A 72,089-nucleotide genomic window follows, 5' to 3' on the forward strand; every position below is an offset into this window, starting at 1 on the left:
ATCAAAAAGAAGTAAACTACACCATTTAATGCGACAGTGGGAATCGAGCCATAAAGATCAACAAGAATCAATCTCAATGGTAACACTTATCTACACTAACAACCAAAATGCTTTGGTCATTGCTTGGACCTAATGTTTCTTACACGCACAAAGCATATAAGAGTTCTTTACCATTATGTTCGTGAGCAAATGTTACCTAAAGAAATAAAGTTGTCCTATATACCCACCAAAGACAATTTGGCAAATCTCATCACAAAGTCTCTTCCTCAACCAAAGTTTCCAATTTGTTGACAAGCCTTGAACTTATTCCATTTATTCCATGATCTATCATACTTTGAACTACCGTATGTTGCTATATCCACTTGGATGAACTTATGCAACCATGACCCTTATTTTTTTTCCCCTACCGCTTTCATTATTCATAGATCAACTTGCCCTTCTAATGGAGACATTTATAGGCCATCTCACAAGCTACACATTGATATCCTTCGATCCATGATCCAAGATTCCTAAATATCTAAATTATCATTAAGTGTAGTTAGTATGTGGTGTCCTAAGCACTACGTGACAATAGGATTAAGGATTTCACTTAGGGTTTTCTATAATGGTTAAACCACCGGAGTTTCATTTTAATTATAAAAATATACCTTTTGCCTCTTTAAAACATAGATGTGACATTATTTGTTTTTATCACCTTGAGTGTTGCATTCTCTCATTAATACATCATCTCTCATTTTGCGATTGAGTTATTGTGCATCAATTAATTTGTTTATTATCTTTCACTCTATCTTTCACTCTATCAATTACTTCACACCTAGACCAACAAAGGTAATTTTTTCGTGTTTAAGAAATGAGAAAAATCCAAATGTTAAGCTAGCCTTAGATTCGAATGATTGTTGCATTTTAACCTTATTTGTAATGAGTGGCATATTATATTTACCAAAAGGAGTAAAAAAAGATTACATCAAGATAACGCATCCCTAGACCTATGGTCTCAATGCATTTAAACTCGAACTATCCTCTCATTAGAATACTCACGCCACTTTTCACTTAGTGACTCGTCTTATCTTTTGCAATATCGCATTTCTTCCATAGTTTGCTGCCTTACGGCCGTCATCCTCAGGACTACAAGCCGTTGGGTTGAATCAGACATTGACGTACCAAAAAGCAAGCAGATGTATATATTTTCCCCTTTTAAGCCTTTTGGGTTTTGATTAAGCGCCCATCACAAGTATTTCAAAAAAAAAGTCAGTTTTGCTAGCTGTCGCACAAGGTTGGCATCGATATTTATGGACAGCATGACCACCACCCTTATGGACGGTCCTACATATTTCTGCTAGCTAGTTACCTGCGAAGACCTGACAGACAATCTGTCCATGCTCTTGTTTCAACACAATCCTCCCAAAGGGTGGCTGGCCTAAACATTCTCATGATTTTAAAACTATCTTACAAAGAATACTCTTAAGTATGCTGGAAGAGTAAGAACGTTGGACAGCCAGGGTACATGTCAACATCTCTAGACTCCTGAAGGAGTCATCAAGCTAACCCCATCTTTTTGGACCATCTGCAGCAAAGATTGAACTATTTGTGGGTAGCATAAACTTAATTAGCACAAGAACAAACTATTGATTCTTTACATTTTACCTTGGCAATGAATTCAGTAAGCTTTGATTTAACTGCTTCATCTAAAGCCTTTTCAGCAAGCTCATAAACAAATGAATCACCATCTGCACTCGACACTTTCTCCCTTGATATGTATCTGCATAAATCACAGTTTAAAAACTGTTATGAATAACAAAATCTCGATCGAAGCCTTTGGAATGGCCACTCGTGCATAAGCTGAGCAAGTTAATAGAAATGTTCATGTGAGTTTGGAAAGTCGAGTGCCAAAGAAAATCATATCACCAGTTACTTGGTTCAAACAGACAACAAGTGAGCCATTGTCGCCAAAATACACAGAAAAGAGAAACACTAGCATCAGAAGGCTTTTGGATAAACAAATGAAAAGCAATGGGGCCTTATTAGTCCACATTTAAATGGATCTACCACCTTCCTCAAAAACCACCACCATTTAGAAAGGATCTACCACCTTTCTTCTCAAAAATCATCTTGCTGTATTTTGTTACATGGATTGGATCCACAAGCTTATATAATGATTTCCTAAACATGGCAAAAACATAGCAAATAATCTCTGCTTAGTCACGTCCTCAAAGAAATCCCACTCTCTCATGTCACCACCAATAACTTCAAGCTATTTCACATATCAAATTATTGATCTTGGATTGTGGAATGATGAATTATTGATGTAACTGATCCTTCATAAACATAAACATAAAAAGGAACCTTGGAAGGTATTCCATACAATAGAGATCATGAAGACACAGACTAGTGTGATACTGATTTACGGTTCTTGGTAATCTGGCATCAAGTAAATTAGATGTGACAAGTCTAGGGGGACATCAGAGTGTGAGCTCCTGAAGGGATGATCTCCACACCCAAAAGAGACTGGGACTCTCTGAAAACCACCCGAGTCTGGGTCACAATTGGCCCTAAAAGTGCTTAGTCCCCACCTCTGCACTATATCTCCCAAGGGTAAGCTACCATCTCAAGGAAGAGACAAAGCTCCAGGTAAGCCACCTATCATAACCACCTATTTTAAGACCTACCCATAATCATTTCAAGGCCCAACACTCTACATTTAGTCAGCCTCACTGCACTCTACATTTAGTCAGCCTTGGTGCACTCACTTGCCAAAAAATGTCATCAATAAATAAGGGGACCTCACCAGCTTTTATATGCCCTTCCAAAATGTAGGAGGAGAAATCAAGACATTGTGCCTAGCCTCATCTAGAGAGTGCTAGTGATTCAAGCACGTAGAACATGGCAAGTCCTGAATTACTTTGATCCTTTAAGCACTCTTAACTCACCTCTCAAGAAAATTTAAGAATGATCCCGTCTTACTACCACTTCGTCTCTCTCTCTTTATAAGCATCTATAGAAACCCCCCTAACTTACAAGCACCTATGTATGGTGAAACCAGCCTTCCTTCTTAGAAAGGATGGTAATTTCCTAATTAAGAACTTAATTACTGCAATTAGCAAATAAACATAAATTGAAATGCATGATTTACCTTAATAATCTTGGACAATAGACATCCGATTCGCCTCAAAATTGGCACCCCTTTCAGTATTTCTTTAACTTCAATAGCTAATGGATTAAGTACAAGTTGAGATTCCACAATCTCCTTTGCTGATCCAAAAAGCCCCTTGCTATACATACAATTAGCAAGCAATTTGGGCCAATTGCCCATTGATTTTCACCCAAGAATTGCACAAATGGAACCACCAACTAGCCAAATATTGCCCCAATTCACAATGGATGGCTTGACATCTGAAATCCCTGTCAATTCCACAAATTTCAAGTGCTGATTTCAATATGTGATGCCTTCTCTCATTGGCACGGGTCCCAAGGTGGCTGCTAAACCCTTACAAAATTTAGGGTTTACAATAGAGATCTCTTTGCTGTCCACCAAATTTGGCTGAGATCTACTCAAAATGCCTGAGAAATGTTAAGATCTCGTGAGAATGGGTTATACAAGGTGAGAGAAAGCCAAGATGAGAGAGAAATCTGATTGTCTTTGCGAGAAAACCCTAAATTCTACCTGTTGCTTGCTCCAAACTGCATTTAATGCTGTCACCTACTACTGCCAAACACCTCCAAAATGGTATCACCTGATCAACAATGTTGTTGACAGCCCCTCGAATCTAACTCCTTGATGTCCTCTGCTAGTTGAAGGCCCCAAATGGCTGTCTTCTGTAGCAAATTGTTGTTCTCTGATCAAAAAATGGACCAGCAACTCTTTCTCTCTCTCTCTCTCTCTCTCTCTCTCTCTCTCTCTTCCCCAAGCTGTAAAGTTGACTGAGTAGCTGAGACCTAGCCCCCAAAAACGTTTTCTCAATTTGCATGGACATTTTTGCCAAGTGGCAGCCTTCTAAACCCATCTTTTTGCATTACCCAACCATTTAGTTATTTAGCCTTCTAAACCTTTGTTGACCCTTAGACTGGTATTAATTAATTAATTAATGCTAGTCCTTGGTGTTAACACTGACACTTATTGACCAAATAACTATCCTAGGGTCAAAATTGACACCAACTAACCCCCAAAGTCCAGCTAGCATAACTTATCACAACTTTTGCCTTTGATGCATCCTCAAGGTCCTTGGCATGTTACCATGAAATAACTGCCATGTGCATCACATGTGCTAAACAACCTTGCACATTTGATTAATAACTTAATGAGATGTTATCATCAAGATTAAAGCATCTCAAAATTTCACGTCTCCTTGACAGACCTCCCCATGAAATCCATGCAATCATCCTTGATTGCATTGCATTATACCAAAGGAAAAGCATACTACATTGGATTTTTCATAGAACATCACAACTCAACATTGCGCACTATAATCCAACCATGCTACATGCCCCAAACCTTGCTGAAAATTTCCAACTAGCATAAACAATCCACAACTGTTGCTAAAAATCAATTAGATATATCCACAACTAATGTTTCTCAACTGTTCTAACTTCAAAACCACAATAAAGCATATTTTCAACATAAACCATTGTTGAAACTATCAATGGCATTTACTAACATATTATTTTCCATGAAACCAGCTGTAAGCCATGGAAAACTAAGCATTATCTGATCATAAATTGATCATTTGCTAATCTGAGAACTGATCATAAATTATTGTAAATGTGACCCAGACTGATCACAAACTCATTTGCACAAACTGACCAGCAATCAATGTACTAACTAATGCAAAGTTGATTCCAAAAGTGACCATACCATAAACAATTCTCAAATCTCAAAATTGAGGCAAAATGCATGCCAAACTGATCAAAAGCTTATGCAAAAGTATAGTTCCAATGCCTGGGTGAAACTCATACTCATCTGCATACACTTCACAGTGACTAGTACACTAAGTAGTGACCTCATGGTGAACATACTGTTAGCACAATACCTTGGATGCATACGGAATACATCTGAGATCCACTACATACGAGAGTTATCCATAATTGGAGGAGTAGAAGTGCTACCTCCCCCTTGAGCATCAAGTAATACTCTAGACCCCTACCTTGTTGAACCTAACGGAGCCCGAACTAAAGTCCGCTCTAACTAAAAGGCATCTAGGTAAAGATGCAACAACTGTGGATGGTCTGCCAAGTCATCCTCTTCCATCCATTTGGCATCCATTGGTGAATAATTCTGAAATTTCGCCTAGCATCTCCTAGAAACTTTAGCTTTGACCTTTCTTTCCTTCTGTGCCAAAATTTGCTCCGGTACCAAAATCTCATCCAGCTCCTCAACCTTAGGCTGAATTTCAACAGACATATCCTCTAGCGCATCACCATGAAAAGGCCTCAACAAGCACATGAAAGGCATTGTATATCTGCCATTGTATATCCTCTAGCAAATGAAAGACATTGTACATCAGTGATCTTCTCCAACACTTGAAAGGGCCCATAGTATCTCATCATATTTAACTTCAGGTACAGTCTTTCTCTCACTTTCATCTTTTTCAACCTTAATTTTTCAAAATGCAGCAATACATAATCACCCTCTGCAAACTACAAAGCATGTATGTGGCGATCAATTGCCCTCTTTTGCTTTTCTTGCAACCTCTAAAGTACATACTTTATATTTGCATAGGCTGCATCTAAGTTTTACACATAATGATCAACCTGAAAGATCTTATCCTTAGTTTGCAAAATAGGTTGTACTTTCTTGCCACCCTTAACCATCTCAAATGGAGCTTTGTCAATGGAACTATGCACTATGTTGTTGTAAGCAAACTCAACCAAGGGCAAATACTACTCCCACTCTATCTTGTGATCTGAAACATGGCACCTCAAAAGATCTAACACTATGGAATTTGCTTCCTCAAACTAATCATTTGTCTGCGAATGAAAGGATGATGAGAATTCCAGAGTGATACCCATATTCTCAAACCACCCCTTCCAGAATAAATTGGTCATCCGTGCATCTCGATCACTCATTATCAACTCTAGCGTACCATGATACTTAAAGATGTGCTGCAAAAACAATCGTGCCATAAGATCAACCTTTATTTTCTTCATTATCGGAATGAAATGGACTTGTTTGCTAAACCTACAAATGATAGTCCATATTTCATCAGTCCTTGTAGTTGTCCTAGAAAGCTCAAAAATAAAATCCATTGCAATGCTCTACTAAGGCATACCTGCAATAGGCAAGGATTGCAACAAACCCAGTATCTTTTATCTATTATCCTTTACCTTCTGACATACATACATGTCCTAACAAATTGTTCTATATCATGCCTTAAAGCTGACCAATAAAAAAAATACTCCACTACCTTGACCGTGGCATCAATATCTCTGTGTCCTGTATCGAAGAAGCATGACTTTCAGTGATAACTCTAGGTCTTAACTACTTTGTGACACAGTCATCCATGCATCATTAGAAATCCATCTCTTAGCATAAAGTGCTCATGCATCTAGCCATTGCAAAGTTGATCATAAACATTAGCAAAGTCTGAATCAACAACATATTGCTCTTTCATGGCATCCACCTCAGTGTGATAAACTATGCTAACGGCTGAAATTTGTGCCTTGCATGACAATGCATCAGCCACAACATTCTTTTTTCCATCGATATGTACAATCTGAAAATGAAACATAGAGAGAAAATTTGTCTGTCTCATATGCTTCTCTGACAACTTTATAAGTATCAAAAAGTACCTCAAAGTCAAATGTTCCTATCCACAATTAAATTGGCTAGGCCATTGGCAACCTGAAGTGGTCCCAAACCTCTGTTGACCCTTAAACTGGTATTAATTAATTAATTAATGATAGTCTCTAGTGTCACCACTGACGCTTATTGATCAAATAACCATCCTAGTGTCAAAATTAACACCAATTGATCCCCAAAATCCAACTAGCATAACTTATCACAACTTTTGCATTTGACACTCGCTACATCCTCGAGATCCTTGGCATGTTACCATGAAATAATTGCCATGTGCATCACATGTGCTAAACAATCTTATACATTTGATTAATAACTTAATGAAATATTATCAACAAGATTAAAGCATCTCAAAATTTCACATCCTCATGACATATAGTGCATCTTATATGGCCCTCAACTCTAATCCCCATCTCCTAATGTAGATAGCTATCCTAATATCAAGTAGATGTGCAAAATAGGAGACTGGAGTGTGTTTAATGGTGCTCTCTTCATGTAAACCATGCAATGTTCACCTTTACTACATCAGAAAGAGGTTCACCATGGCGTAAGCATCCAAGGATTGGCTCAAAGGAGAATATGCTACTTTGGCTAGGTTGAAGCAACAATGCCACCAGGGAAATTTCCAAGAGTCTCGCACATGGAGATGGCTATTTGTTACATTGGTCACGCTAGGTATGCCATCAGTACCACATGAAATCACTAGAGCAAGGATTGCTACATTCCCCATGATGATAGAGACTCTCTTCCAAGCCATCATCTTTATCCACAAAGTGTGTGCCATAATCCAAAACAACTACCCAAGAGAAAATTTGAGGCTTCTCAACAGCTAGCTCAAACAAGATGTGAGACCTTATGGTATGCACAAGTTAAGTAGTGGCTCACAGGTTCTGGGATTGACATGGACCACCTCCCCCCCTTGCAATACAACCCTGACTCCCTCTCCATACACTTCTCTTACCCAGAGAGCAACCTAGTCACGCAACTGGATTTTTTTACTATTGCATACATGGATCTCTCCTCAACAGCCCTTGCATACAAAGATGTCCTATATATTGGAGCTCAGCTGGAGGGGTGAGCAACAGTTCGAGGAGTGAGAGTGATGAAGAGAAAGAGGAAGAGAGTACGAATAGATTTGAGTGTACCAACAATGTATAGATACACAAAGAATAAAATGTATTTATACTTAGGGCACATAAGGGTGCATTCACATATACAACTAAATAATGTGTGTATACTATACACGGAGGTGAAAAAAGAGACTTCATCCCAACAACCTCCCACTTAAAGGTCCAAAGCAAGCCTCTAATCAACTCCCACTAGTCGTATGCAATGCTCATGCTGAGCTTTGCTTAGACTTTTAGTGAGAACATCTGCAAGGTTATCCTGTGTTTTGATTTTGGTCAATGTGATTAGACCATCTTCCAGAATCTTTATGATAAAGCGATATCACACATCTATATGCTTTGTGCGTGAATGATACATGGCATTCTTAGCCAAATACACAGCACTCTGGCTATCACATCCCAATACTGCAGTACCCATAGACATACCGAGATCCTCTGCAAGTCTACTCAACCATATAGCTTTTTTAGAAGCTTCAGTATAGCTGATATGTATTCAGCTTCAATAGTACTCAGTGCTACGATGATCTGCAACCTGGAACACCAAGAAATGGCCCTAGCAGAAACTGTAAAGACCTACCCGCTAGTGGACCTACAAGTGTCCAAGCCACCTGCCATGTCTGCATCACAATGACCCTGCAAACCAAGTGCACCTTGCCCATAGCAAATACAACTTCTTTGTGTACCCTTTAGGTATCGAAGAATACACTTGACAGCTTCCCAATGTGTTTTGCCAGGATTTGACATAAACCTGCTAACAACTCTCATTGCATGACCAATGTCTGGACGAGTAGCAACCATAGCATACATAAGACAGCCACAAGCTGATGCATAAGGGACTCTCTTCATAGCATTGGCTTTCACGTCATCTTTTGGGTTGTTGGCTTTACTAAGCTTAAGATAAGGAGATAAGGGTACCTCAAAAGGCTTAGCTTCAACCATGTTAAATCTGTCCAGTACCTTTTCAATGTACTTTTCTTGAGATAAAATAGCAATTTCTGCATTCTATCTCTGTGAATCCTCATGCCCAAAATATGCTCTGCATTCCCCAAATCTTTCATGGAGAAGGCTGATTTCAACTGATTTTTGAAAGCGTCCAAGCTAGTCTTTTTCTTCCCAGCTAGCAACATATCATCCGCATACAAAACAAGTATGATGGGGTTGCCATCTGTATCCTTTTTCATGTACAAACAATGATCTGCATGGCTACATGTAAACCCATGAGATAGCATAAAAGTGTCGAACTTTTTGTACCACAACCGTGGTGCTTGCTTCAGCCCATACAGGCTGCGTTTTAGTTTACACACCATCTCCTCTTTTCCAAGAACTACAAAGCCCTCGGGCTGTTTCATGTAGATTTCCTCATCAATGTCACCAACAGTGAGAGCAAAAAGCACACGTAGAGTGGTCATCTTCACAACAGGTGAGAAGACCTCTTGGAAGTCAATCCCTTCCTTCTGTGCATACCCCTTAGTAACCAGTCTTGCCTTGTACTTGGGTTTCCCATCAATTGTCTTTACTTTGTAAACCCATTTGTTTGAAAGAGGCTTCCTTCCTTTGGGCAACGACATAAAATCCCAAGTATCATTAGCATACAGAGATTTAATCTCTTTCTACATAGCTAGCTCCCACTTATTGCTGAATTGGCATGACTTGGCCTCTTTATATGTAAAAGGCTCACCCTCATCTGTAAGCATCACATAATGCGAGGGGTCAAAGCTATATAGTTGCCTTCTTACGCGTGTAGACCTACATACCCAACTATCTACATTTTCAAGAATTGGGTCTACATCTGGAGGTATGTCATTTTCAGCATTTATTGGCTGCTGTAAGCCATTTTCAATATGTTGGTCATGTTGTACAACACCTTCATTTTCATTACCAACACCTGCATTTTCATAATCAACAAGTCTATCTTGATGTCCATGACCTCCTTGTGCTTCTATTTGCTGTCCATCATCATCTGGCTCAAAAATAACCAACCGATCATCAATTTCAACCTGTGGTACAGCACCATGAGACTCATCATCTGAAGTAATAGGTGGCTGCAAATTCTAAAATTCGACCTTTTTCATATCTTCATTAGAGGCTAAAGTAGCTTTCAGTAATTCTGCCTCATTAAACACAACATTACGGCTGTGAATAAGTTTCTTGGACTAAGGCCACTACACTCTGTAGCCAAATTCACCCTCATCACCATAGACCATGAAAATGCCTTTGGTGGATTTTGGATCAAGTTTGTTCCTCAACTCATCTCAAGCATGCACAAAAGCATCATAGCCAAATATGCGTAAATGGTCATATGAGGACGATTTGCCAAAACAAATCTCCTCAAGGATGCCATTGTTTAAGGAATTGTTTGGAGAACGGTTGCAAATGTGAACCACGGTTTTGAGTGCCTCTCCTCAAAATTCATGAGGGAGATTAGCAGTGGACAACATACACCACACTCTTTCACATAAAGTCCTATTATATCTTTCAGCCACCCCATTTGAAGAAGGGTTGTAAGGAGTTGTAAGCTCCCTCTTAATTCCATGCAAGTCACAAAAGGACTTGAATTCAATAGAGGTGAACTCGCCCCCATTATCAGCTCTCAAGCATTTCAGCTTTCTACCTGTCTGAGTGGTCATAAATGCATGAAAAGTTTTAAAAACAATAAACACTCCACTTTTATTTTTCAAGAGGTAAACCCAAATCTTTTTGGAATAATCATCAATAAAGGAGATAAAATATACAGCACCACCCAACAATTTCACGGGCATACTACATACATCAGAATGCACTAAGTCCAAGACATTGGACTTACGAGAGACACCAGAGTAAAATGAATTTTTTATTTGCTTTTCAAACTGACACTCATTACAAAAGTCAAGTTTAGAGCCTTTTCCATCAACCCTCTTCAAAGAGGTAAGGACGTCAAGTCCTTTCTGGCTCATATGGCCTGATCTCTTATGCCATAACTCCAAATGACAGCCAATTTCAACAACTGCAAGAAACTTGCCATTCAAAGCTTTACAATGTAAACAATACAAAGTGTCCTTCTTAGTTCCTTTTGCAATCAGCATGGAACCCTTTTTCACTTTCCACAAACCACCACCAAACAATGTAGTGTAACCAACCATGCAAGTTAAGCTAACCAACAGATAGTAAACTCTTTTTGATGCCAAGCACATATCTGGCATCTTTCAACACAAGCTCTTGCTTATTATCTAAAGACAAGTGTACAATGCCAATCCCACCAATGCTGCAAGCATGGTTATTTCTAGGATGCACCTTTCCATAACTGCCTGCATTGAACATAGCAAAACACTCCAAGCAAGAAGTTACATGGAAAGAGACACCACAGTCTACAATCCAAGTATGAGTGACACCATCATCAACTGGCAAAAGTGCATCAATCACATCAGCCTTGGTAATTTGCATATCCTGCAAGTGACATACAAGGGCATCATAATCAACTGCACATAATAAATCAGCCTCTGTATCCGAAAGCTCCTCTATGACTACACTAGAGACCACATTGATCTTTTCCTTGCCTTTGTCTACCTCAGATACATCTGTCTTATCCTCTTTCTTCTTTTTGTCTCTTGCATTCTTCTTTCTCTCTTGTTTCTTCTTGTAATACCTATAATCATGCTTCTTGTGGCCCTTCCAACCACAGTGATAGCAAATAATGTCGCTCTTTTCCTTTCCTTTGCTCTTGCTTCTATTTCTCTGTCCAACATTTGCATTTTTCTTTTCAGCCCTGCCTCTTACATTATAAGCTGAGTTGTTGCCTTCTCCACTAAACATACGTCTAATTTCTTCATTCAAGATTGAACCCCTCACCCCATCATATGAGAGATTGGAGTTATTGCTGAGAGAAACCACCAAGGTCTCCCAAGAATCGAGCAGTGTCATGATCAAAAAGATCGCCCTTAACTTATCATCAAAATCCAAATTTGCATCCTTGAGCTGATTTAAAATGCCAATGAATGCACTCAAGTGCTCAATTGCTGCAGGCTATGACTTATCCAGTCGCATATTCACCAACTTGCGTATTAAATGCACCTGATTAACAGTTGTGGTGATCTCATAGGTAGTTTTCAGCTTCTCCCATATTGCATAACCTATATCTAAACCCTTAATGTCTGTCAAAATGCCATCAATGGCACCCATCTTAATGTAAGCCACAACCTTTTTGTTAACTCTGGCCCAATCTACATCAGACATTTGTGTGGGTTTATCTTCTTGCAAAGCATTCTCACAATCCTTTAAGAACAATATGCCCTGCATACGGTTTTTCCAAAGATCAAAGCCATGACCATCAAACCATTTGATTTCCATCAAACTCTTGATGTCTTAACTAGAAGAAGTTGCAGCCATTTTATCACGAACACAAGAGTAAATGCCTTGGACTGCAAAAGCACAAGCTGAACCAGCAAATACATTGTTGCTTTTCCTCAAACAATGATAAATCTTGGCTGTTTGTACATGAATCAGCGACCACACGGGAAAAAACTGCAGAAATTAACCAAATTCTGCACAAAGCACCAAAATTTCAGGTCCAATAGTGCATAAATGTCAGCCAATCTGACCTAGCTGAGCAAAATTTCACCAATGCATGAAAAGCTCTACTTTTTCCGGGGTCTGATGTCAAGAAATTTTACTCAAAAGAGCAAAATTCCGACAAATTTGGCAAAATCCCCAATTTGATTGAGGTCAACATGCACAATGTCTGCAATTTCTGACCTGAATGTCATTGCTAGGCATAGACAGGATTAAATCTGGGAAAAGCCCCAAATTTTTGGGCTCAAATTCGCACAGAATTGACGATTGTGCTTTCACGCACAAACTCCCGTTAGCTGAAGGGAATGAGAGACATTTAGAAATTTCAATCTTTTAAAAAAATGATTTCTATCCCAAAAAAAAAAAAAAACAAAACAGAAAAGGGGTCCGTTGACCCGCCATCCGAGTCCGTGACCTGTCAAGCGTCACGTCACCTGCCCGCCCCGTGCTGGTCGCGCTGGCGCCAAGTCACCGGCGTGTCACGTCTGGTGCATGCATGCCTTGCAGGTAGCGACTACTGTTCATGGACGCACGTGCGTTGTCGCAAATCCAACACACCTGCCATCCATTGCCTGTTGCCTGCTACAACCTAGTCACGCCACACGCCTGAGGTCCATCAAGCCTATTGTTGTACATCTGCCTGTGACCCATCGTGAGCTCAGCCGACTTGTTCGCGAGCTAACTATCGCATGTCAGTGAGTGGTCTCGAGAAGCGTGCACAATCTGTGCTCTAATACCAGTTGTTGGAGCTTAGTTGGAGGGGTGAGCAACAGTTCGAGGAGTGAGAGTGACAGAGAGAGAGAGAGAGAGAGAGAGAGAGAAACAGAGAGAATACGATTAGATTTGAGTACACCAACAATGTATTGGTACACAGAATAAAATGTATTTATACTTGGGGCACATAAGGGTGCATTCACATGTACAACTGAATAATGTGCGGTGTACTATATTGTGAGACCTAGATATTTGGACATATTCATGCCACATGAGATGCAAGTTGTCATTGGCAAGCTTATGGTCTCATCCCATCAGCTTGAGATCAAGACAAAAAAAGCACGGACTATGTCCAAGTGTGGAGTGGAGATAGAAAGCAAGAAGCACTATGTATGCAAATGTAGAGCCTACAATACGATTTATGGCAAATACCCCGTATTTTTCAAGGATGACTTTTTTCTTAAATCTATCATGGAGTCACCAGATTAGCGCCAATTAGGCCAATTCTTGATCAAGATCTAAAGTTTCCATACATCACTATTACAAAATGGCATGACACATAGGGGAGATAGGCAATTACAGCTTATTGACTTCTTCCAAACAGTGATTACGCGCACAATATCCACACAAAGGGGGCTGACAATCCAGAGAGCTAAGGAGATCATAGCAACATGCCAACCACAAAGACTAGGGTTCCAAACACTAAGGTTACACCAAAGAGAAGAGGGCATCAACGCCATGATCAGTCCTTGGTAGAGATGGGAGATCAAATTAGATACTGCCCCCATACCATCTCTTCAAGGATGTGATTAAGCTGGATCTTGGTACGCTAAATGATCCACGGCCAATTAAATTAGGGTCCATGCTCAGTGTGGAAGAAAGGGAGGATGTAGGACATACTCCACCTCTCGATCCCCACTCAATGGAGTGAGCAAATCCATAGATTTCCCCACTCTCTCTCTCTATTGTACTCACATTATCCTTGATTGTATACCTTTGTAGTTTCTCTTGGCCCTGTATATCACCATCATATATCACATTTTCCCATCATAGATGGCATCTCAATATGTCACACTTTGATACTCACTGGTGATCATCATCATGCATGATTATGTCTAATAGGCCGATTTTAGCCTCATTAGACATTAATCTCTCTCTCTCTCTCTCTCTCTCTCTCTCTCTCTCTCTCTCTCTCTCTCTCTCTCTCTCATATTTGTAATACAAACAAAAGGTCTCCTCATTTGTAGTAGAAAAGAGGCAAGAACCATTGGAAATATTGCATCTTGAAATAACAACAAGAGGGGGTCCACCCACCAACATTCTCTAAACAAAGACTTTGCATTTGAAGGGAATTAAACCAACCCACCCATCATCATGGATTTCCACCCAAACTCAACCTTTGTGGAGGCCCCAAAGGAATTTTCCCTTCTACATCAACCATTCCTAATGCTTAATAAGTAGATGATATATCTGATTGGCATATGCATGCTCTAAGAGCAACCATCCTTTAATTCTCCAATCTTGCCAAGGGCAATTGCACGAGAAAGGCTGTCAAACATGCAAAGATGCCAAAATGGTTTTCCATAAACTCTCTCTCTCTCTCTCTCTCTCTCTCTCTCTCTCTCAAGGTGCTGAAATTAAAGAATAATCAGATGTACAAGAGGCCATCTGGCCAATATGTGGAACTAATATTCACCTCTAGGAAAAACAAAACCCAAAAAAAGTCAATAGTATGGAATGGGAAAAGAGAGAACGTGTTCTAAATCCTCCAAGGGAAAAGGCTTGTGTGCTGAATAAGATTTTGCTACCATTGGAGAAGACCTTTCAATCTAACAACATGACTTTGAACACCAGAGTTGAATTAAAAAACAAAGGTATTTTGGGTGACCCATTCCAACAAACCCAAAATCTGAAAAAATGGAACATAATCTTCGTATGTGGCTACCAAGAGTAGGAAATTTTGCCTCACCGAACACCCAATCAAAGGGACACGTAAGAGATCACACCACTTTTCGCAAAATCTCAAACATTAGAGACCACATCTTCCCAACCAATGGACAGGAGATAAACCTATGCTAGGAAGACTTCACATTAGGTAGTGCAAAGGAAGCAAGCACTGCTAGGAATGTCTTCTAGAGGGGGCCAAGGCAAGGAGCAAGCCACCAACCAACCTTCTCGAAAGAAAGACCTTACATTTGAATGGAGTTTTATTAATCCGTCCTTCCATTTCCACCATGACCTGCTTTTGTAAAGGCCCCAAATAGAATTAGCTTTAGCTACCAGATCCCCAACAAGTAGGTGATAAATCATATTAATAGAAGCAACCTCCAAACACAATGGGCCTACAAGTCTGCAATCCTGCCAAGGATGATTTGTGCTAAGGCTAGGAAAAGGCTGTCGATCCTGCAAATGCAAGTAAGGCATGTCCCTCAAACCACAATATCCGTGAGGGATCCAAAAATACTATCAAACAATGCAAAATGACATCAGGACACATCGTGCCAATAGAGTTGCATAGCAATAGAAACCAATCCCAATCATGCCATCTAATTAAACCAAGGGCGATCATCTTGTTTTCCTTGCCAAGAGACCAACCAAGAAACAACCAATAATTCAGGCTGCAAAGAGTTGGCATGTGATCGATCCTTCGTTGGATGCCAAACCACCTTCTAAAGCAAAATCTTCTATGAACACACTGAATGAGTTAATCAAAGAGAATATGGTACAGTAATTGGCTGATCAATATTAATCACATGCCACCAAGAGCCTTAGATTTTAGTGACCCCATGCACAACACCGTGATCCTCAAGAAAATAGTAGGCAATAGAGACCCAAGGCTGATGACCAATACACATGGCTTGAAAAGACGACCAATGGAGGGTAACCATGTGAGTCTCCATATCCAAAACAGCCCTGCCACCCATGTTTTTAGGAGTGTAGACATGGCTCTAGAAAACCAAGAAATACCAACATGCAAGGAATCCTTTTTTCAAAGCATAAAGCGGATAGCCCAAGTAATCTTCCACAAACTAATCTTGGAGCAAGGCAAGAGAGGCATTTAATAAGTGAGCATGGGGAGCATGATTGTATTCATCATTTTGAGGAGCGTATGAAAAGGCCATGCCTAAGATTTCCAATAAAGGATTTTGGATTCCACCTATCACAATCCATCGCAACAATTGTTGAGGCATCATATTGACACCCAAAGGATAACCCAAATGTTTGCAATATTCCCTTTTAAAATCAATTTCCCCTACCACTTGGAAGTGTTAATAGGCAGCCTCAAAGCTTGACCAATCAAGTCCTAGATGTCAAATGCCATAAAGATGTAATCAACTTTCAATATCATAAAGATATCATCAGCAATGCCTACCCAACAATATGTTGATTCAACAGAAAGGGATAAGCCAACCAACTACCATTATCAACCAAATGTGACAACATTGTGAAAACAAGATGGGGTAGCAAGGGCAAAAAACAAGGGACTCAAAGGGCAACCCTATCTAGCTGATCATGATGTTGAGAAAACCTTCACCCGCAATTTGCATTTTTTCGTTTCTATGTTTTGCGTTTAGGCTTTGCAGCCCCAAAAAAGGGCACCATTCTACATGCCCATTTATAAGCCACTCTCTCATTCATTCCTTACGGCTAATTCATTCAATCCGTCACCTCTTCTCTCCAGCCTCTCCACTACCCTCATACCCCTTCAGGAGGACATTGCGGTTCATGGTTCGTGGCTGTCATCATCATCTTCCTTGTGCAATGGCACCCTTGTTCCCTTGTATCACATTCACTCCATGATTCAGAACTTCATCATTCCATTCATCAGAGTTTCTTCTCTCATCTCTTCTCTTCTCCATGTTTGCCGAGTTCACTCTATGTTCCTCCCCTCAAACCCTACTGTCTCGCTGATACATCATCTTTTGACATGGTATCAAAGCTAGATCTGCTCAAACAGCGGCAAAGATCCTCCGCTCCAGTGACGGCAAAGACCGGTGATGGGTTCGGCATCCACTTCTCTTCTTTTTTCGCTGCATCAAAATCTCGTTTTTGCAAGTTTCAGGTATTTTCAGCTTGCTACCTACACCCCTTTCGCAGAGGACATCACAGTCTCAGTTGTCCCTTGCTCTCATCTACAGTCTGGCACCTACTTCCAGACTTCCACCCGCAATTTGCAACTGTTTATAGCAAAGCGACTGTTGCTGATCACTCTCCATTCAGAAAACAATCTCGTTTTTGCAGATTTTAGGTATTTCAGCTTGCTGCCCACACCCCAAACGTGGAGGACATTGTAGTCAAAGCTGGCCATTGCTATCTACAACAGTCTGGCGGCTGTTTCCAGCCTATCACACACTGTTCAGAGCTGATTTTAGCATGTTGACTGCTATTGCTGGTTTTTCTTACGTTTTTAGTCTTTCTCTCTTTTACAGCTTGCGTTTTTAATCTTTCTCTCTCCTCACCTACGTTTTCAGTCTTTCTCTCTCTTCACCTGCGTTTTTCTACTGGTTGCAACCTCTTATTGCCGGTAGCATCCTCCTTCTAGTGGCAGCTCACTTCCAACCCTTCCACTGTCCTCCTACCCCTTGTGGTGGACATTGTGGTTCGTGCTTCACACTGCCCTCACACGCCTTGAGGCGAACATTGCGGTTCATGATTCATGGCTGACCTCTTTAACCTCTTCCTTCTTTAGCGAGGCACACTGGTACCCATGGCTTCTTTACCAATAGATGACTAGACTACTGGGTGCTCCTACTGTGGCATCATATCAGACACACCACCGATGCTTGTCGACTTTGACCTTTGCTCCCTACCCCCCAGAGTATATGCATCTTCCACCAAGGACTCCTTGTGCCACCTATCCTTTCTGGGCCACAAAGATCGTTCTACATCGGCTATCAGAGTACTATGCTCAAGGCAATAAGATACATCCAATGTACACTAAGTCCTTTCGAGCACATGGAGGATCGATTGGCGCTATGACCTCCTGGAGATCGTCGCAATGCCAGCGGCACTCTTCTCCCACTTTTTTTCAAGTATAGTAGCTTCCACAACCTACAGATCTGCAGCCCACTCCATCGAGAGACAATGATTGTTTGATACCGTCTCCTCATCAGTCCTCTCCTTCGAGAGACAGTGACTGCTCAACTCCTTCCTCTTCTTCGGCTATAGTGGCTTCCACAACCTACAGATCTGCAATCCGCTCCATCGAGAGACAATGATTGTTTGATATCGTCTCCTCATCAATCCTCTCCTTCGAGAAACAATGGCTGCTTGACTCCTTCCTCTTCTTCGGCTACCCAGCCCGCTCCACTAAGAGACAGCGACTGTTGCCCACCTCTTGCTCATTCTGAGCCCCACCCTTCCCCACCCTCAACTACTCAAGCTTGAGAGGCTATCTCTAGGAGCTCTTCGACACCCCACATACCTTCTTCGACACGACCGGTGGCACTTCCTTCATCATCAGACATTTCAGAGTCCATGATCCATGAGTTTTTAGATTCCCTATCTACTTCAGAGGGGGATTCAAAGGGGGATGTTATTTCTTTGCCATTGCCAGCCCCTCAAAGGGGACATCTACTTCTTCTTCAACTTCAGCAAGGACCCCTCCACCTCCCACCTCAGAGGGAGAACCTACTCCACATGAAGTTCTTCACCCATCCTCTACTTTCTTGGAGTGGTTGTCTTCGATCAGTCATCTCTTCTACTAATACCCAGGATCTTCAGATACAATCTACATCGGAACCTAGGAGATTCAATTGCAACTTGGTGATGAGACCTTCATATTCCTTCTAGCATGGATGCACGGAGCTAGTGGCTTCTCTCCCAAGGTTGAGTTTCGAGTTCTCCAGTTCACTCTGTCTACTGTTCTTTACTGCAGGTTCCCTTTCTGGTGACAATCTTGGATCTTATGGATCCTCTATATCTTCTTCCTCCTCTTCTCTTCTTGCCTTGGTCACTTGGTCAACATGGAGCCACCTTCCGAGATCGAGTACGGGCATATCCTTATGATTCTCGATAACACACAAAGTTTGACATTCCTCCTATGCATTGCATGTTTTCATCATCTTTGTACTAGGGCACTTAGGCAAGTGGACAATTTCCCCACGAGGAACACTGTCCAAGTGGCAGCTACTAGCATTCTTCAGCATGTAGCATCGAATCTCCACCTCACTCTTCTCTTATTCCCCTTTTTGGGCCTGAGAGGGGTTGTTGAGAAACCCTTCACCCGCAGTTTGAATTTTTGCATTTTGCGTTTAGGATTTGCAACCCCAAAAAGGAGCACCATTCTAGACTGACTATGTCTATTTATAGGCCACTCTCTCATTCATTCCTTACGGCTAATTCATTTAATCCGTCACCTCTTCTCTCCAACCTCTCCACTACCCTCATACCCCTTCAGGAGAACATTGCGGTTTGTGGTTCGTGGCTATCATCATCATGTTCCTTGTGCAATGGCACCCTTGTTCCCTTGTATCACATTCACTCCATGATTCAGAACTTCATCATTCCATTCATCAGAGTTTCTTCTCTCATCTCTTCTCTTCTCCATGTTTGCCGAGTTCACTCCATGTTCCTCCCCGCAAACCCTACTATCTCGCCGGTACGTCATCTTTTGACACATGCTAGAACAAAGGGCTCAATAACCCTACCATTTAACATTGATAATGTATATCAAGTGAGACATACAAGGCTCAAAGACCATAGTCTATATGAGCGCAACCAAAAAGAACCATTCAAAATCATTAAAGGCCTTCTTCGAGTCTAACTACATACGAACAATCTCCTATCTTAAGTGTTGCATATAAGCAATACCCATCTATACATTCAAAATATTATGTGAGATGTTCCTGTCCTTGATAAAGCCATATAGATTCAAATGCACAATGGTAGGGAGATGCTCATGAAGGCCATTAACCAACACCTTGGAAAAGATCTTATATATGTTGCCTATCAACAAGATCCATCTCCAATGTTTGAGCATCGAAGGGCAAGGAACCTTGGGGACCAACTTTATAACGCCCTCCTTCCATTGTGGGTATACATGATGAAGCATGTTTGTGTTGCCAAACAACTTTGGGGTTATATATCTCTTTTCCAAAAGTGAATCTATATATGCTGATCAAAAATTACAACTTGTACATACGCATGTTTGTGGACCCATGCATATCAAATCCATCAAAGGATACTTGTATTTTGTTACCTTCATTGATGACATTGACCTGCCATTGTTGGGCATATGCTTTGAGACACAAATCAAAAGTGTTTGTATGCTTTAAAACCTTCTTGGCCTTGGCTGAAAATGGCAAGTGGATGCAAATTGATTACACTTTGTACAGACCAAAAGGGGGATTACATGTCACAAAAGTTAAACTCTTTTTTGGCTGAAAGGGACACTAAAGATCAATATACTACACCTTTCACACCACAATGAAACGGTATAGTTGAAAGAAAAAATCCGACTTTGATGGAGGTGACACATTATATGCTTTCACAAAATAAGCCCCCCCTAAAGTTTTAGCTAGATGCCATTGTGTGCAGTGTATGAGTTGAATCACAACCCCACTAAAGCATTGACTAAATATACGCCTAATGAGGCTTGGAATGGCCGGATACCAATGGTGTCACATGTTCGTGTCTTTGGTCGTTCAGCGTATGCCTTGGTGCCACAACCATGAAGATGTAAGTTGCAAGACAGGGCTATCAAATGCATTTTCATTGATACCAATGAAAAAGGTAACTGGTACCGCTCGTATCAACCGTCCAATAACAAGATTTTTGTTAGTAGAGATGTGATATTCACTAAACATGCTGGTCAGCCCTTCATGGACTACAAAAATCAGCCCAATGTGGGGACTATGGATATGTTTGACAGTTTGTTGCCATTATTTCAACAAAGTGCACATAATATTTTGGTCAATTTTAACAACCTATTGAAGGTTTACAATACCAAAATCAACAGCAAACACATGTCAAACAACCTTATTTTCAACCCATTGGTCAAGGCATTGGTGATGATGAAGTGGCCCATGAGAGAGCTACTATTCACAAGGCTAAAACAGTCCCTAAATGGCTGTTTGATACATTATGGGACAGCAAACAATCCATTCCACTTCCCAGTAGAACTAGAGCAGTCACTGGCCATGCACAGGATAAATTGGTTGTGCAAGCACTTGTAGCTACTGCATGCAACGGGGAACCTATTTCTTTACAAGATACCTTAGACGATGAGCATTGGATGGCAGCTACGCACTCAAAATTGGATTCTATTCATAAAAATGGCATACGGGAGTTATACAGCAAGCATGCTATAGGCACAAAGTGGGTTAACAAATTAAAACGCAAATCTAATGATAGCATTGATCACTACAAGCCACATCTTCTTGCCAAAGGGTATACCTAACAAGATGGGATTGACTATGATGAGATGTTTACACCCACTTCACATATGACCACCATTCGCAATGTTATCAATTTGGCTGCCATTTTGATTGGCATGTGCATCAATTGGTTATAAAGACTGCTTTTATGAATGATGATCTTCATGGGGAGGTTTATGTGACATAACCTCCTAGCTTTGTTCAAAAAAGCTTAGAGAGCAAAGTGTGTTGGTTGCATAAGGCCCTCTATGGTTTGATACAGGCACCTAGGGCATGGTATGAAAAGGCACATGCATATTTGATTGCTCTTGGTTTCAATAATTCACACATTGAAAGCACACTTTATGTTTGCAAAGATGCAGATAATCTCTTGATTCTCATTCTTTATGTGAATGATATGTTGTCCATTAAACCTCATGAGACACAAATTGCAGCCTTCAAGGCTGAATTGCAACATGTGTTTGATGTCACTAATGTTGGCCATTTACACTATTATCTTGGCATACAGTTTACTGTGGTTGAGGGAGGTATTGTTTTACGATAGTCTAAGTACGTTGGCAACTACTTGAGTGTTTTCAGATGCAAGACTGCAAGTCTATCTCTACTCCATTTCCAGGTCATAGATTTACGCTTGAAGATGCAAGAGATCCATTTGATGCTGCTCTCTATCAGCAAGCTATTGGCTGTCTATTGTCTTTGTGTAATACATGGCTGGATATTCAATTTGGGATCTCTCAATTGGCAAGCTTTATGCATAGCCCTGGTACTACACACTAGCAAGCAATCAAACATATCTTTTGCTATCTTAAAGGCACTCAAACATTGGGCCTCTTCTATCTTAGAGTTACTTCTCTTTGCTTACATTCATTCACAAATAGTGACCGGCCAGATATTTCGACACGCGGATGTTTACTAGAGGTAATTGTTCATGCTTGGTGATTCATGTATCTCTTTGTTGAGCAAGAAGCACTCCACAGTGGCCACATCTAGCTAAAAAGCTGAATATAGGGCAACGTTTACACCTACTTAGGAATATGTATGGCTCAAATGCATTTTGATCGATCTTAGTATGGAACAACAGTCACCCACTCCTATCTATATTGACAATCGAAGTGCCATGGCGATTGCAATGAATCTAATATTTCATGCTCACACTAACCACATTGAGGTGCATTATCATAATGTCAAAGAGAGGCTCCGTGCAAGGAAAATTGACTTAATTTATTTCATACGCAAGACAACTTGACAAATATGTTTACAAAATCTCTCCAAAGAGAAGTTTGAGGCCTTCCACAAGGCTTTGGGCTTACTACAATTTGGGGATTGATCTATCAATTCCCTCTTTTCATTCACTTGAGGGAGGTTTGTTACACTTATCATGTTCCTCCATAGTTCTTGTGTGAACACCCACTTATCCATGGACACTTTTACCTTCTAGCTGGAGAAGGGTTTTTTCCCTGTGTGAACACCTGCTATCAGTGGGTGTAGAACTTTAATACCTTAGGGATTGTACTTCTTGAATCATTCTCACATATAGAAAAGGACCAATCAGGAAAACCCTAATCCAAGTCGATCCTAAGTGGGAACGGCCGGAATACTTCCGCTACGTGGCAGACGCGGAAAAACCTAGATCGCAAACCCCGTAACATTCCGTGGGAGTGCCGGGCGGAGCTTTCTAGACATCCTTTCCGATGGAGTGCTAAAACGTGTCCTGGATGATACTAGTGGAAGGGGGGGGTCTGGCCCATCTTCCAGTCCCTAGTGTGTTATCTCTCTCTCTCTCTCTCTCTCTCTCTCTCTCTCTCTCTCTCTCTCTCTCTCTCTCTCTCTCTCTCTCTCTCTACATCTTTCTTTTCTCTCATTTGTTCTCTCTCTGCGCCAGCATAATATTTACCATATATATTTTAAGTATTAAGAAAGTCGAGCGTGTATCTTGGATATTATAACAGTACCCTTGCATCAAGTGCCAATGTTTTTATAAATATATAGTATGGATATTTGCATGGCATATACTTTCTTCCTCATTCAACTCGAATGTGGAAGTCCATACAAGTACATGATAAGAATCTTCATGCCACCATCTAAATCAACACATAAAACACCGAACGAGTAGGGGCAATCTGATCGGAATGGGACTGCCGTGAACCAAGAAGATCCATAAATTTTTGCCTACACAAATGCATGATAGTCTAAGGATCTATAACCATCTAATTATCAACATTTTGCAACCGCACCATATCCTCCTATGGAATGAATGCATGCAGGCCACAAAAAATTTTATGAGACTGGCATGAGTTATCCTACAAACTTTCTATCATAGCCTTAAACTTGGCCTATCGATAAGAGTGCAACTAAAAGTGCTTAATAAGATCAGTCAAGCGGTCAAGCGTGAAGACAAGGGTGCCAAAAATGCACCATCAAGAGACTCGAGCAATAGGAAGCGAACCAATGCCAACATCTCCTCAGCAACATGCAGTTGTTGTCTATAAAGAGAGGCATGATAGATTCCATGTTACATGGCAACCCATTGCACATTTCCAATTAATTGATCAAAGGCTACACTCCCTAGACATGGAAAATCAAGTAAATTTGATCAAGTAATTGTACCATGTAACCAATGAAAACCTCATGGCCCAAAAGGGTAGAATCAAAGCGCAAGGAAAGCTTGCCCAAAAATGGCACAAAGGCACTCATGGGTTGTTTGAGCATGAGACATAGATCCGATCCAAAAGGATCCATGTCACTCTGTGTTGTACCAAATGGAAAGAATATCCAAAATCCGACAGACATAGTCAAGACCAAAGATCCTATTTAAGGACTGTCGATGCAAAGTCATCCTAGTCATGGCCTTCTAGCGCATTTATTATAGAGTGTGGAAAAGTAGACTACAACACGTCTACACACGTTGAAATCACCCATCAAGAAGCCTGCTCTACCAAGGGAGAGACTAGCTCTAAGTCATTCCCATAAAGCACAGCAATGCAAGATATCATTAGGCGCATAGACTCCCACTAGCCATAAAAGCTCGCCTTCAAGCATAATTTCAATCACCAAGAATTGGCCAACAAACACATCATTTTTTACTAGAATAAATTGAAATATTTCACAAGCGACCATGAGGACACCAAAGTGCCACATCATAGTGCCCCCAACATAAAACCACTTGTATCCGTGACATTGAACAATCTTGCCCGCTTCTTTGTGACTCTCATGCTCCACAACGCATAACACATCCCATGCATTTTTATGCAAAGGCACCACATATCATGCTATTTTCTACAAAAGCAAACACCATGAACATTCCAAGTGGCAATCTTCATTCACAAACCAAACAAACTCGGGGCTGATCTTGCCTCATTTTAACCTTAGACAAGCACCCCATCATCTAGAAAACCTATTAACACTAAAAAGGCATTCTACCCATGAACCTCAAACTTGGAGGTAGAGGGTTTATCCTCATTCTTAGAAACCATTTGAGTCTAGACCTCAAGAGGTACATGTCAGAATAATTTATGCATGACCAATTAGGTCTTTTGAGAGTAGTATCCTAGAACATGCATATTCAATTTCCATGTACTACCCAAATGCTTGGAGGCACCAAAACAGTACCAATGGCAGTCATTGCATCTTTTAATAAAGGCTAGAAAACCGTTAGACATCCTTCAATCTCAACCCAAACAGGACATTCCTGTTGAAACAAACACTGAAAATCAGCCATCAACCACCAAGGCACGACATGAACCAATTGTTGATCAAGAATCTAACACAGCTTCCCCAAAAGATCATCACAATCCTTAGCCAATTTGAGCATGACTTCGTAAAAACCTCTTGAACCCACAAAAATGTCACACAATCCCCCTATACAACACATTGCAACCAATTGTGGATCTAAGAGAGCACAAGAATCTTGGCCGTGTTGGAAATGGAGGAAGAGAGAGAGTGTGTGAACACAAGACAGTAAGCAAGAGTAGGCAACAGTACCACACTCTCAAGATGCAAGTGCTAGAATGATAGAATGAAAGTACAATAGGTCTTAAGTCGGATAGACCTATCCCTTACTCAACCAAAGTTAATTTAACTCAATAGTTTAGTGTCAGTACTTTTAAAGTCTTAGACACACTATACTTTGACAATTTAGTAAGTGTCCACACCACACAAATTACATTGGGCACTGCCCATAATTGACCAATTCTAACACTCCTCTCCTACAGTGCCAATGTGATGATGTACAAGGAGTGAATCAACCACCAAAAGGTAGTAAGTTCAAGGATCTTCAAAATTCCTCAAACTTTTCACATGATAGTGCCTTGGTGAAAATATCTAGAACATTCTCCTATGTGGGGATGTAGATCATGCTAATCTCCCCTACATGCGATCTCTCTCTAACATAATGAGAATGTATCTAAATGCATTTCGTAAGAGCATGAAACACTAGATTCTATGCTACTGCAATAGCACTCTGATTGTTAGAAAGAATAGGAGTGGGTCACTCCAAATGAACATGGATATCAGCAAATACATGACGCAACCAAACACATTCAACTATCGTTGAAAAATCTATCCTGTACTCAGCTTCACAAGATGAGATAGTCATAAAAGACTGCTTCTTGCTTAGTCAAGAAATGCATAACTCTCCTAGATGAAAAAAATGTCAACTAGGAGACTACCTTGTATCGTGATCACCAACCCAATAAGAATAACTGTAAGCATGCATTTGCAAGTCTCCCCCCTTGGAAAATAGCAAACCATATAACTATGTTTCTTGCAAATAGCCAAAAATGTGCTTAACAACTTGCTAATGTAGTGTCCTTGGACTATGCATGTATCTACTCACCTGTGATACTGCATATTGTATGTCAGGATGGGTGTTGCACAAATAGATGAGACAACCAACAACTTGGCTATAAATAGCAACATCTAATAGATCACTACCATCATGCATTGAAAGCTCCATCCCTATTTCCATAGGTGTGTTTCACAGGTTTACAATCTTGCATGTTGAACCTTGCTTCTATTATTATGTGCTATACGCGTTTGGGATGATACATTATTTGAGTCAAGAGTGATTGCCTACACAAGCATATATCGAGAACTAGTCTATGCTTTCTTTATTTGTACAAGTGCACAACATTTTTAATAATGTGCTCTACATCTATTTTCTGGCCTTCAACATTTTTAGCAATAGTTGCTCTTTAGTTTTTATACAACATTCTAATGATTGATGCTGTATATAGGTAAGTTGAAGTGAATGCAATCAATTTACTGTTAATATGTCTTTGCATTACTATATGGTCTATTGTCTTCAGATTAGGATTTCCAACTTGATTCCAAGACGCCGTGAAAAAAAGTACAATGTCTCTTTCGTAAAATGCCGAAAAGAACACAACACTTTCTAAAGGGGAGAGTGAGCAATGGAAGTGCGAGACAGATACGCGAGCAACAATGTTGAGAGTTGAGATTAAGAGAGAGTGAATGTAGTACTCAGTGCCACAATGTTCTACAACCTTGAACACCAAGAGATAGCCCCACCAACCAAAGTAAAGACACCAACTGGTAGATTTTCTAGTGTCAAGATCTCCTGCCAAGTCCAAATGACAAAATCCCTACAACTCTAGTGTACCCTTTCCATAGCATATACACTTCTCTTGTGTATCTTTTAAGTATCTAAAGATACATTTCACTGCTTTCCAATGTGGCTTGTCAAGGTTAGACATGAATCTACTACCAACTCCCATTGCATGAGCAATGTCAAGGTGGATTGCAACCATAGCATACATCAAAGATCCAGAAGCTAATACATAAGATATGCCCTTCATAGCACTAGCAGCTGTAGCATCCTTTGGGCAATTAGCTTTGCTAAGCTTTGTATGTGGCGGTAAAGGCACACCAAGAGGCTTAGCATCAACCATATTAAATCTGTCAAGTACTTTGCTACTAGTCTTGTCTTGTAAGAGAAACAACAAGTGCTACTCTCTATCTCTTTTAATCTACATGCCCAAAATGTGTTCAATTGCCCCCAAATCTTTCATTGAGAAGGCTGAACTCAGTTGTCTTTTAAGAGCATTCAAAGTACTCTTATGCTTTCCTACAATCAACATGTCATCCACATATAAGACTAGTACAATAAGACTTCCATCATCAACCTTTTTAGTGTATAAGCAATGATTTGCATGACTGCATTTAAATCCATGGCTGAGCATGAAGGTATCAAACTTTTTGTACCACTGTCTAGGGGCTTGTTTCAACCCATATAAGTTGCATTTCAGCTTACAAACCAAATGCTCTTTCTTGGAATAGCAAAACCTTCTAGCTATCTCATGTACAGATCTTCATCCAATTCACCACGAAGAAAGGTAGTCTTCACATCCATCTGATCCAAGTTTAAATCCAAGGATGCATTGAGAGCAAACAAAACACGAAGCATAGTCATCTTCACCACTAGTGAAAAGACCTCCTAGAAGTCTATGCCTTCATTCTATCTACATCCCTTAGCAACCACCCTGCCTTGTACTTGGGTTTCCCATCAATACATTTCACTTTGTAAACCCATTTACTAGGGATAGCTTTCCTATCCTTGGGCAAAGATACAAGCTCCATGTGTTATTTGCATACAGAGACTTCATCTCTTCCTGCATAGCAAGCTCCCACTTTCCTTGTTTTCACATGACTGTGCCTCTCTAAATGTCAAAGGCTCACTCAATCAACAAAATGCAATCCAAAGATGGCTGAAACCTCTGTTGCTGCCTTCTGACACGTGTAGACCTTCTTACCCAATGATCTGTATTGTCAAGCAATGGGCCCACATCCTCAAGTATGTGCACACCATCACCAAGTGGCTGATTTTCACCATTTCCTTGCTGCTGTAACCTGTTTTCAGCATGTTCTTGTTGTCGTCCTATTCCATCCTGTGCATCATTCTTCTAGCTGTAGCACAATGGGTTGCTGCTCATTTTCAGCATCAAAAGGAACAAAATCCTCGCTACTATTGTAACCTGTTTTTAGCATGTTCTTCTTGCTGTCCTATTTCATCCTGTGCATCATTCTTCTAGCTGTAGCACAATGGGTTGCTACTCATTTTCAGCATCAAAAGGAACAGAATCTTCAGCTAATGAATGCTGAATGGCTAGCTATTCATGCTGAAATTTGACCTTTTTTTTGTCAAGGGCATCCTGTGTGGCATGTTTCAGCAACTTTGTCTCATTAAATACTACGTCTCCGCTACGTACTATCTTCCTTCCCTGAGGAAGCCAAACTCTATAACCCATCTCTCCCTCATCCCCATATCCCATGAAGATACCCTTGATGAATAATGTCATTTTCCAATGCACGATTTGGAGAGCGATTGCATACGTGAACTGCAGTTTTTAAGGGCTTCTCCCCAAAGCTACTGCAATAGATTAGTTGTGGACAACATGCATCTGACTCTCTCACACGGTATGCAATTATATCTTTTATCCACGCCATTTGATGCTGGATTATAAGGGGCTGTTAACTCCCTCTTAATACCATGCATCTCACAAAACTTTTTGAACTCATTAGAAACATACTTACCCCCATTATTCACACTTATAGCTTTTAACTTAAGCCCTTTCTGTATGGTAACAAAAGCATGAAACCTTTTAAAAGCATCCAACACTTCCTTTTTGCTCTTTAACACATACACCCATGACTTTCTACTGAAATCATCAATAAAAGTGAAAGTATTGTGCACCTCCATATGAATTAACAGGCATAGTGCACACATCAAGGTGAACTAAATCAAGAGCACTGGACTTCTTAACGACACCAGAGTAATAAGGAGACTTCACATGTTTTCCATATATGCAATCATTACAAAATTCAAGACTAGAGCCTTTTACATCAAATCTCCCTAAAGAGAAATGAACTTGAAGGCCTTTTTGGCTCATATAGCCAAGTCTTTTGTGCCAAAGTTCCATCCGTGAATGAACTTCAGCCACAACCAAGACCTTGCTAGGTAATACTTTACAATACAAATAATGCAAAGTCCTCCTTTTGCTATCTTTAACAATCAGCATAGAACCCTTGTGGACCTTCCACAATCCACCACCAAAGGTAGTTACTAGTAAAATACCCTCTTGCATCAAGCTTCCCAACTAACAATAGACTTTTCTTTATGCCAATTACATATCTGACATCCTGTAAAATCAGCTCTTGGTCATTTTCAAGGACCAAGTGAATAGTATCTACACCCTCTATCTCACATGCATAGTTGTTGCCCAAGTAAACCTTGCCTAGGCAACTTGTAGTGTATTTAGAAAATGACTCCAAAGAGAGAGTAACATGAAAGGAGGCACCATTGTCTCCTATCCATGATTGGGACAGCCCATCATGAGCTGAAAGTAGGCATCAATCACCTCCTTTTTGGTAATGTGCATATCACCTGCTCCTATCATAATATCTACATCGTTGCATGAGGCTGCAACAAGTACCTCTCCAATGTCAGGAAGCTCTTCAATGACCACACTAGATGCAACATTTACCTTGGCAACTTCTTTTGAGGAAGAGTTGTCATCATCTTTATTATCATTCTTCTTTTTTTTAACCTAATGTTTCTTTCCTTCTTGCTCTTTCTTGTAGTACCAACAATCGAGCTTTTTATGCCCTTTACACCCACACTGATAGCAAGTAACATTCTACTGTTTGCCCTTGCTTTTACTCCTATTTTTACCTTTATTTGCTACACTACCCCTCTTCTCTGACCTACCTCTAAGATGATAGGCTAAACCACTCCTTTCTTTGCTAGACTTTCTTCTAATCTCCTCATTGAGGATAGAGCCCCTAACATCATCAAAGGTTAAAGCAATGTTGTTGTTAAGTGAAACAACCAAAGCCTCCCAGCTATCAGGCAAAGTCATCAACAAGAAAATAGCCTTCAGTTTACCACTAAAGGTCTGCAAACCAAAGTCCTGACTAACTCAAAATCCCTATGAAAGCACTCAAATGCTCAGATGTTGGCTTAGACTCATCCAACTCCATGTTCACAAGCTGGTGCATAAGATGCAATTGATTCACTGGAGTTGTATTTTCATAAGTATCCATTAATTTTTTCCATATAGCATAAGCTCCATCAAGACGCTTAATGTTTGTAAGCACATCATCAAATACAACCATTTTAATGTATGCAATGGCCTTCTTGTTGAGTCTAGTCCAATCCTCATCTGCCATAGCTACAAGCTTAGTTTCCAAGAGAGTATCATCACAGTCCTTGAGAAACAAAATGTCTTGCATCCTGTCCTTCCACAAATCAAAGCCAGTGCCATCAAACCTATTGATTTCAAGGAGGGATTTAGTGTCACTGCTACTAGAAATATTAGTGGCCATTGTTCAGCAATGCACCAAAAACCAATGCTGTAATTTATGACAACAAACAAGAAGCTGAATATTCAACTAATTTCAGCCCAAATTTTCAAAAAATAAGAGCAAGATTTAGTGTCATTGTATTATTGACAATGCCCAAATACATGCACAGCAGTAGAATGGATGACCTTTAGCAATCTAACTAAATTTCAGCATGCATACATCACTCCCAGTGACTCCCACATCAGCAATATTACCAAAAATCCATCTGCGACAATCCCAGATCTGGAAATGATCTCTAAGACTGCCGCACCGTGAATATTCAGCAACACATCAACTCAATAGGAGCTACCTAACATGTGTACTGCATATATATGTGCCCAAATCAACTTCTGATACACAAAAAAAACACCAAAAATTCTATGCAATTTCTCCAAAATCTTACAAGTAGGAGATTTTAAAAAACTCAAATCACATTGCTTACAACACTAAGATTGCTTCAGCAATGTCCCCAAAGTGCATCTTACACATCAATTTTGCCAAAATCTACAAATTTCAGCAAAAAACCCCAAAATTTCGCTGACCAATCTGCCCCAATTCCTTTAATATATGTTCCCAAGAGCATAAAAGGAGCAACTTTAGCAAGATTTCACAAAATATTTCAAAAGCCCCAAATTTCTCGGGTCCTAATGTACATCAGTGTCAATAAATTCGGCTCAACTGAACAAAATTTCACTAATACATGAAAAACCCCAAATTTTCCAAATCCAATGTGCACAATGTTTGCAATTTCCAGGTCAAATGTCATTGTTATGCATGAACAGCATCAAATCTAGGAAAAGCCCCAAATTTCAGCCATGAAATTGCTGAAAAACTTAACTGTGCTTCCACATGTGAACTAGGGCTGGCATAAATGTGCCAGGTCACACAAAAATGTCAAGCAGACTTTCAACTGCCTGTCGTGACCTGTTGTGAGCTGTCACCTATGTCCCGCTGGTCAAAATTGATTGCCGCTTGATTACGTGAGTTATCACCTACACTTGCATTGACCTGTCACCAATCTGTCCGGTACACATACGTGCTTGATGTTTCTTCGCGCAGACGAGCTAGAGCTCACCCGCACGGACTTCAGGAAGCGCACACACCTTAGAAGTGACTCTGATACCAGTTTGAAGGGGAGAGTGAGCAATGGAAGTGCGAGACAAAAGCACGAGCAACAACATTGAGAGTTGAGAGTAAGAGAGAGTGAATGCAAAGATAGGTGTACCGGATCGTAATGGTACACAAAGAATAAAGAATGTATTTATATGTTAGGGTACAATAAGTGTGTGTTCACACCCATAAAACTTTATACACAGAAACGAAGGGACCTTACACCCAACACTTTCATTCTGTCCACCTTCGTATCAAATACATCCTCCTTATCACAATTCAAAAAATTATTGCAATTATGATCTGCATACTCACCCAACAAGGTATTTGCAAATTCCAACAAATACTCCCCTCCCAATCAAGATCTTAAGAATCATCCAATTGGGCGGTGACCCAAGCATACAAGCGTATAGAAGATGGTAGATGATTCAAGCTAACAAAGCTCGAAGAATCTTGAGGAGACGGACCATCAGCTCCTTGGATGGATCATCTTCAACATGCTTATTGTGTTAACAATTGGTTATGATTCCGTGCATGGCACCATTTCTTCTTCCTCCTCTAAATCCAATCCCATAACCTCCACCGCCTAGTTAATTATAGAGCATGCATTTCTTCTCTCATTCACGTCAAGTATATTCACACTCTACACCAGCCCTAGCCTACTCCAAATGGCTGCGATTTGCCAAAGAGGCTGCCACATCAGCATTTCAACAGTAATTCATGCTAGTCGGCCAATTTTGACCGGGCTAATTGCATTTTTTTACCTCCAAGCTATTGGTCGGCCAGTTTGGGCCCTTTTTGGTTATTTATATCAATGGCTAGTGTGGGGCGAATGCATTCTTCAATTTGGCAAGATTGTTGTGTTCTTCTCTGTCTCCAACAAGGACTGCTGGCTGCACCCTCCATCTCCGTCACCATCACAGGTGTTGTCATCATTATTCAACATGATTCAGTGACCTCACTAACGCCCTGGGTTGCATGCAAGGACCGATCAATCCTCATTATATTCAACCTTCCTTCATTGTTCGGTTCAGATTTCTCTTCTCCTCTCCTTTTCTCTCCGTGTTCATGATTCTCTTTCGATGGGCACTCGCATGGTATCATCGCCTACATGAGGACACAGAGTTTCCAACCAAAGAGGAGACCACACTGTTGCTGAAAACTCAAATTTCGGCTTGTTGTTTGTTGCTGCAGACAATGCAGAATTTGTTGTGCTTTTGACAAAGGCAAGACATCCACAACTCTCTTATTGCAAGTGTTGCTGATTTCCCCGCCCTTTGATGACTTAGATGAGGAGTCTATTCATACTCCCTCTGAGAGGAGGTATGATCATCGCAAAGATCGGAGGTCCCAGCCCCGTTCATGGCAGGAACCCTCTCTTGCCAAGTCAAAGCAGCCATCTCCTCCCCCCTCACTTCATGTCTCCCATAAGGTCCATCCCTCAGGCCCTAGGATACCTATGTTGGCACAGTCTATGCAAGAGCATGCTCTTCTTTCTCTACCCAAAGAAGACCGTTTGGACGGATCAAATTATTTGCATTGGTCCTATAAGGTGGAATGTATTCTTGACACCTTCAATCTTTGGGAGTTTGTGACCAATCCTATTCCCCGTCCCATGGAGGACCTCACATGTGATCGGTAATGGATAGTGCAACCCTATGAAATCAGCTCAATTCTAAAGCTTGATCTTTCCTCTCTTTGAGCTTACAAGATTCTGTCCTAGTACATGTGTGCAGGTTACGCATGCAACAAAAGTGTAGACAAAGCTTGCTTCTTTGTACCATCAAAGGACATTTACCCACCAAATTACTCTTCAGAAGAAATAATGAATGCTCATTGTTGATGACTCTCCTTCCATGAAGGATCACATCAACAAGTTGAAGGACATGAGGGATGAGCTTTTCTCCCTTAGAAGGATGATATCTTCAAAGGACATGGCCATGATCCTTTTGACTCACTTGTCATCTCCGCAATATGATACCTTCTATACCAACCTTCTTACATCAAGGACCCAAGAAACTCTTTTATGGGAGGAGCTTGTCCCACTTGTCTTGGAGCATGACAAGCGTTTGAAAGTGGTAGCCAATGGATCTAGCCCCACAAACTCTTTTACTACAGAACCATGAAAGAACTGCCATGTGCATCACATGTGCTAAACAACCTTGCACATTTGATTAATATCTTAATCAAATGTTATTAGCAAGATTAGAGCATCTCAAAATTTCACATCCCCATGACAAGAGCCCATAGCAAAGTCATTATAAGTAGAATTGGCCAACAAGGTACAAAAAGTGAATTCATCCAATTCAACACTCCGATTCAACACGCTTTTGTAAAGAGATTATGTCAATCATCAAGGAGAATGAGAGGATTGAAAGTAATGAGACAAAGAAGGATTGGTAGTCTCCCTCCATGATGAAATGGGAAGACCTTGCTCCAATTTTAGACAAGATTACATCCTGGAAACAAATGTCCGTAAGCAAGGTTATCCCTTTTGTAGATTTGGAAGAGTCCATCCACATTATCCCAAAAGGCACACAAGCAAAGATCAATTACATGGATATAACAAAGAAGATAGTGGTATTATAGCAAACCAAGTCCCTACAAGGGACCAAAGTATGGATAGCAGACAAGTGGACCCCACTTCAACTTAAATTTTGACTAACAAAATTAACCAAAGTCAAAGAAGCATGAAGAAATGATAAGTGGGCAGTATATTAAGGAGAAAAGGCTGTCACCAAGGAGTTATGACTCCACTTCCCCAAAAGTTAATGTATCTTCTAGTGGAATTTAGCTACCCTCTATATTTGTAATGGAACTTGATGTTGTAATTAGAACTTTTATGAGTCATAAGAGCTCACAGTTTATCACATCTAATTATTTTTACTTTCTTGCTGTCATTTTATGTGCCTTTTGTCACTAATACCCAAATTGGAATGCAATGAATTGTATGATCTGTCCTATAGGTCAATTTTGGCCTCCAAAGGGCATTAATAGATCTCTCTCTCTCTCTCTCTCTCTCTCTCTCTCTCTCTCTCTCTCTCTCTCTCTCTCTCTCTCTCTCTACAACCTTGTCAGATAAGGTGTTAGATGACCTGATTTAACACTAATTACAGCAAGCATATAAATTCACAAATCAGAAATAAATACATTGCCGCATTAATCTTTGACACCCAACACCACTTGCCCCCAAAACTCGCGCCCCTTGCGATATTTTTTTAACTTGTTTTTGTTTTTGTTTTTGTTTTTTGAGCCGGGTGCCTAATCGGACTCAAAGGTGGAACCCTGTGCCACTAGCTTATGATTTCGCTACTTCCTTCAGGACCAAACTCCTTGGAAGACTCCTCCCAATGGACAGAATTCCAATACATTTGGCCTACATCTCACCAACTGCATCAAGATCCAATTTGCCCCTTGATTCTAACACAATTTGAACACAAATCAAATCAAGAACACTTCTTTGCGGGTCAACTTCAATGTGGATGTACAATCTCTATCGGATCTACTGTAATCGCTTCAATTCCAACAATCGCTCTTGATCTTTAGGCTTCTATTTAATGGGCATGCACTTCAAGGTGGCTGAGAAGACCTAATTTCTGTTGTAAATTAGAGCTTTGACTACATATACACTACTGTCCACCTTCAAAAGTTGAGAGAAACAAAGAACGGCTGATTCAATGGCACACTTGATTTACTGAAATGAGGGAGGACATCAGAGGAGAGAGAAACCTTCAATCTAATGCCAAAAAAGTGTTGTAAGAGCAATCCCCTCATGTTTTAGTCGGCGAATATTATATCATCTCCTAGTTTGGAAGTATTGAAACTTTTCACAGACCTTAGTCTAGGATATTAAATCATTTAAACCTCTAATCCCCCTAGTTTGGAAGTATTGAAACTTTTCACAGACCTTAGTCTAGGATATTAAATCATTTAAACCTCTAATCCCCCTAACACCAAAAGGCCATCCAAGAGGCAATTCAGTGTACTTGACTAAGATCTGAGTCACGCACCCCACTGGCACACTTGTCCACAACTTCTGCCAATGTCCCCCATTACAAAGGCTAGGATTGTCTATCACTATGACATGTAAACTTAATCTCACATGTGCACAACTTAAGTACCCAAATCAGCTAGAGATTGAAACTAGCAGATATAGATCCATCCCACCAGAGGAGCGCATATGCCAGATATGCCAATTAGAGCCAGAGACAGAGGAGCATTATATTTGCCGTTGCCCAGCGTATTATGAGGTCCGTGGTCGTTTCCACTATCTCTTTAGAGACGGATTTGGACCACTATCCAGAGTCGTGGATTTCACCGATCGGTGATGCCTTGGCCTCTTTCTTCTTGAGATATGACAGCTTCGTGGCATGGGCCTCAGGAGTATAGCTGCCCCAAGACATCGAGGCCCTTCACAGAGGCAGCTCACAAACTTCTTTGCAAAGGAGACTCAAAAGACTTCAATACAGTTACAGCTACAGTCCACACAAGAGCCTCTCTCTCCACCACAGTCTACACACAAACAAGGAATATTGATTGATCAAGCCGTTCAGCTTAGCCAATCCAGACGTCCTAGGCCTCGGCACAGACACCGACAACACCTTCATAGGCAAATACAGGGGATTATTGCTCAGGCTAGAGCTAGGTACTCACCCACATGAGATTGTACCATTTGGAGCTCATTGTTACTAGATAGAGCTCTATGTTTTACACATAGCTATAGTTAGTTTCCTTTCTTATTTTGCTTTGTGTTGCATACATATTTTGCCCAGACACTTGTACCATCATACACATGATTGTAACTCATGGTCTCATAGGTCATCTTGGCCTTTTGTGGACATTAATATATCATCTCATTTCATTTCATTTCTTTTTTTCGTAAAAGGTTCATTTCATCTCTCTCTCTCTCTCTCTCTCTCTCTCTCTCTCTCTCTCTCTCTCTCTCTCTCTCTCTCTGTGTGACAAGTCTACAGACCTATCGGGCTTCAGTCACACAAGGCTAGAGCTGTGCAAGACTGCTTTCTTGCCAAGCTGTCAGGTTGCAGCAGCTCTCTCTCTCTCTCTCTCTCTCTCTCTCTCTCTCTCTCTCTCTCTCTCTCTCTCTCTCTGCCTATTGTCATCAGCCGTGACTGCCTGTCTTAAATTCTGTACTAACCAGAATCAGCATATGTCATCCTCAGCTACCTGTATCAGGGTGGCTTGAACATGGCAATGATTGATCTTGTGATTAATAGAGGTGTTTGCATACTCTCTCTCTCTCTCTCTCTCTCTCTCTCTCTCTCTCTCTCTCTCTGTTTTGCCTCTCCCTCCACCCTCCTTGTATTAATGCTAAAATGCTTGGACTTTAGAGGTTAAAGCCACCTCATTAACAACAGTATCAGCAGGTCTCTTTCTCCCTCCCTCCAATTCACAATCCATTGAATGAGTTACAAGTGGATTACTTGGTGAGAAGGTGATCTAGCACTAGTGTTCAATCTGCTGTGAATGGTTTTTCTCTATCCATTGAATCAGATGAGCAAGTATTCAGCAATTTGTTTTGATGAACCAATGATCAATTGGACAAACAAAACCTGCAATGACTATGAATGGATTGCCTAAGAAGCAAATCCAACCTAGCAAAGCACTATGGATGTTCTGAGACAATCACTGGCTGAGTTATGTGATACACAGGATACTTAAAAGCACTGAAAGATTTGAATTCCAGTGTGAACTTGGATATAAGAATCAAGTTGGAAATGCACTGTTCGTGAATGCACAGAACACCCTTCACCTTTGCCTTTGCATGCTGTCTTTAAAAATTCAATATTGCCTAAAATGTTTTTGCCATGCAAAAACCTTAATGATGACTGATGTGTAAACTTGGATTTGTGACACTCCAGCATTTAGCTTTTAAGCCTCATCTCAAGGGGTGCGTTTTCACCATTTGCAGAAATTGGAAATCATCACCTCAGTAGAAGCACCATCTCAAATGTGCACTCAACTTTTAGATTTGACCTCATTTGGAATTGTTTTTCGCCATGGCAATTCTCAACAAAAGTGCAGTATGGAAACTTTTAACTAACAATTCTCCAAAGAAGCTGAGAAAACCTTAAAAGTTAGAAGTGCAAAAATTGGAACATTGAACATAAGACTTCAATCCATCCCAAAGCCTCGGCCATTGTTTCAGTCTGGATCAGCCAGAAATAGCAGCCTCCTTCCTTACTCCACAATACACGAAATTGCCTGGGTTTCACCAGCCTAGACAATTATCATTGATGTCATTGCCATCATTCTGCACTAATCTGCAGTCTTTTTGTTTCACTTCATCAAGCAAGGCAATCCAAGTTTTGTTTCACTAATCCACAGTCTTTTGCATCATCAGCTGCTTCATTTCAATCTAATGAAGCGAGCTGTCCCAAGTATAATTGGTAAGATTTTCAATGAGCAATTTTTCACCAGAGTTTGATCGCTGTGTTTTCAGTAAGGTTTATCCCAAGCATCCAGAACTTGGGGTGTCTTCTGAGGAAGACCTCATATTGTAGAGGCAAACCTGACCATTGGACAATCTCTTCACCAAAATCTCCTGTTAGAACCATATTTCAAATTCATTTCAAGGATCTGGAATCTTGAGATGTCTTCCAAAGAGAATCTAGAGACAAAACTAACAAGTGGAGCACTCTGGAGGATTCAGTTCTTTTCCTTTTGAATTTTCATTTTCAGTCCTATTCATAATTGACTGCCTGTGATTTTGAATATGACATCTAAAAATACGACCCTTGTTGAGTTACAGCATTTCAACAAAAAAATTACAGAATATTCTTTCTAGTGCTTAAAAAGAGTCATTCTTGCTATTTAATTTGTCAATCCTCAAGCCTTTTGAAGGCTTTCATAGGAAACAATATTTTTAGCAAGAATCCCTAGATTCAAGTAATCACCAACACTTATGCAAACCTTGAGCTCAAGGTAGCTAATGTTTAATTATACTTGTCACTACTTATACGAAAAACTCTTCTTTCCATAATATTGAATACAAGATGGAAAATGAAGGTGTAAAAGAATTGATTGACAGCTTGACAGCTTACCTCTGCTTAATTAAAGATTCAAAACAACTTTTTATGTCTCCAAAGGTTGGATGCCTCACATCATCTTGCTTGATCCCTAATCTGCCTAGATGAAGCCATAAGGTTGCTGCAAAAAACCATGTTGAAAACTTGCTTCTCTCTCTCTCTCTCTCTCTCTCTCTCTCTCTCTCTCTCTCTCTCTCATGCAGGCACACAATGGGTAATTGTATTCATTATAAAGTAAAGAATGTACAAGAGTCGTACAACTACTAAGTATCAAACAGCGACTGAACAGATGGCAACACCCCAGGAAGTAATCATCCCTTGTAAGAAGACCTGCATACTCAATGGTGCACAGTTGCCACTGGAAATTTTTTAGACCTCTCAAACAGCCAATATTAATGTGCACTCCAGAACAGGAATTAAAAATGAAAGTATTCCAAATAGTCCAAAAAATGCCAACGGCCCAAAAATTGAGAGTGTCCAATGGAAAGAGGAAAGTGAACACAAAGAGGAGACAAAGAGAGAACGTAGGAGAGAGAAGGAACAATGAGACTGCAATGGCTGAAGGTACAAGGCTGCAACAGCCAGCCCCAACACATAGCTCTACACATCAATGTGGGCACCAAACAGCAGCAAGGGAATGAGAGAATAAGGAGGGCTAGCTGATCACAAAGGATCGATGATGGATAATGAGAGTGGTAGGTAGGGCAGGCCACCTATATATAGGCAAAAAGTGGCAAAACCCTAAATAGAGTCAAAACCCTAGAAATTGCCAAAAGTGCCCAAAAAAAATGCACTGATGTGCCCTCTATTTCAAGTGTCTAAAACACATAAAATGACAAACAAAAACAATGTCCGAGCTCCTAATGTCCTCGTTTGACTTAGACTGGACTCACATGCAAGAGATGACCACATGACTGCTAACGCCCCCTCTCAGATCCCAATGTGGCAGAAGGCCAAAGAAGATGCGGATTTGAGGGTGGCAAGAAGAGTGCCAATGCCGATGAAGTTTGTCAATGAAGAAAGCCGGCCAAGGAGCACGACCCCCTCTCCATATAAAAATCCGATTAAATGGAAGGCCACCAAAGGGCAAAGGAAGCCCCCCTTGAAACACAAAGGGCCAAGGAATCCACAACCACATCACCGATATCATCCCTCTCTAAAAGGGATGGAAGGTACGAGGAAACCACCAAAGGAGATGGTGGGGGATGGGATGGAATTTGTGGAATGAAGGGTGCACATTCGAGAACGAATGCAACTATAGAAAGCTGCCTCAAAGGACCCTGCACAATGGAAGGGGAATGGACACAAGTAGCCCCCTCCCCTTTCCAACTTGTCACAAAAGTGGCTCCTATAGAAAAATCATCAACAAAGACAATCAGCTTAGGGAAGACAATATGAGTCCTAGTCTAGGAAGGCCAAGAACTAAGAGGAGATGGAAGCCCAAGCCTGAACATGTAGGGCCTCAAAAATGAAGCTCAATGGACGGTCAAACAATAGAGTACTAATAGGCACCAAAGAAATGTCACCAGTAGTGACGATACCCTCTAACAAGCGGAGATCCTACAACAAATCACCTTAGGGAGTCATATCACTAGATGCACCATTGTCAATAAGCCAAGGCTACTCACAAGACAAAACAATCGATGAAGGCTCCTCCACTTGATAAGTGTGTAGAAACATGGACTCGGTGATCACTGATAATAGCAAGTGACGAAGTAGAGGTAGACAAAGGCTCCGATATAGATCCACCACTTGCTCCTAGACGAAGGTAAGGGTATATCCTCTAGCACTTCTCACGGCGCGAGGTCTTTCCACAATGAGAACACGTGGGATATCCTATATGCTTCTCCACAAAATCAGTATTAAAGTTAGAAGATAACTCCAACTTCTTCCTCCTCTTTCTTCTGCTTGGCTTGTCTTGTACCAAGAGATAAAGCCACATAAGCACGGCCATATGCACAGGCTCCACAAGAATCTGTCTCATTGTGACACACATTCTACTCAAGCACCAATGGAACTAGCTTCTCCCAATGAGAGTCTCTCAACTACAAGAAGTGAGAAGACTAGTGTAGAACACATCATATGTCGATAATGGAAGATATGAGAGAAGTGTCACAACTACATCCTCCAAAGAAATGTCTGTACCAAGGAATGAAAGCTCACCCTGAAGCTCCTCCATCTTGCGGATATGATCTCTCATCAAAGGGAAATCTGCGATAGAAAGTTGTCATAGCTTCAATTCAAGAGATAATTGATGACCAAATGTCTAGATCCAAAAGAGAGATGCCAATCTCCTTCAAACATTTGCAGCAGTGCACATACATCTAACATGCAAGAGCACAAAATCTACACAACTCAAAAAGAGGAAAGAGCGAACTCTAGCATTCAACCGGTCTCATAAAGCTACCGAATCCATCATCACAGCTATGTGCTACAAGGCCATGGCCAAAGAAACAAGGTGTAGCGTAAAACTTTCATTAACTTGAAAGTTTGTACCTTAGAATTAAGTTACATTGAAAGTTTTACCCAATAAGCAGCTCACTTAGGACACTTAAGTTGTAAAGCAAACCCTAAGCTTAAGTTTGGTCCAATGAGCAAATCACGTATAATTAAGCCCTTAATCAAAAATGAGTTTGGATTAAAGAGCAAATGGTTACTTGTTTAGAAAGCTAATCTTGGCTATTTGGGGTCTCTCTCATTTGGAGACATCCATTCTTCTCTTCTTTGCTACAAAAATTGCAGTTTTCCGCCATGGAACGTGAGTTGACAGCACATGATTCAAGGCAACCACTGATCTTCTCCTCTCCACATGGGGAATCCCTTGGGCAGGTCTGTAACTCCATTCACAACAAGGTATGCTACTACTTTTAATCTAATTCTAATTAAAAACAAGTTAGTGCAATACTATAAGTTGAGATTCTCTCCTCCTCTAAGATCTTAAACCAGACCTACAAGCACATGGACTATAGCAAGTTACTTGTGATCCATGCAAGCTTTGAATAATGATAAAGAAATACTACAAGGGTCACCACCTCCGGAGCCTATCATGTGTTGTCTAACATGTAAGAGCATTCTAGCTCTCCCGTTCAATGAGTCTTTTGTTTATTTGCTGATTTATTTCATATGAGTCAGTTATTTATGATCACTACACTTTCGATTATTTTCAAAGGCCAATTTTATTAGCTAAAAAGGTGCATTACAAACTTTAAACATTAGTAGCTCTTTAAAACAGCCCCAAAACACAAATTTACCAAGCTTCATAGTCACAAGTGACGCAAAATGGAACAAGGACGAGGGATGGCAAACGGGAAGGAATTCCTATCACTTGTGACTATATAGTGACATGGAATGGAATGCGAGATGGAGAGGAGCTGCCGTCCCCGCAATTCTCAAGTCCAAAAATGACTGTCACTTATGACTATGCCAAGCTTTATTAGAGATTACCAAGGCATTTGTGTCCCACAATAAGCTAACACCCAAACATTGGGAGCATCCACATCTATAAATAGAAGACCCCCTAGCCACTTGAATCCATCCTTGTTTTGCAAGTTGTTGGAACTCAATCTCCATTGCTATCTATACCCCTCCGTTGGTGGATACTTTAATTCGTGGTGCAACCATACCTTCATGAACTTGTGGCACCCTTCCTAGCAAATGTCACCTTCTCTACCCTGTTTAGGAGCTATCCAACCCTGTATTTGCTACAGCTAGCTACCACCCTGTTCAGCCTACATTGTTCCATCACCAAACAATTGCCTGAAGTGCAGCAAATTGCTACATTCACTCGGCCACCCAACATATTCAACCCCTCCAAGAGCAATTGCCAGCTATCCACCTTGCATTTTCAATTGCCCTCCAACATTTTCACCTCTATGCAAGCCACCTTGCTGCCGTTGCCTCCATCAGCCTAATCCAAACACTCAAATCTGCATTTGCACCTATTGATCGCTTTCCACAATTGCCTCCTGCATTTCAAGTTTTATTAAAAGTACGACACATTCTTCCAGTCCATTCTGAGACACAAAGGCTGAAGGTTTTGTATCCACACTTGCAAAGTGTGCTTACAACATTCAGCATTATTCATTCATTTTTCATTATCTCTGAGTTACTCTTCACCTTTGAGTTCTATTGTTATTACTTTGTGTTTTGTCATATACTTGTGTTTATCTTCTATGCCAAAGTATTTCTTTACAAAACATACATCAATTGAACATCAAAACTACATTTCTAAATGGTGATTTACATGAGGAAATGTATGTTTTTCAACCTCGTGGTTTTTTGCAAAAAGGAGCAAGACAACAAAGTGTGCATATTGAAAAGGTACTATATGATCTAAAGCAAGCACCTCAAGCTTAGTATGAGAAGATACATGCATACTTAACTGCACGTGGTTTTCAAATAGTCCAATTGAGAACACCTTACATGTGAAACATGAGGGTGATGTCGCTCTAATCATTGAGGTCTATGTGGATGACATGTTGCTCACCAATCCTAATGAGTCATATATTGCACATTTTAAGGCTGAGTTGAATTCAAATTTTGACATGAAGATTTGTGCCTATTGCATCATTATTTGGGCATTTACTTCAAGCAATGTGATTGCGGTATTGCTTTGTGTCGAATACATCATTGCAAGGATTTGGTCTTGAGGACTGCGAGCCTATTGCTACTCCTATAGAGACAAGTTTGAAGTTGACCCTTCATGATATCAAAGACAACATTGATACCTTTCTCTATTAGCAAGATTATTGAATGCTTGATTTATGTATGCATAATGAGGCCTGGCATCTAGTTTATAGTCTCACAAATAAGCAAGTTTACCAAGCACCAAGCATTGCTAGGTAATGAAACATATCTTTTACTATTTGTGTGGTACTTGGCATCTTGGGCTATTTTATCCCAACAGGAATCATTACTACCAAATTTACACCCTTTTTGGCATTCTAACTAGGCCAATTACTATGACACTTATGTATCCACAAGTGGTTTTTGTTTCATTCTTGGCAACTCACACATATCGCAATTGAGTAAGAAGCAGTCCACTATGGCCACTTCTAGTTATGAAGCTAAAGATAGGATAGCTTTCACAGCTACAATTGAGCATGTTTGGCTCACAACAACTTTTGGGACAATCACCCACCACCACCATCTTCACTGACAGTCAAAGCGCATTGGTAGTTGCAAAGAACCAAGTGTTCCATGCTCATACTAAGCACATTGAGATGCATTATCATTATGTCGAGAAGAGACTCTCTCCAACAGAGATCAGCTTGGTTTATGTGCCAACACAAGACAACCTAGCAAATCTTTTCACAAAGGCCTTGTCTTGTGAGAAGTTCAAAGATTTTGGCAAAGCTTTGGGTTTACTCCCCTTTGTGGATTGATACTAGTCCACTGGGCTTGGCACTTCTCTATACACGAGTGCTAGGTCTTGTTCACCGCATCACTCCCACGGGAGATTTGTTACCATGTTTTGATAATGATGCATGTAAACACACTTAGGACCGTCAAGGGCACGTTTTCTTCTCTAGAAGGTTTTTGTTTCCCGTGCCTTGTATATATGCCTATTCGCTTTAGGACTTACAAAACTTCTCTATTAATACTACTCGATACACTGTGTTGTGCTCTCTCAAGCTTCTTCTTTTTCAAGCTATGTACGTGCATACCTACAACCCTAAGTCCAATACTCTAACCACATGAAAAATCATTCACATTGGGCAACTTTGGTATCCCAAGAAAAAATTCTAAATGTAACCAAAAATTTTGCTAACAAAGAATTGGCTAACAATCCATTGTTTGATGGATGCTTGAGGACCACTTGTAAGAACAAACAAGATGAGTCAACAAAAACGAAGCTATCAACCATATGGGCTGATCAGCATTAATTCCATGCCAACGTGCGGCTTGAATGCAAGTGTTGCCATTCAAAATACACATGTCTTCACAAAGGATTTGGCAAAAACAATCCCAAGCTATTGCCCAAAATACATCAAACTAAACAAAGTCCATTGAACAAGTGTCCTATGCATGTCCACATCCATTCTATCTTTTGGGCTCCCTTATCTTTCTATTGGATTGTGCAATTAGAACCTAGTGCCTTATAACTCCACAAGAAATGACAAGCCAAGGAGACCAATGAAGCACACTTACGTCACAAACCATGGAACAACACATCCACAACCAACTTTAACCGCCAATTCCACAAGCAAAGGGCTAGGCCAAAGTTAAACATTGCCAAGAAAGTACACAATATATATGGAAATACAATTATGATAAATAGCCATTATGAGACGTTAGAAGAAGACATGGGCTATGGATACTTGAGGAGCAAGGGATATGGGAGCTTGCTTAGGGTGTGGCTAGAGACAAAATGCAAGGTCAAGGCTAAAACGAAAAAAATAGTGTTTAGGAATTGAGTTCTTGAAGTGTAGATATACCTTGAAGCTCATTCCTAAAGTGCGTCAAGCTTTGTTAATCTAGGCAAGTTTGTGAGTGTCTTCAAAACTCTTTTGCAATGCTTTAAAGCTTGAAATTTTGGTCCAAGCTCAACACAAAGGCCTACCCATGAATAAGTTGTCCTATCTTGGCCATAAATCACGTCCAAAGCTCTAAAAGAACCATAGTTGAGTTACTGCCCATACCCAAAGCTTGTAAGAATCACTTAGTAGCCCTATCCACCTAGCTAGCAAGTCTACACAAACGGTCAAGACAAACAAGACGTCAAACAGTATCTTATTAATAGATAGTAGGGATTCATAGAATTCAGACACATGGATGATGGCACCAATGCTATCATACAAACTCAAAAAGTGAGAGTATTAAATATAGTCAGACTACATTTAATGTAGTCGGCCAGTATCAATTGGTCAATTTTTTAGCTTTACTACTGCTATTTATAATTGTCAGGATCACTAGGCAGATCACTTCTTTCTGTTATTGCAGGTGCTCCATCTACAATCTTCTCCGTCTCCATTGCAGATTGTAGGCTGCACACTTCGTCTCCATCCCCATCCATCATCTCCGTCACCATCATAGGTGTTGCCATCATTATTCAACCTAATTTGATGCTCTCAATGACCCCTTCAACTGCATGCAAGGGCTGATCAATCCTCGTTGTGTTTGGCTTTCCTTCATTGTTCAATGCAAATCGTTCTTCTCTTCATGCTTTCTCTTCTCTTTTTTTCTCTCCGTGTTCATGATTCTCTTTCGTTGCACACTCTAACAAAACAAAGCTCTACAACGTCCTCATCTTCAGGAAACATGAGGGCCTTGCGGCTGAATGAAAATCAAGTCCTTTAAAGGCCCCTCCTTGTTTCCTAGTTTTACTTCAAGTTTTATGTTATCTATAAGAGTCTCTGCACTACATCAACAACTATTAAAGCACTTTTGGACCATGGAGCCTCTACATGTTTTATGGATGAGAAGTTTGCAAGATGTCATGGTATCACAATCATGGAGAAATCTAGCCTAGTTCCTACAAAAGTTATAAATGGTCATAAATAGTCGCCCCTTTACTTCAAGAGATGTCAAAAGTGGAAAACTCATCCTATAAAAATAACATCAAGAAACTTTGTAACAAAGAAAACATTCAATGTCAAATGTTGCCCAAGCAATCCAATCATCATTGGTCTTTCCTGGCTCAAGCTACACAATCCCAATATTGATTGGAGATCTCAAAAAGTTAAGCCAAGGCAAACACAATTTATTGAGAATATAGCTTTTACGGTCATGTTTATCCTCTCTTCTCAGCCTTCCTAGAAGTTGGATTATCAAAGACTTAGGCCATTCAAGATCATTGGTCAACTAAATTCAATCACTTATCATATCCATTTAAAGCAATCCGTGAGAATTCACTCGATTTTCCATGTCTCAATCCTGGGGCCTTGCCATGTATCCTCAATACGAACAAGGAACCTACAACCATCACCACCTATTGAGATTGAAAGAGATTGAGAGTATGAAGTCAAGACTATCCTTGATTCCAAAATCTCTCATGAAAGACTTGAATATCTTATTCATTGAAAGGGCTATGATGCTAATGAGCGAACATGGAAACAAGCCTCCAATCTTTGTCGAGCACCTCCTAAAGTAAAGAAATTTCATCAACAACATCCATTGAAGATAAGAGTCGTACCAAGAAATCCCATTGCTCGCATGAAACTCGTCGTAATAGGAGGGAATAATGTCATGGACACCAAAAAATCTAGTACCTTTTAGAAATTTCTATAAGATTTTAGAAAGTTTTAGAAACAGGTACTAGGGCATGGTGAGTTCAATTGATGAGTTTAGAACTTCTTCTTTTTTATAACTTGCATTAACACTTGCATTGGCATTGCTTATATCATGATTATATCAACCATGCTTATGTTGTCCACAATGTCATCATGCCTGGTCATCATACACTTATATCAACACTTATATCATCTCATATCTACAAGCTTCCCCTTAATCTCCTTAACTCCAATATAAATAGGCGTCTTGGCCTACAAGCCCTTCAATCTTGCCAACACCATTTGTAAGGCTCTTGCGACATAAGTCCCTCCGATTCTAGTTCAAGCCTTGTATCTCTAATTCTTGTATTATCTTGTATCTAGTCTAATCTTGTATCAATATTTTGTCTTGCATTGTGAATCTAGCCTTATTATAAACATCATTGTATGAATCTCATAACAAGAAAAAGATTATTGTATTGCATCTTCTTACAATAAAGAATCAAGTTCTCATTTTTCTTCTTCTTTTCCAAGTTATTCTTTTGTAAGTTGTGAGGTAGCAATCCTTGTCCTTGCCAAGTTCTTACGCCTTCAAAACAATGAATCCTTGTCTTTGCCAAGTCCTTGTTGCCCTTCATTGCACCGAGCATCATCTAGATCAATGTTATGCATACCATCGACCTACAGATATGTTGTTGGACTTGTCTAATGTTATCTTAAGAAATCACATCTCTATCACAAGAGCCTCATGCTATTGCCAACAACTTCTTAAGGATACCCTAAAATGAAATGCCCCACTAGCCTCCATCTAAAGCAATGTCCAACAAAAGCACCCCATTTGAGCTTGTACCATAGGATTTTTATAATCCACACTACAATGTCCAATTTATTGGACCTAACCTATATCCCACAACATGCAAAACCTGATGGAACTATGAAAGCCACAAAATCCACTAACTTACCCACCAAACATTCCTCCAAAGGCCTTGATGGCACATGTAGCAAATTGGCCATCCAAGAACAAAGTTGTCCTCCGTAAATCTCAAGTAATAGCATATCTCAATTCTTGGCATATAGAGTAACATCATTCTCCTTCAAGCTGCAACCATCCAAGACAGCCTACATAGACCAACATCCTAAACAATAGAATACAATTGCAAACTCTCATGAAAGAGGTCATTACTGGACTACCATATCCACACCTAAAACTAGTTTGGCAACATTAAGTTTAGGTAAAGAGCCTACTCGTCTTATATTTGCATCGACTTAGTTCTGTATAAGAATATTCACATATTATAAGATGTGAGCAAAAGCCATAATGCATATGTTCATTTTTGAAAGTGATTGGATAGTAACTTCAATAAGTGGGATATTTTGATCCCTCTTACATCAATTTTTTGATGCTTCAAATGCTCCTTTTCTTTATTCTCAAAGCCCCCTCCTTAAGGATCCTCATCAAGCCAAAGTTATTCATAGTTGAAAAGAAAAAAAAAATCTCCAAATTCAATTCTTATTTCCCTAGCCATCTGCCACGAAGGCTGAGCTACAACACCTAAGGCTATATGCAAGCCAAAACACTAGTCACATGACGTGCTTGGACTCTTTGATACTACCAACTATCTACATATTGAACCTCTATCGACTGAAAAGCTTGGCAAACTTCCTTTATATGTGGCAAAGTTAAGAGTTGCTACAATTGAGTGATCAATTTCTCCCTTGCAATGACTACTCTCAACTTTCACTTTTATATCTATCCTCAATTTCTTGTTCTATGTAGTGACTCAATCTATCCATATACAATAGGCTATAGTGTCAAAAGACGATGTACCAGCGAGACAATAGGGTTTGCGGGGAGAAACACGGAGTAAACTCGACAAACATGGAGAAGAGAAAAGAAGAGCGAAGAAACTGTGATGAATGGAATGATGAAGATCTGAATCATGGAGTGAATGTGATACAAGGAAACAAGGGTGTCGTAGCACAAGGAAGATGATGAAGACAGAGACAGCCTGTGAGGGCGGTGGAGAGACTAGAGAGGAGGTGACGGACAGAATGAATCAGCCGTAAGGAATGAATGAGAGAGTGGCCTATAAATAGCCACATTCAGTCTAGGGTGGCGCCCCTTTGCAAAAACGCAAGCTGCGGGTGAAGGGTGAAGGGTTTCTCAACACCCCCTCTCACGCCCAAAAAGGGAAACAAGAGAAGTGTGAGGTGGAAACACAATGCTACATGCTGGAGAATGCTCATGTAGCAAGTGCCACTTAAACAATGTCCCTCGTGGAAAAATTGTTCACTTGCCCAAGCGCCCTAGTACAAAGATGTTGAAAACATGCAATGCATAGTAGGAATGTCGGACTTTGTGTGGTGTTGAGGTTAGAACCATAAGGATATACCCGTATTCGATCTCAGGAGGTGGCTCCATACTGACCAAGGAACGAAGAAGATCCACCCTGTAATCTGAGAATACCTTCTGAAAGGAGACCTTTGAAGAAAATCGAGAGACGGGATGAGATGTAGAATCTGAAACTCAACCTCAAGAGAAAAGCCACTAGCTCCGTGACTCCATGCTGGAAGGAATATGAAGGCCTAGTCACCAAGTCGCTGCTGAAGATCCAAGGGCCTCTATCTAGGTAGATCCTCTAGATCTATATGAGTAGAGGAAATGACTACTCAAAGAAGAGCCACTCCTTGAAAGGGAAAGGTGGTGGGGTGTGAAGAACTTCATGGTAGATGTGGTCCCTCTCTGAATCGGAAGGAGTAGAAGTAGGAGCCCCCTTTGAAGCCGAAGAAGAACTAGAAGCCCCCTCTGAGGGCGAAGTAAGAAAATCCCCCTCTGAATCCTAGTCTAAAAGAGAGAGGGAATCCAACCACTCATAGCTCACGGACTGCAAAGCATCTGATGACGAAGAAACTGCCGCCATTCGTGCCGAAGAAGGCATCTGGGGCTCAGAAGAAGAAGACGGAAAGCACCTAAAAGTGGCCTCTCGAAACAGAGTAAAAGAGGATGGGGAAGAAGAAGGCTCAGGATGAGCCAAGGGTGGGGAATAATCACAAACTCTCAGGAGAGTGGACTGTGAAGGAGATGTGGGTCGAGGAAGCCACTGTACTCGGAAGTGGATGGAGAAAACCTCTGCGCAGTGGGATTGTCTCCAGGAGGACTTATCGCCTCATAAGGTCTTAGAGCCTCTGTGTGCTCAAAAGGACTTAGTGCGCGTTGGGTGCAACTTATTGCCTTGAGCATAATACTTTCATAGCCGATGCACAACAATCTCTGTGGCCCAGAAAGGAGAGGTGGCACAAGGAGTGCCTGGTGGAAGACGCATATACTAAGGAGGGGTGGGGAGCAAAGGTTGATATCGACAATCTTCGGTGGGATAATCGTTCGTGCCGCAGTAGTAGCACCCAATAGAAGGACAATCTGTCGATGAAGACACCATGGTACCGGTGTGGCAAACTGGAAAAGGGAGGGTGGGAGGAAGAAAAAGGATATCTCCCAATGCACATCGGAAATGATAGAGAAATCAAATGTCGATGCCGAACCCGCCACCGGTCTTTGTCTTCTTTGATGAGGAGGATCTTTGTGGGCAAACGCAACCAAGGAAGGCTAGATCTAATGCAAACGACAATGCAGGAGAGAGAAAGACTAAAAACGCAAGTGAGGAGAAAAAAAGACTAAAAACGCAGGCTAGAAAACAGTAAACGTAGGAGGGAGCAGCCACCACTTAGGATGTTGATGCAACGGAAGAAGAAAAGAAGTGGATGCCGAACCCACCATCAGTCTTTGCCATCATTGGAGTGAGGGATCTTTGCCACTATTTAAGCAAATCCAGCTCCCATACCATGTCAAAAGACGACATACCAGCAAGACAGTAGGCTTTGCGAGGAGGAACACGGAGTAAACTCGATAAACATGGAGAAGAGAAGACAAGAGAGAAGAAACTCTGATGAATGGAATGATGAATATCTGAATCATGGAGTGAATGTGATACAAGGAAACAAGGGTGCCGTGACACAAGAAAGATGATGAAGACAACCACGAACCACGAACCGCAATGTTCTTCTCCTAAAGGGGTGTGAGGCATAGTATCCCGAAACGGACCGGCCGTTTTGGACCGGGACAAAAACGGGAGACCGTCGTTTGGTGATCCTGAGGCCCATTTCGGAGTGGTTAATAAGCGCCAAATCGTGATTCCAGTCGTTCTCCCTCCCGACTTGCATGCGTGGCACACTCCAATAGCTCTCGCCTCCTCCTCCTCCGACCTCCAACTCCCGCCTCCTTCTCTTCCTCTTCCTCTAAGCTCTTCTCCTTCTCCTTCTCCTTCTCCTTCTCCTTCTCCTTCTCCTTCTTCTTCTTCTTCTTCTTCTTCTTATTTTTTCTTCTTTCTTTTTTTTTTCCTTCTTTTTTTTTTCCTTCTTTTTTTTTCTATCTTATTTCTTCTTCTTCTTCTTTCTTTCTTTTTTCTTTTTCTTTCTTCTTTCTTCATTCTTCTTCTTTTTCTTTCTTCTTCTTCTTCTTTCTTCATTCTTTTTTTTTCTTCTTCTTTCTTCTTTCTTATTTTTCTTCTTCTTCTTTCTTCTTCTCCTTCTTCTTCTTCTTCTCCTTCTCCTTTAATCCATTACTTAGGTCCTAAAGGCTAATAATATCATGGCGCCAAACCCATATTGAAGGCACGTCACTCCAATCAAGGGATACGAGGGCTCAAGTGGATCAAAGAAGTGGCGGTGCAACTATTGTGGTTTGGAGAAATCAGAAGTGTAACGCATGTAAAAGACCGCTTGGCATGTGTTCCCAACAAAGACATTGGGCCTTGCACAAATGTACCAACAAAAGTAACAGTAAGTCTCCATCTTTGGCACCGAAAGCGTATGGCTATTGAGCTAGAAGAGGATGAATCAACACCACATTGGGCTAATAAAGCACAAAGTGGAGAAAAGAGAGGCTAGTGGGCCTAGTGGCACTAGCTAAATTGGAGGTGCCAGTGGCCCATCAAAAAGAAGTGCATCCATATCCGTATCGCGTCTAAGTGCAAAAATGACCCCATTGCCATCTTCTAGTGGTGGTGGGCAAAAGGGCTCCTTACATGGTGCAAGTGTCCATGCAGGACTTCAGAGGCAAGCAATTGTGGAGACAACTAGGGAACTCACACGCTTATTTATTCAATGTGCTATCCCTTTCAATGTGGCCACTACACATCAATGGAAGAAGACAATCAAGGCAATAAGCCGCATAGGATGTGAGTGAAAAGGCCCATCCGCAGATGCATTACGCACACGGGAGCTTCGAAAGGAAAAAGCATCCATAAAGACTCAATTAAAGCCCTTGAAGGAGACATGGGTGAAATATGGATACACAATATTATACGATGGATGGTCAGATATTCATCGAAGGAATGTTTGCAATGTTTTGGTGCCTTCATGTAAAGACACTATATTCATTAAGACCATTGATACCTTTGCCTCAGGTCTTACCATCACAAGAGCTTTTATTTGGAAGCACATGCAACAAGTCATCGTGGACAAAGGAGTCCAAAATGTGATGCAGGTGGTGACAGGTAATGGAAGTAATTGTGTGTCTATGGAACGTATGCTTGAGGAGAAGTTTCCTACCATAGTATGGACTCCATGTGCATCCCATTGCTTTGACTTGCTTATTGAAGATATTGGGCAAATATCTTGGGTGAATGACATTTTCAAGACGACAACAACATGGTAAGATTTGTAAAGAAGAGATCATCCGTCACAAGCGTGTTTCGAGTCAATAGAGCTATTGAAGCCCTCCACCACTAGATTAGCTTATATGTTTATTGTATTGGAAAGGTTGATACGGATCCATTCAAATTTGATACGAACCATTGCATGCCAAGAATGGCTCACATGGAGTAGAGAGTCTCTCCAAAGGATCTTGCTTTTAGGCGCAATATTTTAAATAAGAGTTGGTGGGTTGAGACAAAAGCATTGGTAAAAAGTCTCACTCCTATTTACACTGTATTGCGCATCACTGATATGGAGGAAAGTACTTTGGGGCTTCTATATAAGTATATGGATAAAATTGGCGAGGCCTTGCTTCACAATAGCCTTTTGCCCCAAGACAAGTAAGTTTCTGTTTAACTTTTATACATGTAATTATTTGATATTAACAACTCCCTGATGATTTCATCATTATTTTAACTTCTAAGTTTTTAACTTATTTTATCTATAGGGTTGATGAGATTCGTACAATGTGGAATGCACGATAGGATTGGTTCCATAAACCAATCCATACTGTCGCACATATATTGCATCCCCTTTGGCGTAGTGAGAATGCACGATGAGATTGGTTCCATAAACCAATCCATACTGTCGCACATATATTGCATCCCCTTTGGCGTAGTGAGAATGCACGATGAGATTGGTTCCATAAACCAATCCATACTGTCGCACATATATTGCATCCCCTTTGGCGTAGTGAGAAGCAGTACACTAGCAAGGAGTTAGAGAAGGGCTTCATGGAGTACATGAGACGCCTCACAAGGGATGATATAGATATGATGAGAAGAGCAGAAGATGATTTGTTGGCATTCCACAATCATTCTCTTCATTTTGACTGACCCACAACTAGGCTTCGAGAGACACAACTTCAGCCTATCTCTTGGTGGGAGAAATACGACAATTGTGCTACTACTTTGGTATGTGACCGATGACTTTCATATTTTGAATCTTGATTATCTAATGCATTATGCAACCTAGGTAACAAGTTCTATAATCTATTGCCCACTCAAATGTTGATTTTGCAGCATGCATATTAGCAAACGCTAATTACTTAACCTCAATCTCTTAAATTTGAATAGAAATGCATTGCCATTCGGATTCTCTCGCAAGATTGTAGTTCAGGGCCTGCTGAGAGAAATTGGAGCATATGGATCCTCTTCCACACCCAAAAAAGAAATAAGCTCACAACTACCCAGTTGGAGCGTTTAGTGTTTTGCCATTGCAATCTCCAACTTCTTGAGAGGATTACTCTGTCCCTTGAGCCTTCACAAGTAAATTAGTAATGATTAGTGTTATGTATAATTAACTTTTTAACCTTGAGTCCTTGACACTTGGCATTGCTAATTTACTTGGAAATTGGATTGTAAATTGTGATATGTATAAACATTGAATATATTGAATCTCCTCTCATATGATATATCTATCTCATTCACCTTTACAAGTGAATGTTAACAAGATTGATATAGAGAATGTGCGTGACATTCCGCAAATACCACAGGAGCGCGATATCTACTCTATGCTCTATGAGGAGCTATCGGCACCGATGGATGAGACTTGTGCACAAAGGAGGGTTAGAGTGAGAGCCACGCGTGGCCAAGCATCACAGGCAGAGTTAGAGTCAGAGTTTGAGAATGAGGCTGAGACTACTTCATCAACTTCTCAATCAAGGTTCTCGATGTCGAACGAGAAGATGGTGCACACATCCTTAGAGTCCAGATAAGTCATGAGTCGTGACTTGAGATATACATGAGTCAGTTTAGCAATGCAATGTCCAAACTAGAGTTGCCAATTGTTCATTGATGTTGATACTTATAGCCTCACTGGACTTTGGAATTTAGACAGATTATTCATATGACATAGTTACTATCATTGTATCTTAATCCCACTTATTATGCATCTTGATTCTTGTTCCATTGTTCTTAATGTCAGTCTTCACTACTCTTTAGATCATAGATTATTCATGAGTCATAGCTTCCTCCCCCTTTCATTATGTTAAGAGTAAGTTTGCAAGGTTTTTGTACAAGTGGTAGAAGCCCATTCATGCGTGGTTGAATTTTAATATCAACAACCCTTTCCCCCCTCCCAACAACTCCAAAAGTTGCCACTTGGGAGTATTGGCACCACATAACAAATATATCATATCTTCTTGAATGCAGTTAACTAGAAGCATGTAGTAATTATTGCCACTTGAGAGCCCAAAGAAACTCACAACAATCCAATGCTAAAGTTTTCTATGCAGCTAATTTAGAAGCTCATAATAGCTGAACCATATAGCATATCCACTTGATTAATATTACAATCCAAGCTACATTCAAGTTGCAATTCCAAAATCTCACCTTCTGGAACTTTTTCACCACATAAGCTAACAATGGCAATAACCGCAAGTGTTAAGCCACTAGCAATAGAACTTTCCCTGGATTCTACGAATTTCGCACGCAGATCTCCAGGTAATGTGCTCTTCAGAATATAGCACTTCACGTCAGTAGGTGCTGCACATAACACAAGATGAGATGATTTAAACTACTATCTAGAAATACTGCTTTGAGATAGCTGTTCAACATACGATAAAATGTTAACAAAGTCCATTGAAACAGCATGCATATGTGCAATACCCTGAGAGGAATTGTGACCCTTTGCATTCTTCGAATGCCGTGTTCTTATGATTTCCCTCATGTCAAAACCAAATATAGCCTTAAACTTCTTCTGTGCCTCTGCGATGACAGTGTTTGGCAAATTCCGCAATCTATAAGTCTTGGTAATAAGCTGTACAAGCTCCTCCCTCTTCACAGGGACACCAACCTGTTGGTAATTCTTAAACAGCATGTAGCGCATGACCTCAGAGATTAATCTGTCCAATTCCTGCATGAAAGTCCATGATTACATTATGAAGCATCACTTAAGTAAGGACAATTAATCTGTCCACCTCCTGCAAGTAAGGCCATGGACGTATAATGAAGCATCGCTTTAATTACAATGGAGAAGAAAACTTATCCACGAACACCTGACAGGAACTGAAGAGACAGACAAAGAATACAGAAGAATGAAGCCACGGCCATACCTCTTGGGAGAGATCGACTTGAGATAGCAGCTCCTCTGGCATGTCACGCTCGCGCGGCCGGGGGGGCTGAGAGGGACGCGCCATAGCCTGGAAACTGTGCCTCTCCCAGAGCCCTGACGAGACTGGGAGGAGTATGCAGTCGTCTCTCGATGTCTTGCAAACCAGCTAAGGCGGGAATATTGTAATGGATGGGGAAATATATATAAAATGTATCTCGAGCGTTATAGTGGCTACAAAAAATAATAGGTGATGAAAGCACAAAGAGCTTGCCTTTAGATCGTGCTTTGAGAAGACGAGAGAGAGAGAAGAGAGAGTCGGATAAGTCAATGAGTAATCACCCGGGGAAAAGCAATTTGTTGAGGGTGAAATCAGTCATAGTAATTATGGTGATGTGGTTCATAACTTCAAGTACCATGCTTTCTTCTCCCAACTTTCTAGCCACATGTAGCTCCTCCTCCAAAAAGAGTTTGTCACTCACTGGATGTTGGAGGGCAAGGCTCAAGCTCCGCAAGTTTGACACTATGGAAAATCACAAGCACCCTTAGAGATGCATGGGATACATATGTCAAATCATGCATTGAAGTCTAGAGTGCTTGTCTTTGCTCAACCATGGTTGTTACTCGATTATTAAATTAGGTTGTCAAACTTTCATGAGAATACCATTTCTATTCAAACACAATTTTTTACTTTCTCTTTTATTCTAGTGCTTCTAGTTCATCTTACTTGTCTCACAATATTCTATGTGAAATGAGGGATCAAACATAGCTATGTAGATTTAGTTCCCTGATAATGTTTCAAAATTTTTTCCCTTTTCCTTGGTTTGGGTGAAACTTGTGCTATGGTCAACAAGGGCGATTGTGGGTTGTTTAGGTTACTAGATCCATCAATTTCCACATAGTACCCTTGATCACATAGCAACACTTTGGAGATCCACTTTGGAGTTATGCTAACTCTTCGTTGATATATATAATCGTGTTGCCAAGATCTTTGCTTCCTTTTGTGTGGTAGCCTTTTCTTGATAGCTTTAGAAGATGTTGTGTGGCTTGTAACAACTAGGATCCTCGCTTTTGTACTAGGTGGATTTTGATTTAGCAGTTCCCTTTTCTACACTTGTGCCTTTATCAATTCATTAAGAACTTATTTGTTATCCATGTGTGGGACATGAAGGCGGGCTTCTTACCCTTTCCTTGAGGGTCGACAAGGTTGCCATTGCTAAAACTTATGATTATATTGACATCAAATAGGGTCAAGTGTGTCTAGTGTGCTAAATTCATAGTCCACTTTGCATTGGGTTGGATGCTTGAAAGTTCTTCCAAGTAGAATCTCCTTCCTCACATCTTCACAATTTGGATGCACATAAAAGATGACGGATATGCTTTCAATTTGTATGGTCATGAGAATTTTGCATTTCCTAGGAGGAAATTTGGATATCCTTTGTGAGGTTTAATAGTTGTATTTTTAAGGACAATTTTGGTTCTCCAATCTTGGTTCATGCATCATAGGTTAAGGTGTTAAAGTCTACTCCTTAATCAATGAGAGCTTCAATTATGTGCTCTCTTTTGACAACTAATTTGACCCCGAGATATGTAGGTGGTATAAGCTCTTCATCTTCGGGTTTATTATTAATGCCTTTGACATTTCGAATTGAAATGTCATGTCGTATTGATTTAGATTGATTGTTGGTGGTATAAGCTATTAATCTTTGGGTTTGTTATTAATGGCTTTGATCTTTCGAATTGAAATGCCATGCCGTATTGATATGGCTTGATTGTTGGTGGTCACTCAAAGTTGAGGGTCACCATCGCAACATATTGTGCATTGCCGTACTCATATCATCTTATATTGGCCCTACTACTTTGAGAGGGTTCTCACCTTGTTTAATAATAGAGAGCTACATTCTCATGCTAATTATAGCTCTAACACATCACCTTGATCCCAATGGATTAACGTGTTCTTCATCTTCTTTTATGCCTTTTTTCTTATTGAAGATGACATTGTTTTCTTCGTGACATGGAGTATGGCAATGCACTTGCTCTTCTTCTTTGATGGATGTGTTATTGGCATGCCTAGAATTGTCACTAGCGGAATAGGTCTTGAAGATCAGAGATCGAGGGTTTTCTAAAGGGGCAATGGTAGTATTGGGTGCTACATATCTTTAAAATTTAGCAAGCAAGGACTCCATCTTCAGTCACGTGAGGTCCCCTACAAGCTATGTTACATTGTGTGCTTTCGAGGATTTTCCTTAGTGGTCATAGTTCTAGGCGAGTCTAAAGATTTTGATTTTAAGTCTTTTGGCATTGTTGTATGTAGCGGACCTTGAAATTGTATTGGTGGCATTCACATAGTTGGTAGGTTCCTCCATTAGCACTCTTCCAATCCCAATACTTGATCCTTCTGCACATGTAAGGGACGTGAAGAGATCATTGTGGTAATCAAACAACATTTGATGGAGCTTAGGATATTGCTAGTTAGAACTATTTAGTCACTCTTTAAAGATAAGAAGAATAGCTAATTTTGGTTCTAGGGATGTGATTGTGCAAGTATTTCCTATAGTTCAAGTTTATCATGAGGATGCGAAACCCTCCTGATTCATGTTACCTTAATATGTAAGAGGTGATTTGCCTCCTCCTTACATGGCACAACTTGGTTCTAACCTACATTTGAGAATGTTGTTAGCTTTAATTTGCAAGATTGTTAATCTATCTAGCATGGCTTCATTCATCATGTGACCATCATCCAACTTGGTGGTATCTAAAAGGTGGAGTAGGAGCGAAAGCACGAGTGGAAGTAAGAGAAGCAAGAGCTCTGGAGGGGCAAAAAAAAGAGAGCAAGATGTTATGTGGGAACTCCAATAGTCTCAAGTGTAACATACCTTCCTTTATTCTATTGTCATGTAAAAAATAAAAAATAAAGTGACAGTGATGTGTGGCAGCCACCTACATTGTACAAGTGTGCGAGTAGTAAATATAAGCAAGTATAAGTGGCTAGGCACAAGTGCACCTTTAATACCCAACAACCTCCCATTTAAAGGTAAATGTGCTTGAGCATGGAGAAAATAGGAAAAAAGTAACAATGTACGATGTGTACATATAAGTACAATAGGATAAGGAATAGATATCATCTCATTCTACACCCACCATCTTCCTAAGGAAGGCATAGTGTTCCATTGAGAGACTTTTAGCAAGCGGATCTACAGAATTCTCATCAGTCAGGATCTTAACAAAACTCTATCTGCTTGCTCTCAATCACCTCCCTAATGAAGTGATAATGGACCTCAATGTACTTGGTCTTTGCATGAAAGATCCAATTATGTGTTGAATGGCACTCATAGAGTACGAACATAATGTAGGAGTCATAGTCACAGCAACAAGATGGTCTAACTATAGGGCCTCCTTGCAAGCCTTAGTGGGTTGCAATATACTTGGCCTTGGTGTAGTAGACAAGGTTGTGCATTTCTACACTTTGGACATCCAAGAAACAACACCTCTAGCAAAGGTGAAGATATAGCCAGAGGTGGACTTCCTACTATTTACATGTCCTGCATAATCAAAGTCTATGTAGCCCATGGCTCTAATATCTTGGCCACCATAATAAATACACATATCTACAATGCCCTTAAGGTATCTCATGATACCTTTCATAGTATCCTAATGTCACTTGCCAAGTGTTTCATATCAACAACCACAACTCCCACTACAAATGATATGTCAAGCCTAGTGGCTATCATGGCATACACATTAAGCTACTCACCATGGATGTAGAAGGGATCTTAGCCATTTGAGCTCTCCCATTGTCTGACTGGGGATTGCCTATCTCAAATACCTAATCTGGTCTCATATACTTTTTTTTCTCATGAAAAACAACATCATGGCTGCAAATAACCTATTGAGACTGTGGATTCTAAAGGTGATAGCCCATCTCACTTGCATCACCATATCCAATAAAAATGCATTTGATAGAATTTGGATCCAACTTATTGTGCTTGTCTTTGGACATATGGTAGAATGCCTCACATCTAAACACTCGCAAGTATTTAAACAATGAAAGTTTACCAAACCATACCTCCTTTGCAACTCTACCACCAAGAGTTGTGCATGGGGATCAATTAATAAAAATAATGGCGGTAGTAATTGCCATAGCCCAAAAGTACTATGGTAAGCTTGCCTGACTAAGCATACTACAGACTCTTTCCTGAATAGTTCTATTCATGTGCTCTAAAACACCATTCTAGTGTGGGGTGTATGGATCAGTCAACTAACACTTAATACCCCTCTCATCACAAAACTGCTTAAATGCCTTAGAGACATATTCATCCCCATTGTCAAATTGTAGGCTTTTCAGTCTATGCCTGGGTTGGTTCTCAACCATAGCAATAAAGAATTGAAATGTAGCTAATGTTTTTTATTTCTACTTGATAGGATATGCCCAAATTTTATGCAAATAATCGTCAATGAACATCACAAAGTACTTAACACTACCTAATGATGATTGATAGGGTATGGGACCACAAACATCTTAATGAACAAGAGCCAAAGTCTCACCCATGCACATAGCCAAATCTTTTATGAGAGTTACAAGTCTGCTTGCCATATAAACAATATCACGAGAGTCAAAAGATGAGTGGTCAAGAGGCAATAAATATTGCAAATGAGTGAGTACTTTCATTCCTTTAAGGAATGTATGCCCAAGATAGCAATGCCAAAGATATACACGAGGAAGATCAGCCATAGCCACCAAAACATGATCAACAAATCCAAATACAAGCTAAGGATATAGGTTGCCAACCTTGTTACGGTCAAGGAATAGTCCTAAGTAGACAATTTCTATGGGGGCTAGGCCTCCCAAAGGTTAATAAGAGGCATGTAAAGGTTCCCTCAAGCTGAATGAGAATCAACCTTTGCATGCAAAGGAAAAAGGGAGCTTGACTGCAAGACCTAATACTAGTTGAGCAGAGATGAAAGATGACCTTAGTGATCCGATGGTGCTAAGTGGAAGGGATGTCACCCAATAGATAAAAGTTACTCTAGAGATAACAGGCTGATGTTCCCTAAGAGTTCACATTGATAGGAAGGTTTGGCACCTTGATGTTGGCGCTTCGCTACCCATGGAGGTAGTATGTTCCAAGGTTGAGTTGTTCACCCATTAAATCGGTACAAGAACTTGGTTCAGAACATTGTGAGTTAGTTTGGTCCATATTTGCTGGTACGGGTGCTAGAGCATTGAAAGAATGTTTCCCTAATATGAGAGGAGTGGGAAGGATGCACGTTTAGTGTATCGGTTATCGTGCCCATAGTATATGTTAGGTAGTTAAGTGTGGAGTGGATAACTGTTGAAAGCATCTAAATAGAAAGCCCACCTCAAGATGAGTGCTCTCTTCTTCTTAGGTATAAGGTCACAGCAAGACGAGCCATTTCTTATCATGATACATGCCAAGTGGAAGTGTAGTAATGTATGTAGCTGATGTATCCTAACATACCAAAAGTTTTGAACCTTGTCATTACATAATTAGATCGAGTTGATCCAGTTATGCCTTATGATTTGACTGCTTGAAAACATCAACTTAGAAGTTGATCTAAGGAATAAATTCAGCTCGCTTATCCATCCATACAAGGGATGGAAAGGCGGAGCAGGGAATGTTCTCCGCTTGCTAGAAGGAGCATCTTTCTTTTTCTTTTCCAAAGCAAGGTACCTCCTAGACCTTAATCCTAGCCTTGTGTGTAAACCCACAAATGTGTCTCCTCCTCCTCCCTATGCTCCTTTTTGTACATGGGTTGATATTATGGTGTCTCACATGTGGTGGAACCACATCAATCTATCCCGAACTTCATGGCAAAACTCTATGGTGGTAATGATACTACAGGGGGAATCTTGTGGGAAAATAGCTTGATGCCACATCAATCTATCCTGAACTTCATGGCAAAACTCTATGGTGGTAATGATACTACAGGGGGAATCTTGTGGGAAAATAGCTTGATGCCAGGATGAAAGAAAGAAAAACTAACATCCATTCCCCCTTGCTTCTTTTGGGACCCATGAAACGGGTACCCCTTCCTCCCCAATTAGAGTTGGGAAAGAGTCTCTCTCCTTATGAGGAAGGGGGATTCCCAACCTCTGGATCACTTCATTATTACCCATTTGAAATGAAGAAAATGAGGGAATTGAACCCATGATTTTCTAAAACAAGAGGGTTCCTCGAATGGCAAAGTCGGTGTAGGCAGGGCCTATAGCTCAATGGATGAGAGCACATGGCACAAACCATGGTATCTAGGGTTTGAATCCTTCCTTGCCCACAATAAACACTCGTCACTAAATGTTTGTTTGCTTTTTTTTTGGGAGGGGGGAAGAAAAACATCCTAACTCCAAGCAAAAATGTGTGAATCCAAAGATCATTCCAATCCCTTTTTGTAGATACCCGCAGGATGATACTCATACAAAATTTCTTTCTCCTCTTCCCTCTTCTCTTCTTGTTTCCCCCTTCTCTTCTTCCTTTTGCTTACTTCAAAATTGCATGGAATAATGTCGTGAGTGTTACAAGGTGTCTGGGATGTTATGGGCACAGGAAGAGTTGGGGATGTTGGGTCATGGAGAGTCAATAATATCAATCTCTCCCAAAAACCCCAAAGTCACCACTAGAACCTCTTCATCGGAACCATTCTCATTGCATTGTAACCTACTACTCCTTTTCTTCAGAATCTATTGCCTTGATGGAAACCTCATCTATTCTCATCAGTTTAAGCTTTCTACTTCATACTTCCCACAAAGAAAAGAAAAGAATTGTTATGGGATAGTATATAAAAAGCAAAAAGAGGGGATGCGCATATTGCCTCAAAGGAACTCGAGCCCTTTACTTCCAAAAGAATGGAGTAGGGTTACGGACCCTACTCCCTTTCCTAATCAACCCCGAAAAGGTATTAGATAACATTTGCACAACTAGGATTTAGGGTCCTATCTAGGATTTAGGGTCCTATCAGTGAATAAGGTATTAGATAACATTTGCACAACTAGGATCTAGGGTCCAATTGGTGACAAGTAAAGAGACTTTTGACTCGTGGAGATGTAAACAATAAAGATCTCCATGCCTTAGGGAAGATTGATTTGAACCTCCATGCCATACATCAAGAAATGGATTTGGGACCTAGAGAGTTTACCACTTCACACTCAAGGCAATGGGCACCTTAGTCCACTCTTTATGGCCCCGGGGGGGGGGGGGGGGGGTGGATGATCCACCCTCATCTAAAAATCTATTGCTCAATTTAGAATTTCCCATTTTAGTTAACAACCATTAGGATTTAGGGAACTCCTCAAGATTTGGGGTCTTGGGGTCCCCCAAGACAGATCCCAAGGGGATGGGATGGGCTAGTAAGATTTGCTCAGGATGTCAATACCTTACCTCTAGTTAGATCATTAATGGACTCTATGTTTGTCTAAATTGGCTTAGATTAGCAAGGAAAGAAAAAGGTTCAGCATGGATCACTCCATCATGTTCTTTGAGATTGACCATATTGATATCATGCCCAAATAAGGTGGCTATCATCAATGTGTTAAAAGCAGAGATTAATGGTTGAAAGTGCTTTGATAATGTGATCAACATATGTATAATTTGATGAATAAATGCACCAAAATAAGATAATTTATCTTCAATCTTGATATAGCAATGGGTATGAATAGTCCCGTAAAGGACAACTTTAATGTCTGGTAGCCAAAGAAGATGATCTGTGGCAAAAGCCCCAATTTTTGGTAGTCCAAAGATGAAGAACCACAAAGACAATGCCGAGAGGGACAAGTCGTATGTGGAGAAAGGGAAATCAGGCAAAAGCCCCATAATTTATCTAAAATTTGAAGAGAAATTAAAGAAATTGAAAAAAATTATTATCCAATTGATGTCAAATGCCACGCCTCAAAATTGAGCCACAATTTTGATGAATTTCAAAAAAGTTTCAAAAATTTTGAAGAAATTCGGGTAATTTGAACTCGATTGATGAAACACCTCAAAATTTATTAAAAATTTGAAGAATTTTTGTGAAAATTTGAAGAATTTTTGTGAAAATTTGACCACATGTTGTCGAATGTCACCTCATTGATGAATTGAGCCTCAATGTTGATGAAAAATGCCAAATTCTTGAAAACCCCCAAAATTTTTGGTGAATTTTGGACAAAATTGGGCAATTGACTAAAAAGCCCCAAATTTTCATTTTCCATGCCTTTTTGTTTTTTTAATGACTTCATGGTTATGACAAGATATTTCAATATTGGTATTAGAGCTTTGGTTTGATTAAAGCAACTTGTTTTCAACTATAACTTCATCGCATGCATGAAGGGCATTATCATCATTAACATTAAGAGGTGTACTATTATCTAGTAGTCCAAGCTTTTGTCCCTTGGTTCATGGATTCAAGGTCCAACTTAATTAATCCCCCCCTTGGCAATTACTTCCACACCCAAAAAAAAACACAATTGCTAACTGTCACACAAGGTCCACTGCCATCATTATTTACAAGAGGGAGGGAGAACTTTATTAGCTAGGCCATAAGGCTTATTAATCATGCCTTAGAGCCGTATAAAAGTCCATAGATATATGAATCGCATGGCAAGAGGGCCTGAATCATTCGACAACATTGTACACCAATCTCCATGGTCAAACCAATGAGATTGAAGGGAACATCAATTTTATGAATTTGTACTCTAACAAAAAAAGAAATGCACCCTTAATTATTAAGGGAAGCTTGATACGTTATTGGGTTTTTTGGTTAATGCAACTTGACATGTTTACCAAGGAAAAGGGGAGGCCTTTTATTTAATTGTTGAAATTCACATATAAGCCCTATTATAAGGCTTAGCAGAAAATTTCCAAGAGACTGTTTTTGAATGTATAGTTCACAATGCACTACAAGATTGATTTCATTTTGATACCAAGTTTACTTTCATTGTGTATCAACCTGTCCATCCTTCCCATGGGCAAAATTATAGTAGATCACAAATGTTTTTGGGTATTGTTATATAAGCAATAATTATCAGAATTAGCCATTCCCATGAAAGATCCAACTCCATCTTCACTAAGATGGGTTGAGATTGAATATGAGATAGAAAGAAGGCAAAAACACCATGGGAATGCCCCATGTTACAAGTTACTGAGTCTCTTGATAGCCTTACTTGTTTAGAAGATAGACATCTCTTAATAATTCATGGTTTAATTTTGCTACAATTTATGAGTGTGTGGCTATTGAGTAATGGAGTTTTCTAAATGGTAGGATGAGTACAATGCTGCAATTTTAAAGGAAGAGTCATTGTTGAGAGAGTTGCAATTGATGGAGGCCACATTTGAAACAAAAAGAAAATAATTCATAAAAAAAGAGGAGGATAATCTTAGGGACAAAGGATATCAATATCTTGCCATAGCCAACCCTACTCTTTGGGAGGACTTTTTCTTAGTGCTTTACGAGGTTAGGTGGAAAGAAAAAAACATGATGGCAATCACAAAGGATAAACACTATGCTATTTGTAGTGTAAATGTGTCAAATGCAAACATTAGTGACTATAATTTATGTTTTGTGATCACAAGTATTAAGAAATGTCTAGCATTTTTACCCAATTTTGTGTTCTTGAATTTTTGTTGACTTTGTCATGTATGAAGATGAAAGACCCTTTAATGTCACATATGGCAGACCTGAAGAAATTTCGAGTTTACATGCACTAGGAGGTGTATTGGTACCAACTTCTTGGAGAGTCATTGTTACTTGTCCGATCATTGCATGTGGATGGCATGATCTCTATGAGATGCATTAGGAGAAATATGCACTCTCTTTTTTGCCCCTTATCTCTCTCTAAAAAGAGATTCCAAAATAATGTTATAATAAGAGATCTTCTACAATCAAGCAAATCTCGTACTTGTATTTTTAATAGAATTCGCCTATTGCTTTATCCCCAAATTGTAGGATAAGGTCGCTTTTTCTCAAAATCCTCACAACTAAAAAAATATAATTCTATTTTCTCAAAAAATGGAGCCAATCATTGACAAACAACTCTTTAATACTCTCATGACTTTTCAACATTAAAATATATTAGAATCATTCTCATTCTCGCTTCTTAAAAGAACGAAAGTTAAAAAATGGTATAAGTTGACATATACATAATATTTTAAGATTATTTTTTATCCAAAGATACCTTTTGGACTTGAGAGTTTCCTTGTAAATTTTTATCTCTTTTGGACAAGTATATGTCCATTTCTATGCATTTTTTCATTCTCTCTAAAAGCTATAGTTTTATCCCAAATTTTGTGTACTATTCTCTTTCTCTCCAGAATGTGGTTTCTTCCATACGAAATCTTCTGAAGCAGCATTGAGGAGTGATTTTGATACCATTTGTTGAAATCAAATAATCTCCATCTACAACACTCTCTACACTACTACAAGCAATCTCCCTCTTCAACTATCTATACTACATGCAATCAAGTGATAATGGAGGTATCTCTATTTTTTAATCTCTATGATGTTATTATTCTTCACAATTTTTGTTTAATACTTAAGCAACAATTCATATATATATATAATATTTTGGATAGAATAGAAGATAAGATTAGAGCCTAAAAAGAAGTTGATTTCAAGATAAGATTAGAGGCTAACTAGGGTTTGATTAGGGTCTATCATGATTGAAATCAAGTAAAAGAGTCAATATACAATTAGGTAAAAAAGAATACAAATATATTGAATCAAAAGGGTATAATTATGTGATTTGGATGTAATCGGGTAAAGACAGTTGATTGAGGCAATATTCCAATGAGCACAGAATGCTGATTGAGGCAGTGTTCTTTGATGATGCTAGACCTCCCCAAGGCCAATGTGGATAAAACCTACTCGAGTGTTTTTTTTTTTGATTTCGTGTTAGCGAGTTTAGACCAATCATGGTGCGAAAGGTCTTATAGTAGGGAACTCTAGTTAGTAGGAGGAGGTGACGATACCACGGGGACTTTGGTTATAAACTCCTTAGACTCTTACAAACTTCCAACCACCCTTTGAATTCCAAATAGTATGCTGGAAGTTCCAATACTAGTTTAGGAACTGAACTTGGAGAGAATAATACATTCGGGTTGATATCCTATCTAGATAGAACAAAAAACATTATAAAAATTTATTTTTCTTAAAGGAACTATTGAGAAGGAATTACTTTACTCTGTCTTTGTATTATCGTGAAATAAAGGCGTGTAATGAATTTGTATCAGGAGATAATCAAAGAAGTTGTTTTCATATGTTGAATCTAAGGTGGTAGGTAATTAGATAATTTAAAATACTCTCTCGAGGGAAGTGGGAGGAGAGACTCTCGACGAATCCAGACCTATGGTTGGGTGGACTCGATGAGCAGAGAGCTTTCCTAAAAAGGAATACATATTACATTTTTAATAGGTAAATGTATGACCATTAGAGATCAGAAAGCCTGACTTGCATCGTTTTAGGACCGAAATGGGATTTTGCAGCATGGGCAGAAGGGATCAAAGTGCCACACTCCCGTTCGTCTCCCATTCTCTTTGAACCAAGTGCAATGTAAGTCCATTTCAGTCAGGTGAATTCTATAAGAAGTGAAAACTCGATTGCTAATACTAATCAAGCGTTAGTAGTTGTTTTGACTCATTATAGGAACCAAACCTCAGGTCGTGATCCTCATGGGGAGGGCCGAGATTTCCATTGCAAGGTAGTCTAAAGCAAGCCTAGATAACAAAATCTAAGGTATTTCATCAAATCCCGAATGGCTTTTTCTAGGACATCTCTTGATGGGCTACTAAGAACATGCCGACGAGGGAGCAGCTTGGGCAGGCACGTTACACAACTGATCATGGAGGTGGCATCAATGATTCCAATTTTGTAAGGCAATTATTCCAATGTGGTGGTATAGGAGATTAGAGATACGATATGAGGAAAAAAAAAAGAAGACCTAAATCTCTCAAGTAGAATCTATAAGTAGGACAATATATGAAGTGAGAAAAGCAAGATATGAAAACAACACAGCTAGGCAACACCATGCAGAATGGTTGGCAACCCAAGAGAGAGATGGCAATAAATGGAGACCTAGATAAAAAGTACAATTTCGATGCATTTGGAGTCAAAGAGAGAGTAGAGGTACTAAATATATGACTCATCAATACTCCTATCTTAAATATGAGATGCCTTTAACACTCATATCTTAAGCTTTAGATAGTTTGTCTATTTGAATTTGGACAAAAGAGCAATTTGTAAATTTTGATTTAAATTTCAAAGGTTTGAATTATGTTTTTCAAAGTTTTGATATCAATTTCTCTATATTTTGGGTCTATTAATCTTAAACCACACTTCTTGGAAGAAGGAACAATGTAACAATGCCTATCTTAGAGAGTGAAGTTTAAGGTTATCTCTACTTGAGTCCTTTATTTGACTATAGGTACAAGATATTGTTAGAACTTTGGAAAAAATGAATTTAAATTATGAAAAGTTGATTTTGAAATCCTAAGACAAAGATTTGAAAATTCCAAACCTTGGAAGATTCAGTAGCCTAGAGAGAGAGGGGCCTGGGGGTGGAGAGAGAGAGAGAGAGAGAGAGAGAGAGAGAGAGAGAGAGAAGTTCATTTATGCAATAGTAAGTTTGAAAGTTCATTTATACTAAAGTTATTTAAAAGTCCATTTATAGTATAGTAAGTTTAAAAGTTTCGTATTTAAGTCAAGTCTCTCCTTTCATTTTTTCCCATTACTCTTTTCTCTACCCTCCACTTTTCTATCCTACGTCATCACAACCATGGAACGTTCCAAGCTTCCTATTAAGAAGGTGCATGTGCAAGAGCAAGAGCTAAACACTGTTTTGAATCTAGCGAGTGTACTGTGAGTGATAATAGCCCCTAGTGGCCGACAACGGTGGCCCTACTACAGCTTCTAATAAGGGTGGTGCTACTGTGACCAACAATGGTGGCCCTAGTGTGGTCAATAATGATGGCCCACTTATTGAGAATAATGGTCCACCATTGTCCAGAAATGGTGGTCCATGTGCTCTAGTTGCTCCAATTGGTAATACACATCCTCCAACACATAAGAAGTGAAGATGGAGACCAGATGCAATTGCTCTACATGAGATAAGAAAATTCTAGAAGTCTATCAACTTAATTATTTTTAAGGTACCATTCTCTAGGTTGGTGTGAGAAATACTACAAGATCTGTAGTCAAGGCATCATCACAAGTTCTTTTCAAAGAACTAGGCAAGGAATGTGGGGTGATGGTCAAGCTAAGCCTAACTTGCTCTCCAAACTTCCAGCCATTCATGCCCGATGTATCACTATTAAGCCCATAGATTTGATTCTTATTTGTAGGATTCACAATAACAAGGATGCATTTAATCTTAATGTCAACAACATGCTTTGAGAAGCTACCTTGTAAATGGATCTATGTTTAGCTCGGGTCTATTATAGATTTTATGGAGCTTAGTTTTTGGTTATCCTTCTAGTAGACCTTCAAATATTTAATTGTAGTGGCCTTCAAAACGGCGCTAAATTTTGCCTAGCTCTAGTTGTACTTGGCGTGATGTACTATTTATAATATATTTTATGGTTTCAACAACATGCTTTGAGAAGCTACCTTGTAAATGGACCTATGTTTAGCTCAGGTCTATTGTAGATTTTATGGAGCTTAGTTTCTGGTTATCCTTCTAGTAGACCTTCAAATATTTAATTGTAGTGGCCTTCAAAACGATGCTAAATTTTGTCTAGCTCTAGTTGTACTTGGTGTGATGTACTATTTATAATATATTTTGTGGTTTCATAATGCTGTATCTGATATGGATATTCTATTTTGCCCATAAGTTACATGATGTGAATTTTTAAGTTTCCAATTTTGCAAGTAGTTTTGTTGAGGATAAATTTTATGTGCAATCATGCACACATTAGTGAACAATTATACTACACACGTCAGTGAACAATTATACTTGGACAGATGCACTATATGTTTACTATATTTTACGGTTTGTCAATACTATATCACTACAAGGATACATGCGTATAGCGATGGTGATTTTCGACGTAAATTAGTGGTGTCGCTATTTGCGTCGCAAATAGCGACAGTACTCAGGCAAAAAAAAGCAAGTCGAATTCGAAACACGAGTACATCATTTTGTGTGAACAAACGAAAGAGAGAGCAAAAGGGAGAGCGAAATGCATCTTGCATTTGAGAGGGAGAGGGAGAGAAAGAGGGAGAATGAAAGCTTCTCACCGCCACCGCTGCCGTTTGTGAATAAAAGGAGGAAGTGCACGGAGAGCGAAGAGGAGCCGCTGTAGCAAAGAGGAGCCGCAGAATCCATCCTTAGGTCTTTGTGGTGAGTGGATTGTTCCCTCTTTCTTTGTTTTTGTTTTTTCTCATTCTCTTTTGCTTGTTTTTGTTAACAATCATGTGTATTAAGAAAGAAACAGAGGAAATGAGAGAGGGAGAGGAAGAGAGAAAAGGAAAGAAGGAACGAGAGAGAGAGGGAAAAAACATTAAACATAATAGAGAAAGAGAGAGAGAGGGAGGGAGAGAGGAGAATGAATGAATAAAAAACAAAGAGAGGGTAAGATCATGTTTTTTAATATATATTTTTATTGTTTGTAGTAGTAGTTCTTTAATTTCTTCTTTTCTTGTTTGTAGTAGTGGTAGTAGTAGTAGTTCTTTAATTTCTTATTTTCTTATTTGTAGTAGTAATAGTGGTTCTTTAATTTATTAATTTATTATTTTTTGTAGTAGTAGTGGTAGTGGTAGTGGTAGTAGTTATTGTTGTTGTTGTTCTTCTTTTCTTTTTTTCTTGTTTGTTGTTGTTGTGGTAGTGGTAGTTGTGTAATTTCTTATTTTCTTATTTGTTGTTGTTGTGGTAGTCATAGTAGTAGTAGTAGTGGTGGTGGTGGTGGTGGTGGCGAGGTTCGGTGCAATACCATGAGACGGGAAACACTTCGACATACTTTAATTTGTGGGTGGGTGGAGACTTTACATACATTAATTTTGTTGAGTTACAAGAAAAGAAATCCCTTCTCAAACAATTTAAGAAAGAAAAAAGAATGGTAACAAAAAATTTTTGTTTGTTGTAACGTAGTCCAAATGAAGGTCGTGATGTTCAAGATCGCGAGGCATATCTTAATCAGTGTATCCTATGTCATTGGTCTCAATGTAAGTTGGCAATTAGACGAAAACATTGATTGTCTATAGAACACGTACGACGCTTCGGCGAGTTTCAATCAGAGATCATTGATCATGTGATTTTAGATTTTAAGCAAATGGTAAGAAAAGTGTATATCAATCATGCATTGTATTCGTAAGCTAATTGAATATCATATACAAAAACATTGGGTGTGGTTGGCAAATTTTCTATCCAGGGAGATGATGTCTCGTCTCAAGGAGGAGTGCACTCTTTGCGCCCAGTTAAAAGAGTTCGTGGCCGTGAGATGGATGGAGTGCCTAAGCCAATCCACCACTTGGAAGGTACTACCCAATCTATACCGTCAATACTAGAGGAGACATGCAGCCCTTTAGACTTTCCTACAATCTTGGAGCCTGAGATGGAGGCAATGATCGATGCATTGATGTCTATGGATGTTGAGATATCTGATCCGCTTAGAGAGGAAGCATCCATACCATTATATGATGGGTGTCGAGTATCTCGCCTAAAGACACTGCTTGCACTCCTAAGTGTGCAAGCAAAATACGGGTGGAGCGATGCGAGTGTGACCGAGTTGTTCAGATACCTTGTATGTATGCTTCGTTGATTTCTTTTTGGCACTATTATAAAAAACATATGTGGATTTTCAAGGTGTTTTATGATTTTTTTTCAAGTTACTGAAGTATCATATATTACCACTTGCAAATACCATGCCTGAGTTTCATGATGATGTGCGATATATTTTACGAAAGCTTGTCATGGACTACAACAGCATCCATGCATGTATCAACAATTGCATACTATTTCGAGGAGAATACGAGACTATGGAGACATGTCCAAAGCGTGATGCTCACAGGTATCGACAGGACTTGCA

General features: G+C 39.9%; 1 protein-coding gene across 1 annotated transcript; it reads right to left on the reverse strand.

The window, feature by feature from the left end:
- Positions 1 to 1,178: 1,178 nt before the first annotated feature.
- Positions 1,179 to 56,356, reverse strand: LOC148010843 (melanoma-associated antigen G1-like protein). Its single transcript, XM_087672045.1, has 6 exons — positions 56,087 to 56,356; positions 55,641 to 55,887; positions 55,365 to 55,517; positions 39,086 to 39,191; positions 1,645 to 1,759; positions 1,179 to 1,564 (listed from the first exon to the last, which is right to left on the reverse strand). Exons 1-6 carry the CDS (start codon positions 56,168 to 56,170, stop codon positions 1,517 to 1,519), a joined length of 753 nt encoding a protein of 250 aa, XP_087528171.1. The 5' UTR covers positions 56,171 to 56,356; the 3' UTR covers positions 1,179 to 1,516.
- Positions 56,357 to 72,089: the final 15,733 nt, after the last annotated feature.

The sequence above is a fragment of the Lygodium microphyllum genome, chromosome 29, assembly GCF_053477565.2.
Source record: "Lygodium microphyllum isolate KBCC chromosome 29, Lygodium_microphyllum_v1.1.10, whole genome shotgun sequence".
NCBI classification, from domain to species: Eukaryota; Viridiplantae; Streptophyta; class Polypodiopsida; order Schizaeales; family Lygodiaceae; genus Lygodium; species Lygodium microphyllum.

What these genes read in the sequence shown, in the direction of transcription:
- LOC148010843 (XM_087672045.1), bottom strand. Translation starts at nt 56,170, where the DNA reads ATGGCGCGTCCCTCTCAGCCCCCCCGGCCGCGCGAGCGTGACATGCCA. An exon ending in AAGTCGATCTCTCCCAAGAG is followed by an intron (nt 55,888 to 56,086) that starts GTATGGCCGTGG and finishes ACTTTCATGCAG; the next exon opens with GAATTGGACAGATTAATCTC. An exon ending in TGGTGAAAAAGTTCCAGAAG is followed by an intron (nt 39,192 to 55,364) that starts GTGAGATTTTGG and finishes GGTTTTTTGCAG; the next exon opens with CAACCTTATGGCTTCATCTA.